General features: G+C 49.0%; 1 protein-coding gene and 1 pseudogene across 3 annotated transcripts in view; one reads left to right on the top strand and one right to left on the bottom strand.

Annotated features, from left to right (window-relative positions):
• Positions 1-16,274, bottom strand: part of LOC146822221 (uncharacterized) — a 168,703-nt gene extending 152,429 nt beyond the window's left edge. The window contains exons 1-2 of one of the 2 annotated variants that reach the window (XM_085613370.1): positions 16,086-16,274; positions 1,665-1,811 (exon numbers count right to left, since the gene is read on the bottom strand). In XM_085613370.1, coding sequence (XP_085469496.1) covers positions 1,665-1,811; positions 16,086-16,164 — 226 coding nt within the window. In that variant the 5' untranslated portion in view covers positions 16,165-16,274. Of the gene's footprint in view, positions 1-1,664; positions 1,812-6,115; positions 6,344-16,085 lie in introns of those variants that run through there. The other variant, XM_085613371.1, reaches the window with a different exon arrangement.
• A 7,723-nt stretch (positions 16,275-23,997) lies between these two features.
• Positions 23,998-57,467, top strand: LOC146822220 (cystine/glutamate transporter pseudogene; annotated as a pseudogene). Its single transcript, XR_014962871.1, has 2 exons — positions 23,998-24,214; positions 56,676-57,467. The product of XR_014962871.1 is annotated as a cystine/glutamate transporter pseudogene (transcript).
• The last annotated feature ends 14,622 nt before the right edge of the window (positions 57,468-72,089 follow it).

The following is a 72,089-nucleotide window of genomic DNA, read 5'->3' as shown; positions in this document are numbered from 1 at the left end:
CATAAATAAATAACAACTTACTTAAACTCAAAAGTGCTAAGAAATTAGTACTGATCATGAATAACTAACTCCCTTGTGGCCACCCTCTTGGGGCACTAGAAACGTGGACCTCTGCCAACACCTAAATCTTATGTTAACTTAGTTTTCTTTCAGATACGTCCCTCTCATTCTCAGGACAATTAGGACGTGCAGCCTCTTCCTGATTTTTCACTGATGGATGCTCCATAAAATTGTGCCTCTCCTCTCTGATTCTACCAGAAAAAAACACAATTCAAGCCACAATTCCATCTAGACTTGATCATGGCAACTCACTTAAACTTGGATACGTAGCCTACATCCTGCAGCAGTTTCTTATCATTGAACATGCTGCCCATCAGCTCATTTTAGGTCTGCCTCCCTGATCTCACACATTGACTTAACATAACACAGTATACTAGCTCCCAGCGATTGATGCTCCATTTTTAAATGTCTTTGCTTAGCCCACTAGGCCATCAGTCAGACCAGGTTCTATATTTGAGAAACAAATTTCAGCTCTACCATTCTAAACACACCTTGAACTCAGTAAACACCATTTGGCTCATTGGACCTCATATTAGATGTGTATGGATAGGGGCTGCTCACATTACCCCCTTGCGGTAAACACTGGAAAACACTGGCATCTAAATTGATCTCTCTAACTAACCACCTATCCTTCTGGAGAAAAGAAATCTTAAATCCTATCTGTTTCAGTTCCTTCTTCTACATTCTTTCATTTACACTACATGTTGTAAGCAAATGAGAGTTATTGAAAACATGCATTGGGTGGTGCATCCCTGGAAATGTAATCAGACTGGTGAGTGTAGGTCAACTTGTGAGTGTAGACGAACTTGTGAGCGTAGACCAAGTTGTGGTTCTTCTGTTGGAGTTGTGTGCAAAAGGGTGATGGTGTTCCACTAGAAGAGTACGATCTCTATAAAATCTATTGTCCCTCTCATCTCCTCCAGAATGTACAGAATTAATTTGATCAATACAAGAATCAGGAAACATTGTGCCTCTTAAGAGCAGCACCAAGACAGGGGGACACAGATGGCATCAGGCACATATTAAAAAGTGTTGAAAGAGGTTACAGATGCCTCTTTGGAAAGGGATATGAATGGAAGAGACCAGGAGAACAATCACAGTTACCTTGAGGGTGTCTGTAAAGTTGAGGAGCTGAAATGTTGGTTCTTAACAATCTAGGGGAGTGTTACATTTGAGGAACGGAAACAATTTGGAAAAGGTGCATACAAAGGCAGCTGGGACTCGACTTATCAAGGGTGGCTCTGGAGTGGAATCAGGGCATTCTTCACAGAAAGAATGGGCGTGATGCAGGCAGGACACAAAATACGTTAGTCAATAGTGTTATAGCTGGCAGACAATGTGGGTTTGGTGGTCTTTAGCTGTAATAGGTATGAATTGACCTACGTACACGACACACTATTTTCTTGTTATCTGCAATGAATGTTAGAAACACAAACAAGTAACGCCCTGGGCAGGAGGGCGATGGACAGATCACAGGCTATGCAGAGAGAAGGCACCAATGGCTATGAGCATCACTTGCTTCTGAAATCAGGATCTTCTGTGATCTGCCAGATACCAACATAGAGTTCAACTGGAATCCAATGCATTGTATCAAGGTGTGTTACCTGGCATGGCGTCCCTGCATTCTCGATGGCAAAAGTTGAGGCAGCACTTCTGTGAGCCTGGGCAGCCGCTGTCCTCATTACATGTATGCATGTATGGCGGAGGGAAATCACAGGCCATATACTGGAAAGGACACTCCCCGGGCTTCACTAAAATGCAGAAATGCACAATAAGTCCCACAACTATCAAGGAACCTCTCTTACAATCTATATATGGTCAAAAACATTGCAACCATGTGAAAATGTGGCAACATTGATGGGAAATCACAATTGTAGTCTTACAAAATGTAACAGTAATCACAGTGTATGAGTTAAGAATTCTGTAATTAGTGTTCTACTAACTCTAGATAGGTGAAGGGCTGCCTGTAAAATTGGCACTTTTTCAGATGCTTTGCATTTCCAGGGAAATGAAAAGGTTAATAATTGCGGAGAAAATATGCCAGCGGCTGCATTGCAGAAAGTGTCCTGTGGCACTTTAATATTACAGAAAGGGCGACAGATGCTTGTGTGGCCCCTTCTGGAATACTGATAGCGGTGGTGCACATGTAGCACTGGCTCTCTCTTAAGAGGTCATTCCCTCATTTGCATGGGGGTGTGGCACTGTGCAAATGAGGGAATCACTTTACCTATGGTCCTGCACCATATTATGGACGTGGGCACAAGGGTATAGAAGCTGTTAGGAGGAGCACTGTAAGTGCGACACAAAAAGGTGCATTGTCAGTGGACCCCCTGATAGCAGCCTTCTGGAGACAAGAAAGGGGGTCCCAAGCACCCCCCTCAGACATTCCCTTCCAGGTGGAGGCAGTAACTCACTGCACCCATGTTCAAAATGATCACTAATTCCTCCTTAAATTGCAGATGTATTGCCACCTGCACAGGAAAACACGGAGTGGCTTCGCAGATGCTGCTCCAAGTCTCCCTTGAATACACAGCCCCTAGGGCAGCACGGGTTTGTGGCTGCCCTGAAGGGTGTGCATTCTCTGTGGAAAGGAGCACTTTTCCTGTTTGCGCATGGTGCACCTATATAAAGATGGAACATGGTGCAAACAGTAAAAGTGCGCCCTATGAGTAATAAGGGCCCAGGTGCATAACTTAGCGACTCAATGTACCCTCAGAAAAAAATATTCAAAGCACAGTAGCGGCTTGCGAACTGCTGAGTCTTGTGGACAATATGGCATCAAACTGGACTCATTGCTCACAATGAAAAACCAAATCAATGCAGTTTCCTCAGCCTGCTTCTACACACTCTGCCTGCTTCGAAAGGCTTTCAGATAGATCCCCACAGAGCCCAGAAAGACTGTCACCCACGCACTCATACCCTACGCCAATGCACTCTACGCCAGCGTCACCCAGGAACAGCTCAAGAAACTACAGACCGTTCAAAATGCTGCTGCCAGACTGGTCCTCAACATCCCCCACCACATCACACAACACCTCTGACAACTCCACTGGCTCCCGGTCAGCACCAAATCACCTCAACGCTCTTCTAACTTGCCTACAAAGCTCTCCACAACATAGAACCAGCAAACCTGAACCATTGCCTCACATTCCACATACCCACCAGACAACTCCGTTCTGCCCCACGTGCCCTAGCCTCCGTCCCCAGGATCCACAATACCAGAACTGAAGGAAGTTAATTCTCCTACCTCGCCACCAAGACCTGGAACACCCCGACCCAATTCTAGAAGGACTTTAAGACCTGGCTCTTTGAATGATCCTCTACTCCCAGAGGGACCAACAGATGCCCCCCCCCCCGCCCCCCCACCAGCGCCTTAAAACATGCACGGGAGAGTAGCCGCGCTTTATAAACCCCTGATTGATTAAAGTTCTCCAGCGCCCGTATAGGCAGCCGCTCCTTCCAAGTTCAGGCTGCTTGCCTGTGGGACTGCCTGCCTATGTCACTCAGATGGGTGCATGATTTGCTTACCTTTAGGAAGCAGCTGAAAACCTGGCTATTGCAGAAATAGCCAATAGCCCCTCTTGCCTTTAGTAACAGTTACAGCTCTTCCCTGAGTTCTTTTAGCGCTGGGACACTCTACCTGAGTAGCTGCGCGCTCTATAAGTACCAATTTAACATAACATCTAACATTGATTGATTGATTGATATAAAGGTAGCGGACCTAAGCACCAAGGAGACAACTTTCACCAGAGAGTGGCATGGTCTTTAGAGATTTTGTGCAATCCCCACATTATTTTTTCTCTGTAATAACAGTCGTTTGCGGGACACATCCACATCCCCGTGTTCTCATTGACTTTGTCCACCTGATGGCTATTTAGGTAGGCTTATACTATTGCTATGCGGGACATGCCCGGGCAAAGCCTGGGCCATGGGAAGACCTGCCTGGAGCCTGTCACAGGCCAGAAGACGCTAGGTATGGTCCACTCTCTTTGATTTAATTATTTTTGGATCCTCAGTGTCTCCAGATTTCAAATGCTGCTTGAGTATTGCATTATCATATATAAGTGGATTTACATGCCTCTAATACTAGTGAATGTCATGTAACCTATCTTTTAGTAAGGCTTTTTGTGAAATTGACCAAGAAAAAGAGCATTCATTGTGAGCGTAAGATCCACTGATCTAAACTTTACTGCAGAGAGACTATCGTTTTTAGTTGAACTCACTCTGGGCACACTACATCACCTATTAGACTGTATTGATCAACCTCTTGCAGTTAATCCTTCTAACAAAGGTTTACTTGTGAAAGAAGGTCAATCTACTCAAATGGAGAATTTAGTAAATTAATTCAAAGTAGGTGTTAATTGGGATATAAAAGTGTTGTAAGGTTCAATGCTTACTAATCTCGACTTGTCAAATTAATCGACAGAGTGTCCCTGTGACAAAAACATCAACGACCTCCCATATAAACACTGTCTTGCACGGTTGGGTGCTGTCTACTAGTGCATCACTTTCTACTTGATGTTCCACAGCTCCCGCCACAACTCACCCGCTTTGGGCTAGTCCCCCCATGGGCACAATTATTTAACAGAGTGGTACATTGGCTCAATTATGAAGTCAGCATAGGGAGGAGAATGGATTCTGCCAGTGGCAGTTCCTCCCTTAGGGCGGGGGAGCGTCGCCTCACCTGCTGCAAGCACAGCAGTATACTACAGTGAATACATTGAATGACAGCACATCATAATTTTTACACTTAAGATGCTAATCAAGCAGCATGTCTCTTGAACCATTTTGGAAATCAAATCTAGGACTGAAACCAGATACAAGTGGACTTTACTAGTGCTAGTCCCTATGTTTGATCAACTAATTGGCCTTGAACATCTCATTTCACGAGCAGCGGTGATCATAGTAGCAACCATATATCTTGCCATTTATTGAATGGATTTACCCCTTTACAGCGACTTGAAGAAATAGAGGGATGATGGATTATTAATTCTGATGGCACTGAGACTCTATTGAGTGGGCATGACAAATGCAGGCTTTTCCTATAGAAGCTCAGACAAAAATAGAGTTACTAAAATGTTATTGTGGAACGTGACCAGTCTTCATGAAAAATTGTTGTATTAAGGATTGGAACTCTGGTAATGAGATCATAATTCAATGCCAGTATGGGTTTTAACGGGATTTTGGTACATTTCCCATCATCCTTCTGCATAAGAAGTGACATCAATGTTTTCCCTCCAAAGTCATCTTTCAAAGAAGAAAACATGCACAAAGAAATCATTTTCTATCACCCCTCTGCACATGAGGTGACATAACTGCATTTCCCATCATTCATCTGCACAGTAAGGGACATCACTGGTTTCCAGCCAAACCCATATTCAAAAAAGAATGTAGACATGAAGATTTCCCATCTAGCACCTGCACAGAAAGGTACATCAATGACTTCCTGCCAAAACAATTTTAAGAAAGAAGTAGATAAGCAAGAGGACACTGATTTCCCATCATCTATTTGCACAGTAAGTGACAACACATGTGGCCTTCTCCTTACTTTAATCAATACCCCTACGGTGTCCTATCACCTGGGTGTCCCATGCAAAAATAGACACGGCCAGTGAAGGGTAGACACAGGCAAAGGTATTGCCTATGTAGGCCTATTAGGGCCAGGAAGGACCTGAAACCTACAAGCTAAGATATAACCATGTGGCTCCCGCAGCAGCCCACATTACCAACCCCCACATTGACAGCCAGACCAAGACAACAAAAACACTCATGTATGATCCTAACAACACATAGATCCAACCTTCTATATATCAGATCAACTACCATACACTCTCAAACTACAGAATACACATTTGAAATCATGCCCATTAACACTCGTTCTGCAGCATTCTATGAACCAGACATTGCAGACACATCATCACTTATACACAAGCTTGATCACCTTTTCATTACAGAAACATGGTTTAACCCCACATCCACATACATCCTCGACATCCTTTTCCCATGGCTTACAGCATTCTTTGTATGGACCGCACACATAAGAAGGAGGACTCACCAGCTGTCATAAGTCCTCCTAGTCCAGCACCCTAGGAAAGCAAGTGACACTCAATTCTACGGATTTATTGATATATCACTTTTCATTCTTTGCAACTCGGACCACCAGCTTCCATCTTATTACCAGATCTCCCAGGTCAGGCAAGGACTTGATTAATCCATTCTCCTCACCACCTCATCCATCCAATAAACTGACTCAACCCTCCAGGGCAACTTCAACATCCCAGACAGAAGCTAAAAAAAAAAAAGAAAACAAAATGAAAAGTGCCACCACAAACAACCTAATTGAAACACGCAAGGGCGTACAGCACATCACTGAGCAAAGACACTCAAAAGACTACATCTATGACCTTGTCTTTTTACCATCACCAACAATCTGGACTGGACCAAATACCTCACTGTCTCTATCTCGCCATTAACTTCCTACCAACAAACCAACGTCAACTCAAAAGAGAAGACCAAATCTTTAAATTTTAAAAGACTATGCCATTGACAATTTAGTGCACAGCTCATTGCTCTCCTTATGCGCTCTGCATCCGATGCTAACACCCTTCTAAATGACTTCAACACTGTTTTGGAAAACTATGTCAACATCTACCCTTTAAAGAAAATACACAAGGTCAAGTCAAAACCTACTACTCTAAAAATCTTGTTGACAATAAATTCTTGACTCACTCAGGGGAATTAAATTAGAACCTACTGTCCTTTCCTTCTATCAGTCCATCACTCTCCTATTCTTCATTGGCCAGGTCATTGAAAAAGTAGTCTGCTCAACTTTAAAATCAAACCATTGTTAACCATCTCTGCACGACTGCCAGTGTAGCTTCAGATTACACTGCAGCATGGAGACTGCTACCTTACACATCATCGTAGACTAAGCCCTTTTGACCACAGATAAAAATAACCTCACCTCCTTATACTGATGGACCTCTTAGCTGCCTTTGACACAGATGATAATGCAACCCTCCTCTACAACCTGGAGTCTTAAATGGGATTTACCTGCAATGTCCTTCACTGATTCTCCTCCTACCTTGCCGATCAAAATCCTTGTGTTCACTCGGGCTCCTTCTGGGGTCAAAACATCCCTGTCATCAGTCCCCCAGAGTTCAATAATGTCTCCTGTTAGCTTCATTCTCTACATGGAGCCGCTTGGGGCTCCACTCACAGATAACAGCACTAAGATTCGCCAATATGTAGATGATTCAAAATGGTAATTGAAAGTATTGTCTGCTTTAGACATCCAACACCTCAAGTACTGCCTGCACCTCTTCCGTACTTGTTTGTCCAGTACCTACCAGAAGTTCAGACCAACCAAGAAATACTTCATGTTATTTTCCAAGAACAAGAAGCAAGAAATACTGCAAATTTGTCTCAATGGCATGAACTTTGATGGCTTAAAACAGCTGTATTTCTGTTGATACCTATTTTCTTGGGGTGGAGTTTAACATAGCATGAATTAGAGCCAAAGGTATCAGAGCGCTTTACATGAGCACCAGTTACGTTACAGACAGACACATTAATTTTTGTTAGACACGGGGAGATTAAGTGATTGGCCCAGAATCACAAAATGTTGAGCGTCCATGCCAAGACTTGAACCCGGTTTCACAGCTCCGAGGTCGACCGCACTAGCCGCTAGGCCACATTCTCTGCTGGCCTTTCAGGCGCAATAGACATGAAGTTACACCAAGTAGAAGAACATTGTTTTTTGTAGGCAACTTCTGAGATTAACACAAGGCACTTTTCATTATTAGAGATTAGGTCCACGTTACTTGAAGGATTTCATTCACATGGCTTCACATCTTTTGGATATTCATTTGGTGCAACAACGCCAAATTAACACAAGAGATCATTTACGACTTCTTAAGTTTAGACACCTTATTGGACTTGGCCCTTTTTGCAGGGTCATCCCTGAACTTTTTGCCTTTCTCCTGGTATTTTTGCAGCTGCACCCTCACCGGGTGTTGGGGGACAGACTTCCTTTTTCAGCATTCCCAGGCAAGCCCAGTAGGGGCCCCAGATTGGGAAGGGTCGCCAAGGAGGAGCTACCACGGGCCTTAGTGTGAGGTCAGGACGAGACCTCGGCAGGAGGCCTCGATGCTCCACGCTGTGTGGGGGTAACCAGTGCATCACGGGAGGGACTGTGTGTGCACCTAATAAGTGATTACTGTACACTACAGATGAGGTACAGGCCTAAGATGGGCCTAATGTGACCATTAGGTTTTGCACAATGTATTGCCCAAGGTGATGTCATGATGCTCATGTCTCAGGTGTTTATGCTACATACAATGTTACAAGCAGTCACTTGTTGTTTCACTACTTGTGTAATGGTTATGACAGTGGCCCGATTGGCCCAGTAATGAATGTATATAATCCCCTGTAATGTAATACCTAGTGCCAGGTGGCTCAGTGTATATATGTGATTATGCTCGGATATGTTTTATGGTAATACAAAGGCTATTTTTATATAACCTTGTGTGGAGTTTCTTTCGTGGTGTGCCTAGTGTGGCGCTGCTGTGAGTGTTGCGCAAACGTTTTACACATTGCCTCTGGGATAAGCCTGACTGCTCGTGCCAAGCTACCAAGGGGGTGAGCAGGGGTTATCTTCAGTGTGTCACTCCCTTGCCCTGACTAAAGTGGTGGTATCAGCCTGGCTTAAGCGCTTGCCCTAGCCAACCAGAAATCCCATTTATAACATACCTTATATAAATTTCCATGGCTTAAATATGTCAAAATGCCTACTCCAACAATGGGTGCCCAGAACCCAGGACTTTTTGACTATATTAATTACATCTGTAAGGTGGAGAAGCATAATGTCGAAAAGTTAGTCTTCTTACAGAGATCCTCTGAGAAGAGAAGACACTGAATTTGTCAAATCATCTTTCAAATCTTATATGGTAACTCTTTGTAAAATAGGTTTACAGTTTTATCGTGATCTGAAAATTCTATGAGTATAATTTTTGATCTGGGTTGATGATTGGAGTTATTCATCAAATGGGGCGTAATTACGATGTCAGTGGGACAAGTGTACAACCGACACTGTTGCGGAATGGAACAGCCCAACCATAAGTCGGCAGTTCCACCCGCTGAATTTGTATACAACCGAACTATGGGAGGTCGGAAACATCCATTTTATAATAGCAGCTTGTGCGGCGGCTGGAAATGGGCCGCAGCACAAGTTACAAACGGATAATGGATGTTTTCAAACATCAGTGTGGCAGGAACCATGCGGAGCCTGCCACGCGGTTCAGGGATGTTTAGGGGGGCACAGGCCTCCTATCTGAGGCCTCCAGAGTGTGGGGGCCCTGCTAGGGGCCCCCAAAGTCACTTTTGACAGCCTTTCCATGTTGGAAAGGCCGACATGGAATGGCTGTGGGAAATGGTCATTATAATCCAGACGGCGGTGTGTAAGCAGGCACCGTCGCTATTTGGAGATTATCTGTCCGACCGAAGGCCCGAGTTGATCTCAGATCTTGTTGGGCATAGTTCTTTTTCCACAGGGCGCGGCGGTCCGACCTACCGCATTATAAGACAGAGGTTGGACTGCTGAGTCCGAAGTCGGATGGATCTACACCGACAGCCTGTCGGTGGGGATCTGCCCAACCTTGTAATTGGGCCCTTAGTATCAAACCACAGAGGTGCATGTCGTACATGAGTGTAATGTAATTCGTGTCGCACTAGAAGGGAGCAGTCTTTTCTCCGTGTTTGTCAAGCCTCCTGACGTCGTGGCCAATCAGCTAACGTGGGCGGCCGTGACGTCAGGGGGCGGGGAGAGGAGGGGAGAAGAGCGCGGAGATCGTAACGGGCGGTTGTCTCCCCGCCTGCTCCTCGTGGGCCTTTGCAATTATACTTTCAATAAAGTTCTTCCTATCCAGGATTGCTGCCTCGACTCCCTCATTCCCTGCCACTACAAATGGCGACGAGGGTTAAAGCTTGAATTATGGCCCACGAGCGAGTTCCGACGCCCCGAACGCTCTTATGCCCGCTGCGGTGTGGGGCGCGGTAGTGTCCCCACCTGTGATCCTGCGGAGACTTCCACACGGACGTCGTCTCCTTCCTGCTAGTGCCTGCCGTGTGCTGCCTGTCCTACCGGCGGGTTTCCGCTACTGATGACTGCTGCCTGCAGTCCCCGATGGAGTGCCTCATCCCTGCCTGACCACGTGCGACTATCCCTGCGAGCTGCCAATACGGTGCTGCGGTCTCCTGTGTATCGCTGCTGATCCTGTCGACACGTGGAGCTCAGGCGGTGTGTCGCGAGGCCCAGGGAACCCCGCAACGCTGGTGTGCCCCGGTGGGTGAAGAGCCTGTGCCTGCCGTCTGCATCGGTGTGGTGTGGCCCATTTCTTCGTGCTGGGGTGTTCAATTGCGCAGTCCGTGGCAATACCAGAGTTGCAGCTGAATCTGATCTCGGCGGCCCCGCTCCCACTTGTGGTGCCTGTTCCTCCGGTGATGGCGCAGCCTAACAATATCTGCATGCCTCCTCTCTTCCTCGAGTCCCCTGGTAAGCCATGCATGAAGTGGAAGGGGTGGTTGCGCGCTTTTGAAAACTATATAGTTTCCATAGACGGCAAGAGGTATGACGCCGAGCGCAAGAAGGCGCTCTTATTCGGACTGCTGGGGAAGGCTGGCCAAGAGGTTTTCGACAGCTTACCAGTATATGTGAACCCCCCGGGGGCCCTCGCTCCTCTGAATGAGTACCAGGAAGCGGTTAAGCGGCTTGAACTGCAGTATTCCGAGGAAAGTAACATCATGGTGGGGCGCCACAAGTTTGCGTTGCGGAAACAGGATGAGGGAGAGACTATCGAAGAGTACATTGCATGTTTACGCGTTTTTGCCCAAGACTGTGAATTTGCTGAGATGACTGATACATACATCAGGGACCAGGTGGTGTTCTACTGCCATTCTAAGAAGGTGCAGGAACGGTTGCTGGCTTGTAGGAACCCTTCACTGAAGGATGTGGTGGCCATTGCGAAGGCCATAGAAAGATCCTTGGTGTCCACTAGGGAGCTTGCGAGCACGAGCCAGGCTTCGAATGTGTTCTACGTGCAGGACAAACATAAAAGTGCGCCTAAGACTCCAGACAAGGCGGCGAGCGATAGAGGGGGAGGCAGGAGACCGCTCGCTACTTTAGGTGTGGGGCACAGGATCACTAGGCGGACAGCAGGGCTTGCCCGGCTCTGACCAAAAGCTGCACCAAATGCAAGAAAGTGGGCCACTTCGCGGCAGTGTGTAAAACCAGGAAAACCGGGGGGAGTGTGAGAGTGAGCTCGGTGAGCGATAGCGATTTGGATACGAATGCAGACATTGTGCTGTCCATTGACGCGGAGGATGGCAGAGTGAAGGGGCCCATCGGCTCCGTCCTGATTGGTGCCATACAGTTGCCGTTTACGGCTGATTCTGGTTCCCCTATTACCTTGATTTCCGACACGACATTTGATGTGAAGTGGCAGGGTGTGCGATTGCGTGAGACGGATGTGAATCCGAAGGACTTTGGGGAACAAGACATAGTGATGAAAGGGTACTTCTGTGATACCCTCACCTTTAGAGGGCGGACAGTGAGGACAAAAATTTACGTGGCTGAGAAAGGGAGGAGCCTTGTGGGGTGGAAGGACCTGGCGAAGTTGGGTGTGATGCTAGTCCCTGGAGCTGCCGATCCCATAGTTCTGCGTGATGACTGGGTCAGCTATATCCAGCCAGATGATGTGCATGGTGGGTTGTCAGAGGTCACTGACAAATTCGATGCCGTTTTTAAAAACGAGGTAGGGTGTGTGAGAGGATTTGTGCACGCTATACAGTTGAAAGAAGGTGCGGTGCCGATAAAACATAAGGTTAGAACAGTTCCTCTCTCTGTCAGGGGGGAGCTGAAGGCTATCCTAGATAGATTGAAACAGGAAGGAGTGATAGAGGAAGCAGGCGCATCGGAATGGGTGTCCGCGATCGTAGTGTCCAAAAAAAAGAGGACAGGGGACATTCGGCTGTGTGTGGACCTGCGGTCCTTGAACAAAAATATGCTGGTGAACTGTCATCCGCTACCCAACATTCAAGAGATTTTGTCATCCACATCAGGGTCGAGGTTCTTCACTCTGATAGATTTGAAGTCAGTGTACCGCCAGGTGTGCCTCACGGAGGATTCCAAGAAACTGACCACCTTCATCACCCTGTTCGGAGCGTACAGGTACGTCCGTCTTCCGTTCGGCCTTGCATCGGGCGTCTTCCAGAAGCTGATGGATCTGCTCTTCTGCGACATGGAGGGTGTCGAAGCGTTCCAGGACGACATCCTAGTCCACACGGAAGATGAGAAGGGGCACCTGGAGATGCTGGGCAAGGTACTGGAGGTCTTGCGGGAGAAAGGGATGACGGTCTCCAAAGACAAATGCAAGTTCATGGAGAGCAAGATCGAATACTTGGGGCACGTTCTGACCCCGGATGGTATTGCGCCCAAGGATGACCTGGTGAAGGCCATACGAGATGCCCCATGTCCCGGAGATAAGGACGCCTTACGATCGTTCCTGGGGCTCAGCGAGTATTATTCGAAGTTCATGCAGGGATACGCAACCACGGTGGAACCTCAGAGGAAACCGCTGCGGAAGAACGAGAAGTACGTGTGGGCATCGGAACAAAGCGCTGCCTTCGAATCCGTCAAGCGCGCCATCGTTGCGGCTCCAGTGTTGCAACCGTACAACAAGGACCTCCGGAATGTGATCACGGTCGACGCTAGCGCTAAGGGTATCGGCGCTGTGTTTTGCCAATTCCAAGGGAAGAAGGAGAATACCATAGCGTTTATATCCCGGTCTTTGAGCGATGCCGAGAAACACTACAGCACCATCGAGCGTGAGACGCTCGCTTGCGTCTGGGCAGTGGATAAACTAAAGAACTATCTGTGGGGCAAGGTGTTCGAAATTGTCACGGATCACAAACCCCTGATATACATGATGGATGGTGAAGGCCGCGGTAATGGGAAAGCCAGCTCGAGGCTCCTGCGCTTACTGTCCAAGCTGCAAGAGTACCACTTTGTCATCAGACACATCAAAGGTGGCCTCAACAGCAGGGCGGATTGCCTATCGCGCATGCCAGTGAACGGAGAGGAGGACTGTTCCCTGGACGACACGGAATGTGTGGTGGCGATGGTGGACGCAACGGCCATTTGCGAAGGATCCATCTCTGAGGAAGAGTGGCTGGCAACCCAGGAAAAAGACATGACCATTCGCAGAGTGATGGAACACATGACGTCTCATTGGCCGCCGGTCCGGAACTTGCACGGAGCGCTCAGATGTTTCCAGCAGATAAGCGCTGAACTTACTCTTGAAAACGGTTTCTTGAAGAGGCATGAGCTGTTTGTGCCTCCGGAAGGCCTGAGGGACAAGCTAATCAAGATTGCCCACAGGGGTCACCCAGGTAGCACCGCTACCAAAAATCTTCTTAAACAATACTACTGGTGGCCAGGGATGTGCAGCGACGTATGCAGCTTTATAGATCGATGCGAGCAGTGCTTGAGAGCCGACAAACATTGGAAGACGGGCAAAGGGGAGCTGCAACTGGTGGACATACCGGTCGGCCCCTGGAGCAAGATTGCTATTGATTTCGCGGGTCCGTTTGCCCTGCTACCGGACGACTGCAGACACCTCATAGTTCTCACTGATTACTTCTCCAAGTGGATTCACTACAAGTTTGTTCGGGAGGTTACCACGGAGCGGGTGATCAAGGTGCTGAAGAAAGTCTTTGCGTTGGAGGGGCAGCCGAAGATCATGGTTTCTGACAATGGCACCCAGCTGGTGTCCAGGCAGATGACGGAGTTCCTGGCCAAGTTGGGAATCAAGCAGGAGAAGACTCCACTGTACAGCCCGAAGAGTAATGGACAGGTTGAGCAGATGAATAGATTCCTCAAAGAGGGTGTTCAACAGGCAGTTGCGTCCCACATGGATGTGAAGGCGTTTATAGCAGATAAAGTACACACCTTTCATAATACGCCTAATGAAGTCACAGGTCACACACCGTTCTATTTGATGAGAGGGAGAAGGTGCATGAGCGAGCTTACCCCCAAATTCAACAAATGGTATGACATGAGGGATGAAACTGAGACTATACAGGATGAGATGTTGAGAGTCAAGGAGCGAATTGTGGCTAAGCAAGAGAGCAACAAACGGTACGCTGATATGGTGAACAGAGCCAAAGCAAAAGAAATAGAGCAGGGAGATTGGGCACTGGTGAAGAAGCAAAACAAAGTGATGAAGGGGGAATCTGTGTTTCAAACCCCTGTACGTGTGCAAGAAGCGACAAGAGGGGCAGTATGTCTGGAAGGAGGTGGATGGCGTAGTAAGGACGACATAGTCAAGCTCAAAACTGGTCAGGAGGAAATCATCATGAGGGGCGGTCGTGTGTGTGAGACCGTGGGCGATGACAGTGTGCTTGAATGGCAGGATAATGAGGTCGCTTACGGAAGTATGTGCGATGATCAGAATGGGGATAATTCCCCCGTCCAAGGGTGGACCGGACGTGGCAGTGCAGATAAGAGTGAGAGTATGCGGTGTATCACGGGTGGTGCCGAGGGGCGGCATGGAACTAGCCCCAAACAGGTGAGGGGTGACAGTCAAAATGATCGAAGCTCTGGCCAAGGTGATACTGGCACTGGCTGGGTGGGACACCCTCAGTATGTTACCCCAAGTAGGCCGGCAAGGCATATCAGAGCACCCAAGAGATTCGACGATTTTGTTATGAGATGAAACTTTGTTAATTCTTTGTATTGTTAAGGGGGGAGATGTCGTACATGAGTGTAATGTAACTCGTGTCGCACTAGAAGGGAGCAGTCTTTTCTCCGTGTTTGTCAAGCCTCCTGACGTCGTGGCCAATCAGCTATCGTGGGCGGCCGTGACGTCAGGGGGCGGGGAGAGGAGGGGAGAAGAGCGCGGAGATCGTAACGGGCGGTTGTCTCCCCGCCTGCTCCTCGTGGGCCTTTGCAATTATACTTTCAATAAAGTTATTCCTATCCAGGATTGCTGCCTCGACTCCCTCATTCCCTGCCACTACAGTGCAGTAGCTTCTAATGAGCTTCACTTGGATCTCTGAGACAAGCAGGCCTTACAAATGATAGTGCTCTTCATTACATTTTTCAATTGTGTTGCATTTTTTGCTAAAACGCTATCACCAATAGTTCTTATTTAATCAGTGAGAATATTTTGGCGGGCTATATAAAACAATTTCTCCAAACAATTTTGGACAAAACTGAAAATAATTACATAACAATTACCCTGCAAAAAATAACTGTGATTTATTAAACTTTATCATTTCAAATTCTACAAACAACAGCTATTAATTCATTGACAAGATACATATTGCTTAATATTTTATTGTATTTAATATAAATGACCCAATACTCTCCAAATGTATTTGTGGACCAGGGATCCATCACATGAATGCCAGAGCAAGAGTAGGGCGTAACTCCAACGAGAAAGTAAACCGATGACGTGCAAATAAACCATTACCCGAGGCAAGGTATAGTTTGTCAGTGTGGCGCCTTCTTCTCAGCTTTCAAAACGTTTCTATGAAGCAGCACTTAAAAAGATTACGATATGTGACGTGTCTAAAATGAACACTGGACACCCTTTGTTAATAGATATGCGTCATGCCTGTTTACCATGGATCGCTATGCCCCTCCCAAGGCATGAAGCATGGCTGTGCGGAATATGCTCTCGCGCAGAACGCGACTGTGCGCAGGACTACTTCGGTGAGGGTGGATGCACGCTCTGCAGCGTTTAATTCCACCAATCAGAGAGCCGGGAAGCAATGGACCAATCAGGAGCAACATAAACTGCCTTCCATTCACTTTCCTGAACGCTGCTTGCGTGCTTGTTTTGCAGTGACAATGGATATGAAATTGGAGGCACTGAGGCTCAGATGCAGTCAGAACAAATGCTGGCAATAACCTAGTTTCCAAAGATGCTTCGGTTGTGTCCCCTGATGCGGCCTCTCAGGCTTACCTTTGGAGAGCTCCGAGGGCCCCACATTGCATAGGATGAGGAGGGCCAAAGGACCAAAGCCGCCGAGGGAGGCTCGCATGGTGCAGTCAGGGTGGGTCTGAATGCAGCACGCTGCGGGCTCAGGGTTAGACAGCAGAGGGGGCGGACAGGGGCCGTGGCAGAAAAACAAACACACCTTGAACTCATGCCGCGCCTGTTTCATAACAGCAGGTTTCACAACCTGAATCATTTGAAAACAGGGTCAGAGGTACCATGACGAAATATACGCCCTTCCCTTGAAGCAGTGTGAACGTGCAGTCTGGAACTGGGGGGGAAAACTGCAAAATAAAAAATGTGCTCTGCTTTAAACTGTTCATTCATTTTCTTCTCTTGGCTTCTGTATCTGCATGTGTTTATGTCACTCTCTGCCTGTTTATTTGATTTTTAATACCATCCACCCCTGCATCCATCCAACCACCCATCCGTCCACCCATCCGTCTCTCCATCCACGCATCCACCTATCCACCTACCCATCTGTAGTGTCCTGCGAGACACGTTCTAGTGTCTCACAGGAAGCTGTAATCCCAGCCACTCCCTCGAGGGCTGGACACACTGCACCCCACACCCATCCATCACGGGTGTCACGAGTGACGTGGCCCCGTCAATAAAAGAGCCCAAGTGCACGTGCTCGTGGCCAGTTACTGCGGTATTCCTCCTGGTGCCTGTGTCCATTATTTCCGGGATGTGGGCCCTAGGCCCAACACCACACCATCCATCAATCCAACCCATCCATTCACACACCCACCCCACCTAACCAGCCATCCATCTACCCATCCATCCACCCACCCATCCACCCACCCATCCATCAATCCATCCACCGACCATCCATCAATCCAACACATCCATTAGCCCACCAAAGAGCCTAACCATCCATCCATCCACCCATCCATCCACCCATGGATCTATCAATCCATCCATCCATTCACCACCCATCCATCCACCGACCCATCCATCAATCCAACCGATCCATTCCCCTGCCCACCCCACCTACCCACCAACGCACCTACCCATCCATCCATCCATGTACCCATCCATCCATCCACCCATCCATCCTTCCACCCATATCTATCCACCCATCCGTCCATCCACCGACCCATCCATCAATCCAACCCATCCATTCACCCACCCACCCATGCACCTAGCCATCATCAACCAATCCATACATCCATCCATTCATCCATCTACCCATCGATCTATCCATCCATCCATCCACCTACCCACCCATCTAACCATCCATCCATCCAATTAGCCTGCCTGTTGGTCCTTTTAACTAGTTGTGCATTTCTCCATATTATCACATTGATATCTCCCTATTTGTTCGCTCTGTTCTGGTTCTCACCCTTTTTAGGTCTCGTCTACGCAGCGCGCATGCGCTGCTTAGGAGGGGACCTCATGTAATCAATTCCGTTTTTTCCCTAAAAACGTGCATCCGTTGCATTGCTTAGAATGCAACGCGTGCACGTTTGGCGAGCGGCACCATATGGTAGCAATTATCGCTCCTGGCGCTGCTCGCTCCCGAAAGGGAAACGCTCTCAATTTTGGCGACACTTTATAAGGCGCGCGTGCCTGTTGCTTTGGTTTCCAATGCATTTATTTAGGCGCGCGCGCGCTTGTTGTTTTGTTTTCAATGCACTTTTTTAGGCGCGCGCGCTTGCTATTTTTTAGGCACAGAAAGATTAAGTGCTTTGTCTAGAATCACATGATATTGAGCCCATGCCGAGACTCCCTCAGGCCATATCACCAAATCCTCTTTCATTTAAAAGGGAGAGTAGTTTCTGCACATTTCAGCAGCAATACAATGAGAGTGCTGGCACGTCTCAAGGGCAAACAGGTACAAGGGTGAGTACCTGCTCCAATATATTTCCATTTATAACACTTGTCTTTGGGGTTTGGATGTTATGATGCCCGTACATCAGTGATGTGATGCCAGAAACCGGTCCCCGGAAGCTTGTTTCCTTCCCAGTATAATAATTGGCTTGGTAGTTTGGTTTGCCCTGTTCCCATCATGCACTGGGACAGGTACAGACTAATTTGCATGTAGCCAGGTTCTGAGCTGGGATGGTGCAGTGAGCTAAAAAACAGTGATGGATTAAAACCATGATCTCTTGACTTGGTAAGAGTATTCTGCATCATTCAGAAACTCTGTCCATCACCACCCCCTTTTTCCCAAATCGATTTTATCCACACTCAGTGTGGGAGGGTATGCTCAGACGTGAGTCCCTTGCTCATTGCACCATCAGGATTCAGGCAAGCCGGGCCGACGAAGGCTGTGATGCCAGAAACCGGTCCCCGGAAGCTTGTTTCCTTCCCAGTATAAGAATTGGCTTGGTAGTTTGGTTTGCCCTGTTCCCATCATGCACTGGGACAGGTACAGACTAATTTGCATGTAGCCAGGTTCTGAGCTGGGATGGTGCAGTGAGCTAAAAAACAGTGATGGATTAAAACCATGATCTCTTGACTTGGTAAGAGTATTCTGCATCATTCAGAAACTCTGTCCATCACCACCCCCTTTTTCCCAAATCGATTTTATCCACACTCAGTGTGGGAGGGTATGCTCAGACGTGAGTCCCTTGCTCATTGCACCATCAGGATTCAGGCAAGCCGGGCCGACGAAGGCTGTGATGCCAGAAACCGGTCCCCGGAAGCTTGTTTCCTTCCCAGTATAAGAATTGGCTTGGTAGTTTGGTTTGCCCTGTTCCCATCATGCACTGGGACAGGTACAGACTAATTTGCATGTAGCCAGGTTCTGAGCTGGGATGGTGCAGTGAGCTAAAAAACAGTGATGGATTAAAACCATGATCTCTTGACTTGGTAAGAGTATTCTGCATCATTCAGAAACTCTGTCCATCACCACCCCCTTTTTCCCAAATCGATTTTATCCACACTCAGTGTGGGAGGGTATGCTCAGACGTGAGTCCCTTGCTCATTGCACCATCAGGATTCAGGCAAGCCGGGCCGACGAAGACTGTGATGCCAGAAACCGGTCCCCGGAAGCTTGTTTCCTTCCCAGTATAAGAATTGGCTTGGTAGTTTGGTTTGCCCTGTTCCCATCATGCACTGGGACAGGTACAGACTAATTTGCATGTAACCAGGTTCTGAGCTGGGATGGTGCAGTGAGCTAAAAAACAGTGATGGATGAAAACCATGACCTCTTGACTTGGTAAGAGTATTCTGCATCATTCAGAAACTCTGTCCATCACCACCCCCTTTTTCCCAAATCGATTTTATCCACACTCAGTGTGGGAGGGTATGCTCAGACGTGAGTCCCTTGCTCATTGCACCATCAGGATTCAGGCAAGCCGGGCCGACGAAGGCTGTGATGCCAGAAACCGGTCCCCGGAAGCTTGTTTCCTTCCCAGTATAAGAATTGGCTTGGTAGTTTGGTTTGCTCTGTTCCCATCATGCACTGGGACAGGTACAGACTAATTTGCATGTAGCCAGGTTCTGAGCTGGGATGGTGCAGTGAGCTAAAAAACAGTGATGGATTAAAACCATGATCTCTTGACTTGGTAAGAGTATTCTGCATCATTCAGAAACTCTGTCCATCACCACCCCCTTTTTCCCAAATCGATTTTATCCACACTCAGTGTGGGAGGGTATGCTCAGACGTGAGTCCCTTGCTCATTGCACCATCAGGATTCAGGCAAGCCGGGCCGACAAAGGCTGTGATGCCAGAAACCGGTCCCCGGAAGCTTGTTTCCTTCCCAGTATAAGAATTGGCTTGGTAGTTTGGTTTGCCCTGTTCCCATCATGCACTGGGACAGGTACAGACTAATTTGCATGTAGCCAGGTTCTGAGCTGGGATGGTGCAGTGAGCTAAAAAACAGTGATGGATTAAAACCATGATCTCTTGACTTGGTAAGAGTATTCTGCATCATTCAGAAACTCTGTCCATCACCACCCCCTTTTTCCCAAATCGATTTTATCCACACTCAGTGTGGGAGGGTATGCTCAGACGTGAGTCCCTTGCTCATTGCACCATCAGGATTCAGGCAAGCCGGGCCGACGAAGGCTGTGATGCCAGAAACCGGTCCCCGGAAGCTTGTTTCCTTCCCAGTATAAGAATTGGATGGGTAGTTTGGTTTGCCCTGTTCCCATCATGCACTGGGACAGGTACAGATTAATTTGCATGTAGCCAGGTTCTGAGCTGGGATGGTGCAGTGAGCTAAAAAACAGTGATGGATTAAAACCATGATCTCTTGACTTGGTAAGAATATTCTGCATCATTCAGAAACTCTGTCCATCACCACCCCCTTTTTCCCAAATCGATTTTATCCACACTCAGTGTGGGAGGGTATGCTCAGACGTGAGTCCCTTGCTCATTGCACCATCAGGATTCAGGCAAGCCGGGCCGACGAAGGCTTTGATGCCAGAAACCGGTCCCTGGAAGCTTGTTTCCTTCCCAGTATAAGAATTGGCTTGGTAGTTTGGTTTGCCCTGTTCCCATCATGCACTGGGACAGGTACAGACTAATTTGCATGTAGCCAGGTTCTGAGCTGGGATGGTGTAGTGAGCTAAAAAACAGTGATGGATTAAAACCATGATCTCTTGACTTGGTAAGAGTATTCTGCATCATTCAGAAACTCTGTCCATCACCACCCCCTTTTTCCCAAATCCATCAGTGATGTGACATCAGACACCGGTCAAGCTGGAGTGGGCTGGACGTTCTCTCGTGCCAGTTCAGATCCAAGCGAAGTGCGTCTTTTTTGGGGAAGTTTTATATACTACGAATTAGACCCGAGGGTATCAGAGCGGTTTACATTAGCACCTGTTGCCGTGCAGAGGGACAGATTAATTTGTTGTTTTAATGATTTGCCCAGAATCACAGAAAGTTGAGTGTCCCTGCCGAGACTCGAACTGGTTCCCCAGTTTCGAGGTCGACATCTCTAGCCATTAGGCCACATCCTGTCCTCTTTGTCGCATTTCCTCTCTCTCACACTCCCTTTTGGTCTTGCTTTATTTTCCGCTCCCTTCACCTGCATTCCACCGGGCCACATTTGCTCTCATGGATTAAAACCATGATCTCTTGACTTGGTAAGAGTATTCTGCATCATTCAGAAACTCTGTCCATCACCACCCCCTTTTTCCCAAATCGATTTTATCCACACTCAGTGTGGGAGGGTATGCTCAGACGTAAGTCCCTTGCTCATTGCACCATCAGGATTCAGGCAAGCCGGGCCGACGAAGGCTGTGATGCCAGAAACCGGTCCCCGGAAGCTTGTTTCCTTTCCAGTATAAGAATTGGCTTGGTAGTTTGGTTTGTCCTGTTCCCATCATGCACTGGGACAGGTACAGACTAATTTGCATGTAGCCAGGTTCTGAGCTGGGATGGTGCAGTGAGCTAAAAAACAGTGATGGATTAAAACCATGATCTCTTGACTTGGTAAGAGTATTCTGCATCATTCAGAAACTCTGTCCATCACCACCCCCTTTTTCCCAAATCGATTTTATCCACACTCAGTGTGGGAGGGTATGCTCAGACGTGAGTCCCTTGCTCATTGCACCATCAGGATTCAGGCAAGCCAGGCCGACGAAGGCTGTGATGCCAGAAACCAGTCCCCGGAAGCTTGTTTTCTTCCCAGTATAAGAATTGGCTTGGTAGTTTGGTTTGCCCTGTTCCCATCATGCACTGGGACAGGTACAGACTAATTTGCATGTAGCCAGGTTCTGAGCTGGGATGGTGCAGTGAGCTAAAAAACAGTGATGGATTAAAACCATGATCTCTTGACTTGGTAAGAGTATTCTGCATCATTCAGAAACTCTGTCCATCACCACCCCCTTTTTCCCAAATCGATTTTATCCACACTCAGTGTGGGAGGGTATGCTCAGACGTGAGTCCCTTGCTCATTGCACCATCAGGATTCAGGCAAGCCGGGCCGACGAAGGCTGTGATGCCAGAAACCGGTCCCCGGAAGCTTGTTTCCTTCCCAGTATAAGAATTGGCTTGGTAGTTTGGTTTGCCCTGTTCCCATCATGCACTGGGACAGGTACAGACTAATTTGCATGTAGCCAGGTTCTGAGTTGGGATGGTGCAGTGAGCTAAAAAACAGTGATGGATTAAAACCATGATTTCTTGACTTGGTAAGAGTATTCTGCATCATTCAGAAACTCTGTCCATCACCACCCCCTTTTTCCCAAATCGATTTTATCCACACTCAGTGTGGGAGGGTATGCTCAGACGTGAGTCCCTTGCTCATTGCACCATCAGGATTCAGGCAAGCCGGGCCGACGAAGGCTGTGATGCCAGAAACCGGTCCCCGGAAGCTTGTTTCCTTCCAAGTATAAGAATTGGCTTGGTAGTTTGGTTTGCCCTGTTCCCATCATGCACTGGGACAGGTACAGACTAATTTGCATGTAGCCAGGTTCTGAGTTGGGATGGTGCTGTGAGCTAAAAAACAGTGATGGATTAAAACCATGATTTCTTGACTTGGTAAGAGTATTCTGCATCATTCAGAAACTCTGTCCATCACCACCCCCTTTTTCCCAAATCGATTTTATCCACACTCAGGGGCAGATTTATGAGCCCCTTGCGCCACTTTTGCGTCACTTTTCCCATGTTAAAAGTGACGCAAAAGTGGCGCAAGGGGCTCATAAATCTGCCCCTCAGTGTGGGAGGGTATGCTCAGACGTGAGTCCCTTGCTCATTGCACCATCAGGATTCAGGCAAGCCGGGCCGACGAAGGCTGTGATGCCAGAAACCGGTCCCCGGAAGCTTGTTTCCTTCCCAGTATAAGAATTGGCTTGGTAGTTTGGTTTGCCCTGTTCCCATCATGCACTGGGACAGGTACAGACTAATTTGCATGTAGCCAGGTTCTGAGCTGGGATGGTGCAATGAGCTAAAAAACAGTGATGGATTAAAACCATGATCTCTTGACTTGGTAAGAGTATTCTGCATCATTCAGAAACTCTGTCCATCACCACCCCCTTTTTCCCAAATCGATTTTATCCACACTCAGTGTGGGAGGGTATGCTTAGACGTGAGTCGCTTGCTCATTGCACCTTCAGGATTCAGGCAAGTCGGGCCGACGAAGGCTGTGATGCCAGAAACCGGTCCCCGGAAGCTTGTTTCTATCCCAGTATAAGAATTGGCTTGGTAGTTTGGTTTGCCCTGTTCCCATCATGCACTGGGACAGGTACAGACTAATTTGCATGTAGCCAGGTTCTGAGCTGGGATGGTGCAATGAGCTAAAAAACAGTGATGGATTAAAACCATGATCTCTTGACTTGGTAAGAGTATTCTGCATCATTCAGAAACTCTGTCCATCACCACCCCCTTTTTCCCAAATCCATCAGTGATGTGACATCAGACACCGGTCAAGCTGGAGTGGGCTGGACGTTCTCTCGTGCCAGTTCAGATCCAAGCGAAGTGCGTCTTTTTTGGGGAAGTTTTATATACTACGAATTAGACCCGAGGGTATCAGAGCGGTTTACATTAGCACCTGTTGTCGTGCAGAGGTACAGATTAATTTGTTGTTTTAATGATTTGCCCAGAATCACAGAAAGTTGAGTGTCCCTGCCGAGACTCGAACTGGTTCCCCAGTTTCGAGGTCGACATCTCTAGCCATTAGGCCACATCCTGTCCTCTTTGTCGCATTTCCTCTCTCTCACACTCCCTTTTGGTCTTGCTTTATTTTCCGCTCCCTTCACCTGCATTCCACCGGGCCACATTTGCTCTCACCCCCCAGCCCCTCCTTCTTCGCTCCTAATTCATCCAGTCAGCCTCAGGGCGCACATCAGGAGCTCAGCCTGAGCCGGTGTTGCCCGTTGGCTGGGGGCAGAGGCCTTGAGCGGGGCTAAGAAAAACAAACAGAGTTTCTGAGCAGATGTGCATTGTCCAAAAGCCGGTGCGAGAACGGGCCTCAGAGCAGACGCGATGGGGAAGTCACCTGAAAGCAAGAAGGGTGAGGAGCCGAAAGAGGAGGCTGTGTACCTGAAGAGGAAGATCACGCTGCTGCGGGCCATTTCCCTCACCATCAGCACCATCATCGGCAGCGGCATCTTCATCTCCCCCAAGGAGGTACTGAAGAACTCGGGGAACATCGGCCTCTTCGTCCTCGTCTGGCTGGCCTGCGGGGTCCTCTCCATGTTTGGTAGGTGTATTTTGAACCCCCTGTCATCAGGGCACTTTGTTACCAGGCAGTGTCTTTCTTTCAAGAAAACGGGGGATTCTGGGAGCTGTGGTCTTGGTTTAAGCTCAGTTGAACCAATCAGACGGATTGTAGCCCGGAGAGGAGACTGCGTGTCTGAGTGACAAGCAGTGTCTGGTACCGATACCTGAAAGGCAGTAGAGAGACCTCGGCCCGTCTTCCTGCACGTTCAGCACCAGCCTGTGCAAAGCCTTCACGTTTCGCTGCACCCCCTCCCCCGGTACGGTCAGACTCTGCCTCTGTTACCCAAAGAGGATAACACCAGCATGGCCCATCACGGATACCCGAGACAATGAAAGGTACTGACAGGTCACAGCCAGGACCCAGTACTTTCCCTGGAGAGTACTGGTACCTCTCAGCATGGGTTGGAAAGCTGTCACTGAAATGTTGTGGCTCTTTACAGCCTGGGTCCAGTACTTTCATTGGAGAGCACTGGTATCTCTCACCGATTCTGGGTAGGAATAAGATCTAGAGTCAATTATACATGTGCATTGCACTGAAATGTGTTTTATATTTTTTTCAGTTTTGATACTGTCGACAACATTTATAATATTTTGAGCACGCACAAGATAGTGCGGGCTTTACTAAACGTTGACAAACAGTAGGCTAATGTAGCCTTATTTAAGTACGAAATAAGAATTATCCCTGTTCGATTTTGTAGTTTATTTTTAAAAGAAATTCACATTTTAATACAAAACAGGATTAAAGGGGTACAGTACAGACATGAAGGGTAAGTGAACAAAAATCATTGGAAAATTATATGATGCCATAGTGCGCTACTGGACATATAGAACAGTGGTTGTGACAAAAGAGAGAAACATGGTTTCGAAATTAATAAACTATTGAGAGGAAAATAAAACTACATTGAAAATATAGCGGTAAAACAATCCAAGTTGAACAAGCATTGGCATAGCCAATAGGTCTCGCCTATGAAGATGAGGGAAAAACAAATAGCAGAAATTCCACCCCTCCCTCCTCCTTTGGAATTCATGAGGGACTATTTTAAAACACTGAAAGGTGTTTGCTGTCGTTACACATTTAATTTGGAATCAACGGTTAATACAGGCAGAGCAATTTATTTGAATTTCACTGCTGCAAGCATGTTTTTTTAATATTGTCAGAGTTGGAGTTAGTGATTAAAAAATACTTCCGTTGCTACAGCTTGCTTTTATTTCCTCTTCAACTATTATGAGAGATCTAGCCTTTGAAAGACCCCCACTAACTCTGTTCACCAAAAGGTGGTATCGTCCCTTTGTGCACATTACTATTAATGTTGTAAATTAACATCATGTCAGAAGTCATGAATTATCAGGCCCGAGCGGCTAACAAGTGGCCTCCTGTTTCAGCAGGGCGCGGGAGGCAGTCAGATCTTTTGAGATCTTGCCTCAGCAGAGATTACTATGGAAGCTCATCTGCTCTCCGAATGGTCGCCATGAGGACAGCCCTCAAACTGGCCCAACCCAAGGAGTGGCGTTTCACAGCTGTCTGGCCAAGGGGGCAAAGTATTATATGCTGAAAATTAAGTGGTACTCGCGGACGAGCCAATTGGCAGCCAACACTATGTACATAGTACTCATGGCAGCAGGCTCACGGTCTGCACTCATTCACCTGAAACGCACTGAATTTACATTCTACAATTTATATTCAGTTACAGACAACTATCTGTGCATCGACCTCTACACATCCGAGTTTAATGACGAATGTGCACTCAGTCTCCTGGCATCGCCGCATGTGAGAAGACCATCAAACCCGCAGTGCACCCGCTCTGTATCTGATATCATGTGTACCACAATACACACACAGGGTTATCTAAACGTGCGCTCACATACCTGTGAGCTTGCATTCCCACAAGTCGCCACCACGACAAACCACTAACACGCAACCCAAGGGCATTGAATTTGGGCAAGACACTCTTAAGGTCACAGCCCGCAGGCTGCAGCCTCAAGCCAGGGCAGAACTAAGCTAGCAGTAAGTGACCGGCAGCTGAAAGCGCGCTGCTGCTAAAAATGTAAATTTGCAGATGATTAACACTTGGCTGACATGGTCTCAAATGTGACACTTACTTGTGAGGCGCGCCATTCTGTTTATGGGCCGGCCGCCGCCTCCTCAGACTCCTTGTCTCTCCAATGTCTCACTGCATTCCATTGGCAAACGTGGGCAGACGGCGCGCTGCCCCCGCCGGGCATGATCAGACTCAGGCGCAGTAGGCGCAGCAGCTGCTGTACAGTGGGCACCAGCGGCCACCGCGGGCGGTCTGTGAGGTTGGGTCCGGCAGTTGCTGGGTCTCCTTTGATTCGGTCGAGCGTAAGCATTTTACCTCATGTATACTCTGTGATACTTCCCTGTGTGGGCATAAAGCCATCCCCATCTTTTGCTTTGTTTGTTTCAGTGTCTTTTAAAACAAGCATTGGCATAGCCAATAGGTCTCGCTTTTGGACCTTATAAGTGTTTATCCATGCAACAGTTGATGTTGCTGCTCCAAGGATATTGTGCTGCATAACTAAATACTTATAAGGTCCCAAAAGCGAGACCTATTGGCTATGCCAATGTTTGTTATTCATGTTGGTACATGACTCATACTGGCCATGAATTACAGTTCCCCTTCCAAAGCTGTTGCTGTACCATGCATGACCCTACCCGAGCAGTACAGCGGTGCGTCTAAGATAGAGGGCGTACATTTTCATTGGTTCATTCAGGGGACACGCCTTTGCTTAAATGAGCTCTGCGCACGAGGCCCACGGCACAGAGGGCGAATGAGGGGGATTGTGACACACGCCTTGGCTTACATGAGCCCTGTGCGCTAGACCATCTACACAGACGTCGCATGAGCAGGGATCGTGACACGCGCCTTGGCTTACATAAGTCTTGCGCGCTGGGACCAGTGCACAGACATCGCATGACGGGAATTGTGACACTTGCCTTGGCTTACATGAGCCCTGCGCGCTAGGCCCTCTACACAGACGTCGCATGAGGGGGATTGTGACATGCACCTTGGCTTACATGAGTCTTGCGCACTGGGACCAGTGCACAGACATCGCATGAGGGGAATTGTGACACTCGCCTTGGCTTACATGAGTCTTGCGCGCTAGGCCCACTGCACAGACGTCGCATGAGGGGGATTGTGACACGCGCCTTGGCTTACATGAGCCCTGCGTGCTAGGCCCACTGCACAGACGTCGCATGAGGGGGATTGTGACACGCGCCTTGGCTTACATGAGCCCTGCGTGCTAGGCCCACTGCACAGACGTCGCATGAGGGGGATTGTGACACACACCTTTGCTTACATGAGCCTTGCGCGCTAGTCCCACTGCACAGATGTCGCATGGGGGGATTGTGACACGCGCCTTGGCGTACATGAGCCCTGCGCATTGGGCCCACTGCACAGATGGTGCATGAGGGGGATTGTGACACGCGCCTTGGCGTACATGAGCCCTGCGCGCTAGGCCCACTGCACAGATGTCGCATGAGGGGGATTGTGACACGCGCCTTGGCTTACATGAGCCCTACGTGCTAGGCCCACCGCACAGACGTCGCTTGAGGGGGATTGTGACACACACCTTGGCTTACATGAGCCCTGGGCGTTAGACCCACTGCACAGATGGTGCATGAGGGGGATTGTGACACGCGCCTTGGCGTACATGAGCCCTGCGCGCTAGGCCCACTGCACAGATGTCGCATGAGGGGGATTGTGACACGCGCCTTGGCTTACATGAGCCCTACGTGCTAGGCCCACCGCACAGACGTCGCTTGAGGGGGATTGTGACACACACCTTGGCTTACATGAGCCCTGGGCGTTAGACCCACTGCACAGATGATGCATGAGGGGGATTGTGGCACACACCTTGACTTAAATGAGCCCTGCGCGCTAGGCCCACTGCACAGATGGTGCATGAGGGGGATTGTGACACAAGCCTTGGCTTACATGAGCCTTTTGCACTAGGCCCACTGCACAGAGGGCGAATTAGGGAGATTGTGATACGTGGTTGGCTTACATGGTCTGGCCCTTTTCAACATCTACATGGCACCACTCGCCAACATCGTCCGAGCACACCACCTCAACATCATCTCGTATGCTGACGACACCTAGCTGAACCTCTCCCTCACCAAGGACCCGGCCACCACCAAATCCAACCTCCACGAGGGAATGAAGGCCGTCGCAGACTGGATGAACACCAGCCGCCTGAAACTGAACTCTGACAAGACAGAGGTCCTCATCCTCGGCTCCACCCCCTCCGCATGGGACAGCTCCTGGTGGCCGGCCACGTTGGGAGCTGCCCGACACCCACCAACCACGCACGCAACCTGGGATTCATCCTGGACTCAACGCTCTCCATGACCCAGCAAGTCAACGCTGTCTCCTCCTCCTGCTTCAACACCCTCCGCAAGATCTACAGATGGATCCCCACCAAAACCAGAAGGACGGTCACCCAAGCCCTCGTCAGCAGCAGGCTGGACTATGGCAACATCCTCTAGGCGGGAACCACGGCCAAACTCCAGAAAAGACTCTAACACATACAAAATGCCTCCGCACGCCTCATCCTCGGAATCCCTCGCCACAGCCACATCACCGCCCACCTGAGAGATCTGCACTGGCCCCCAGTCAACAAGAGGATCACCTTCAAGCCTCTCACCCACGCTCACAAACCACTCCACAACGCCGGACCAGCATACCTCAACGAACGTCTCACCTTCTACACCCCGACCCGCCAACTCCGCTCCGCCGACCTCGCCCTCGCCACCGACACACGCAACCACCGGTGGCAGATCATTCTCACACCTCGCCGCCAACACATGAAACTCCCTCCCCACCCACCTGTGACAGACCCAGGACCTGCTGACCTTCAGGAGACTCCTCAAGACCTGGCTGTTTGATCAGTAGCTGCTTCATCCCCCTCCCTTTCTAGAGCCTTGAGACCCTCACGGGTGAGTAGCGCTCTCTACAAATGTTTGATTGATTGATTGATATGAGCCCTGCGTGCTAGACCCACTGGTCTAGCACGCAGGGCTCATATTGTGACACACACCTTGGCTTACATGGGCCCTGTGCACTAGGCCCTCTACACACAGGGCGAATGAGGGCGATTGTGACACGCAACTTGGCTTACATGAGCCCTGTGTGCTAGGCCCACTGCACAGACGTCGATGAGGGGGATTGTGACACACACCTTGGCTTACATGAGCCCTGAGCACTAGGCCCACTGCACAAAGGGCGAATGAGGGGGATTGTGACACGCGCCTTGGCTTACATGAGCCCTGTGCACTAGGCCCTCTACACAGATGTCGCATGAGGGGGATTGTGACATGCGCCTTGGCTTACATGGGCCTGCGCGCTAGACCCACTGCACAGACGTCGCATGAGGGGGGATTGTGACACACGCCTTGGCTTACATGAGTCCTGCGTGTTGGGACCACTGCACAGACATCGCATGAGGGGGATTGTGACACTCGCCTTGGCTTACATGATCCCTGCGTGCTAGGCCCACAGCACTGAGGGCGAATGCGGGGGATTGTGACATGCGCCTTGGCTTACATGAGCCCTGAGCACTAGGCCCACTGCACGGAGGGCGAATGAGGGGGATTGTGACACACGCCTTGGCTTACATGAGCCCTGTACACTAGGCCCTCTACACAGACGTCGCATGAGGGGGATTGGGACATGCCCCTTGGCTTACATGGCCCTGCGCGCTAGGCCCACTGCACAGACATCGCACGAGGGGGATTGTGACACTCGCCTTGGCTTACATGAGCCCTGCGTGCTAGGCCCACTGGACAGAGGGTGAATGAGGGGGATTGTGACACGCGCCTTGGTTTACATGAGCCCTGCGCGCTAGGCCCACTGCACAGACGACGCATGAGGGGAATTGTGACATACACCTTGGCTTACATGAGCCCTGCGCGCTAGGCCCACTGCATAGACGGTGCATGAGGGGGATTGTGACACACGCCTCAGCTTACATGAGCCTTGCGCACTAGGCCCACTGCACAGAGGGCGAATGAGGGCGATTGTGATATGTGTTTGGCTTACATGAGCACTACGCGCTAGGCCCTCTACACACAGGACGCATGAGGGGGATTGTGACACGCGCCTTGGCTTACATGAGCCCTGTGCGCTAGGCCCTCTACACACAGGGGGCATGAGGGGAATTGTGACACGCGCCTTGGCTAACATGAGCCTTGCGCACAAGGCCCACTGCGCAGAGGACGAATGAGGGGGATTGTGACACGCACCTTGGCTTACATGAGCCATGTGCGCCCGGCCCACTGCATAGATGTCGCATGAGGGGGATTGACACACACCTTGGCTTACATGAGCCCTGAGCGGTAGGCCCACTCCACGGAGGGCGAATGAGGGGGATTGTGTTACGCGCCTTGGTTTACATGAGCCCTGCGCGCTAGACCCACTGCACAGATGTGCGCTAGGTTCACTACACAGACAGCGCATGAGGGGGATTGTGATACACGCCTTGGCTTACATGAGACATGCGCGCTAGGCCCACTGCACAGACAGCGCATGAGGGGGATTGTGATACACACCATGGCTTACATGAGCCCTGCGCACTAGGCCTATGGCACAGAGGGAGCATGAGGGGGACTGTGACACACGCCTTGTCTTTATGTGGCGAAACCCACTTTCAGCTGTTTAGCCCATGTGCACCCATCAATGGCTGGTAAAAGACGGCCGATGGGAAGGCCTTTGATGTGCCCCCCAAAGAAGAATCTGCTGAGCTGGAATTTGGTGACCTTGGACCTTGTCAACTGTGCTGACCAAACAGAAGATAAGATGCTGAGTGTGCACTACAGCTCTGGCTTCCACAGTGGGTGACCTGAAAATCTGTCCGGAGCTGATTTCTTTTTTTTGTTTTTTATTTTTTTTTATTTTATTAAAGTGTTTGCATCCATTACAACGCATAGATATACCAAACAGCTCTTTGCATAAGCAACACCAATATGACAAAAAACTGAAAAAATAACCAATACAAATACAATAATAAACTGAAAGCAAAAGCAATAATCAAAATCAGGTACAGTTCCATGGTCAGAATATGTTACAAGCGCATCTGATTTGTCCTTTACATACTTTAGCTTTATCCAATTCTGGTGCTTGTGGGGGTACCATATCCATAATGCATCACTCCATACATCCTCACTTAGGATCATTATCAGACTGTGCTAGCAAATAGTCTTTCAAAGGGGCCCAAATGTCCCTGAGACGTCATTGGCAACTCCTCAGCATAGAGCTCCAACTGCTCACGGCAGTACACCATGTCCTTAACCCATTCATCAACTTTCGGAGCCATATTACTTTCCCACGTGAACAGCACTCGCCTCTTAGCAAGTAAGAGGGCCACACGGACAAACCTCCCCATAACGGCCTTCAAGTGAGGGACATGCCCAAGGAGGCATACCAAAGGCGTGCATTGCAGTGTTTTACCTGTCACAGTATGTATTCGTGTGGTGCCGGTCTCCCAGTAATTGAGCACTGGAGCACACTGCCAAGCAAGATGGAGAAAATCAGCACCGTTCCGCCCACATCGGTGGCACTGGTCAGTATCCCGAAGTCCCATCTTACGTAGCTTAACAGGAGTATGGTACACCTGATGGAGGAATTTAAAATGGATAATTTTCAAATTCCCATTCGGGGTCAGGCGACCCGTCAACCTACAAATCTGTTCCCACTCTTTTGCATTAATCAAGGGAGTCACTATAGCATTCCACCTCTCCAGGCTTTTGTCTGGTCCCCGAACCGTTTCATCCTGTACTGCTTTATATAACTTAGTAATTCGTTTTTTCTTGGTTGGGGCCACCAGTAACATCTGAAGCGGTTTAAGTATATCGGGCTCTACAGGGAACTCTGCATAATGGTCTTTTACCGCGCGCTTCAATCTGTAGCAAGTGTATCGAAAGAGCGGACTGGGGTTTTGTATGTATTGTAGGTCTTCGTCCTCGAGATATCTACCCCCCGGACACAGATCGCTCATATGCGTTATGCCAGCTCCCTTTAGCTCAGTTATGGGCCCTCTTTCCTGAGTAACTGACAAAGCCACATGTCCAGCAAACGGTAACGCAGGGGCATATAGTGGTAGTTTATGCGCACGCCTGCCAATCGCCTGCCAAGCCGCACCACTCCCTCCGCGCGCCCCCGGGGTACTGTGCCCAGACGGGGTCTTGACGGTCTGGACACTGCCTGTCCCTTGCGACCCATCGCCGGTGAGCCCTGTCCAGATCGATGCAGTGGATGTTCTTCCGTCAGCCAAGTCCAAGCTGCTCGAGGCGTATCAAAAAATATGGCTTTGTGCTGAAAGATGAACCGGAGGCGGGCCGGGAACTGAAGTTGGTATTGGAGGCCCAGAGCCCGCATCTTCTGCTTCACCTCCGTGTAGGACCGCCGCAGCTCCTGGACCTCCCGAGTGTAGTCCGGGAAGATCATTATTGTTGGACCTGGCCTTGTGGTGTGGTCCCTAACCCTCCTACCAGACTAAACGGGGGCTACCCAAACCCTTCGGGGTCCCCCTGGATTGTACCCCGCTACCCTCCAGCCTTCCAGGCGCGACCCGCCCCCGGCCTCGGTCCCAGCGAAGCCCTGACCTCGAGGCGCCAAGACCTGACCGGAGGGGGTCGAGTGGCCACTCCACAGATTCCGGAGGAGGAGAGTTTCGATGGGGCCTCCAGCCGTACCCCGACGCCTGGTTTCGATCGCCCTCCGGCCTCCAGGGCGCTGGCTCAGCCCCCCGCTGGGTGTCTGTTCTCTCTCATCCCGGCCCCTCAGACTCCCCCAGGCGCGAGGGTCCGGACATCAAAGGGCTCCAGCCCTATATCTGGGGCAGCCCAAAACCAGGACGGCAGTTGTATCTTGGAGTCAAGAGCCCTGCTGATCAGATCGCGGCTGACCCTACGGAGAGAGACTCATTGCCTGGAACTTGGAACTCGAGCCCTGCTGACTGCGTCGCGGCTCCCCCTTGCTGAGAAGAAGACCCTCACGGAACATCGGAGCCCTGCTGACCTCGTCGCGGCTCGACCTCGCAGAAGTAACCATCGGAGCCCTGCTGACCTCGTCGCGGCTCGACCTCGCTGAGCTAACCATCGGAGCCCTGCTGACCTCGTCGCGGCTCGACCTCGCAGAAGTAACCATCGGAGCCCTGCTGACCTCGTCGCGGCTCGACCTCATCGAAGCAACCCTCCAAGCCCTGCTGACGACTTCCCGGCTCCCGGAACCCCCCCAGCTCGAGGATTGAGAGCTGGGCGCAGGGTGTTCCCGTACCAGGCTGGTACTGAGACTGTCCCACTACCCCGTCTCTGAAAGACCCTGAGACTCTTTGGGATCCCTCGATCCACCTGTAAATATTGCCACAGAAACCTACCTTTTAATACCGATAAAGACTTGTGAGAACTGATACCCTTGTTGTGTCCCTTTGTGGTGGTGGGGTTGCTTGGCTGGTATGATCATAGGAGAAGGACCTCGCCCAGGAAGCTTCTCAGCGGCGCTCGGCTACTTTCCTACGGAACGGTGGCTCTCGGGGTGGTCAGTCCGACACCATCTGACTCCCCGGAGAGCGCCCTTCTAACAATGATATTGTGATTCTGATATGTAAGAGTTTCAGCGCGCCTGGCCTCACGGAGAATTGTGTCCCTGTCTCTGAAGTTAAGGATCTTTAGGATGAAGGGGCGGGGGGGCACCCCCGGAGGCCTAGGAGCCAGGGAGCGGTGGGCCCTCTCCACAACAAACCAGGCTGACAGGCTGTCCGCAGGCATCCAGGATTTAAACCAGCGCTCCAGAAAGTCATCTGCCCGGCCCGACTCAGCCCCCTCCGGAAATCCCACCAAGCGGAGGTTGCCGCGCCCGGTTTTCTGCATCCTCAGCCCGGCGATGCAGCTCCCTAGAGTGGGTGGTGAGCTCCCGTACCTGATCCCGTAGCTGGTGGATGTCGTCCTCGGCAGTCGATATTCTCGATCCGGCCTCAGAGATGCGGGTGGTGGCATTGTGCAAGTCCTGTTGGAGGAGGGCAACATCCACCTTAACCTCCCCTACCATACCCTCCAGGGAGGAGCGGGACGCGTTGATGGCCTGCAAGATGGCGGCCAGATCCGTAGCAGGGGCCGATGCCGCCTCCCCGGTCGGGCCGGTCCCCCTCTCGGAGGTCGTAAATTGATTAATCCTGGTTTGGGTGGCCGCAGGTGTCGGTTTGGAGGCCCTGTCCTTGCCCATGGTGGCCCCACTTCAGACAGTGGGGGACGGCCATGCCCGCCGGTGGGCCCCGCAGTAGATCTCGGCGAACCCACCAGAGCCGGGGAAATGGACAGCAGGAGGGAGAGCGGGGCCTCCACTTGCCTGGGCAGCCTGTCGTCGCAAGCCCCGCAAATCACCTCCCGGGGCGCTGCCCGACACGGCAGCCGATCAGCCCCCAGGGACCGCCGCCGATCCGCGGCCCGTCAGAGCCCAGGGTGGCACGCCGCCACCTGCCGCTGCCCGCGGCCAGTACCGCCATCCTCAGTAGAGCCTCCATTCCCCCTCACCCCGGACGGTTGTCCATGCGTTGCGGGGCGGCCCCCGGGGCACGAGCGGAGGAGGGAAATGGAGCAGGATCTCCTGACTGCCAACCCGTGGCCCGACCATCGGAGACAGCCTGACGCCGCTCAACGGCCCCCCACGGGCCGGGACAAGCACCTCCACAAGAGGCAGCACCGGCGGGGGGGGTAAGAAAAGGAACGGCGGTCCCCCCCAGGGCCACCTCCAGACCCCCCGCACAGCTCCGATAGCCCGCGGCTGCCTCCACAGCGCCGCACTCACTGGCTACCTTCTGGTACCAAGTTGCCCCCCGGGACCAGCTCCACACCCCCTCAAGCTCCTCTGGGCACCCCAGGCAGGGGTAGCTCTCGCCTCGTGGGGGGGGGAAGCCCCCGCGATCGCAGATGCAAAACGCCTTTCCTCTGCCACCGGAGTCCCGGGGCCCAGGCACCTCGTGGGCGCTGCGGGCTCGAGTAGCTGCCCTTCCGGTTCTCTGCTCCGGGCTCGCTGCGTCCTCAGCCCGGGCCTGCTTCTATGTCGTCTGGCGGCGCCCGGGGAGGACCGGATCCCTCCAAACTTGGACCCTGGGACGCGGGTCCGCTCCGTGCCCCAATGCGCCCACAGGAATTCGGCCAGGGCAGCTCGGGACAGAGCAGTCAAGGAGGAACGGGGCTGGGCGCCCGGAGCCGCACCGCTAAGCGGCCATGCTGGTCCGGTGCCCCCAGCGCTCTCAGGCAGTATGACCATTTTAATTACTGCGATTCGATCCGCCAGTGACAAAGGAAGGCGATACCATCTATCCACCTGCTGTACCAGAGTGCCATATGCTTGGCCGTAATTCTCTTTGATCACAATATCAGGATCTCGGTGCACCCAAACGCCCAGATATTTGACTGGAGCCTCAGACCATAATAATCGATATTCTAACTGGGGTGGAGACGTAGTCGCGTTAGTGGAATGATGACCGAATTTTCCCAGTTAATCTGGAGTCCAGAAAAAAGACCAAATTTAATATATTCCCATATAATCGGGCATAGATGAGTCTGAAGGTCACGGACGAACAACACCATATCGTCTGCGCACATGGAGATCCCCACCGGACGATTATTAAAATTAGGAGCAGCATCTCTATGACCTTGCCGGATTTCACAGGCCGAAGGTTCCAGAATGAGAGCAAAAAGGAGGGGGGACAGGGGACATCCCTGTCTAGTACCACGTTTAATACTAAAGGGTTCCGACGTAAGGTCATTCACTCTCACTGAGGCATCTGTATATAAAACCTGTATCCAACGTGTCAGTACAAAGGGAAAGCCCATTCTATGCAGTATGTGGAACATATATTTCCATTCTATGGAGTCAAATGCCTTAGCGGCATCCAGCATTACCGCAGCAGCAGACAAGTCGGGGTTAAGAACGTGGAACATAGCAAAAATAGTGCGCAAATTATGGGAAGTGGAGCGCTCCGGAATGAACCCAGATTGGTCCGGGAGGACCAGAAGAGGCATCAGAGGCTGGATTTTTGCGGCTAAGATCTTTGCCAATATTTTGGCATCCAAGTTTATTAACGAAAGGGGGCGATAAGAGTCACACCGTGTATGTACTCTGTCTTTTTTCAGGAGAGTAATGATCAAGGCCTGTCGTAGGGATGGAGGAAGTATCCCAGTGTCATGGGCTTCCGCAGACATCTCAAATAAATAGGGGACCAAAATGTCTGCGTAGGCTTTGTAGAACTCTGCCGTAAGGCCATCAGGACCAGGCGCCTTATTATTAGGGAGAGCCAGAATAGCCTCTTTTACGTCAGTTTCATCAATGGGCTGGCTCAAGTGTTCTCTATGAGCATCCGAGAGCCACGCACAGGCCGTATCTATTAGATATTCGTCCAGAGCCTCAGCATCCATTCCACCTCGTGTAGTATACATAGATGAATAAAACTGCTGAAATTGATCTATTATTGCATGTGTGGTGTAGTGCGCCGTGCCGTGAGTATCAATAATGTGGTCAATTAAGGGACTCTCTGTTCTGGTACGCAACTTTTCAGCCAAACTTCTGCCCGGTCTCCCCCCTTCCCCATATGCACGGGCCACTCGCCTTTTACCTATATATCGCGTCTCCGATTCAGCTAGTTTGTTATATTCTGCTAGGGCGTCCTGTATGCGCGCCAGCGTGTCTGCGGAAGGTGATTGTGAATATTGTCGCTCGAGCACCTCCAGGGCTCGTTCCGTTTTAGATAACTGACCTCTAATGTCCTTTAGGATTCCCGCTGTGGTGCCTATACCCAACCCCCGTTATAGTCACTTTAAATGCTTCTCATAACGTGGCCTGCCTGTCCACTGAGCCGACATTCAATTAGAAGTATTGTACAATAGCTGTTCTGATAGCATCGTTGTATATTGGATCGAGTAATGCTTCCGCCCTAAACCGCCATGCATAAGGGCGATGTGGATTCATGGGGATGCAGATGGTGAGGATGACAGGATTATGGTCAGATAATGTACGTGGGATCGTATGGACCCTCTCCACCCACCCACTAGCCTCTGTATTCAGCAGCCAATAGTCTAGTCTAGACCAACTAAACGCCAGTGTGATATGTGTGCCCTCCAATGTCCCCTCGTTACGTAAGCGCCATACATCAATCAGCCTCATTTCCACCATGGCATCCCTTAAACATTGGCTAACTTTAATCGTGCACGCGCCTGCGGGGTTGGATTTATCCACTTGTGGATTAAGGTGTGTATTTAGGTTGCCTCCCCATAACACTGCAGACTCGGGCCATCCCCGCAGAATATTAAACATTTGCAGAAAGGGTGTCGGATCATCCATCACAGGACCGTACATGTTTACCAACGTCACGACTGTCATTCCCAGCTTGCCTTGTACCATGGCCCACCGTCCCTCCGTGTCTGTACAGGTATGTATCGGCTGAAATGAGAGTCCCTTTTTAATAAGGATAAGCACGCCCCTGGAATAAGTGGAGAACGAAGAGGCCAATCGGAAAGATGCCCATCTATGTGCTATCCTGTTTTCTGTTTGTTTGCACAAATGTGTCTCCTGTAACAGAGCAATCTTCACATCGTGCCTATCTAAGTGTGCCAACACCTGTCTGACTTTTTTGGGGGTGTTCAACCCGCGAACATTCCAAGTTATGCAATTATACCTTTCCCCATTTGTCTATATAGGCAACACAACCATTTCTCCGAATGCTGATTCACAAGCATTATGCACCATTGACAATAGAGAGCATAATCTAGATTCGAGATTTGACCACTGTACCTGCAAAAAAAAAATAAAAAAAAATAACACTTAACAACACCCCCTCCCCCCACCCACTTTAGCAACCCCAATTTGCCAAAGACATTTCTCCTCATTATAATCCCTCCCAACAAAACCAAAGTGATGACGTACATCAGGTGGGGTATACCCATTGGGGGGGCGTAGTGGCAAAGTCCACTCCCCGAACGAGTAGGGAGAGGGCCACCGGGGAATTATCATGATCTCCCCACCAAAAGCCATTCCGCCAAGCCTGCGGGCAAGTACGCACCGGTCCGCACCGGCCGCGTCAATCCACAACTTAAAACAGAAGACACATGAGGCGTAGCCCCCCGAAGGCTCGGAGCTCCCCCATTTTCAAGCCCGAGGCAGCCACACACCCACAACCAACTGTGCAGCACAATAGCCCAGAAACTTGATGTAGAACAAAAGGGCCAGAGGACCTCCCCCCCGGATGTACCACGTGGCCCAAGTGCAATCCACCCAATCCACAGCACTGCCATACCACGCAGCCACGCTACTTAACATAGTCCTTTAATAAACAAACATGTGTCTACAGAGCCAGTAAACACATCCCCAGACTCCCTGCAGCTCAGTCTCCAACGTCCGATGTGGGGGGGCGGAGATCCCCGTCGCCTGCAGAGGGATGTAGCGTATTCCATTGCCTTCGCCAGGTTCGCAAAGATCCTGGCTTGGTCCATCTCGCCAATGCGCAGGCGCGCTGGATACAGCATGGCATATGGAACTTGGTCTTTCAGAAGCAGCTTCTTAACACCCTGAAACTCCTTGCGTGCCGCCTGCACTGTGGCCGTGAAGTCCGGATAAAATGATAACACATTTCCCTGATATGTGACTGTGCCCTTCTGATGGGTGATGCGCAGCACTGTGTCTCTATCTCTAAAATTCAATAATCTGGTGATGATAGGTCTTGGTGGGGGGGCCCCAGGCGGCGGGCGCACAGCCAAAGATCTATGGGCGCGTTCCACTGCAAACATTGTTGAGAGATGGTCAGCGCCACAAATGTCCCGCAATAAAGTCTCCACATAATCCTCTAGGCGCCCCACATTGGTCGACTCCGGCAGGCCTAAAATGCGCACATTATTGCGCCACGAGCGCGCTTCGATGTCTTCGTTCTTCGCCTGAATGACAGCCAAAAGTTTCGTGATATCCGTGTTATTCGCAGGAAGTTGTTGAAGGCCATCTTCGGCATCTGATATGCGCTGTTCCGCCTCTCCGATCCAGGCCGCATGTTTGTCTAATTTTGCAGAAAAATGGTCCATCCTGCCGTTGAGAGCCTCAATCTTGCCGTCAATGGCCTGAAGGCTGGCCTGTATAGCAGACAATGACTTTTCCAGCGCAGTGGGGGCCTGATCCGACGACTCCAGCTCCGAGTCGGAGACTGCCATCTGTGAAGATTTTCCACCCTTATGCTGTTCAAAATTTAGTCGAGATTGAGACTTATCAGGCTTGCCCATGGTGCACTGAGGAGACAATGACCCGCCCAGGTGAGAAACTCCACCGCCCGCGCCAGGTGCAGGGGAGAGATGAACACGTGCCACGCCCGGAGGGGGCCACAGGTCATAAGGCTGATGCCAATGTATTTGTCATCGCCAGTCTCGTACTCCGCCGTCGCTCTCTACACAGAGGATCACCCCCTTTTCTCAAAAGCAAGTAGCTACTACTCTTTGCTCCCTCTGTTCAGTGGCCTGCGGCGATGACAACGCGGTGTCTCCGGCTCACCTCCTTTGCAACAGATATAGGCCGTATTCGCTCACTCCCTCTGTCCAGCTTCAGCACTAGGCGCAGGTAGCACACGAGAGCAGCAACAGAGCCCCTCAGTTGGCAGCGCCCATAGCGCGCGACTCACCCAGCCGGTATCGTCGTGGATAAGCGGCCCACCACGCCGCCCACGCACAGGGCCTAGGCCAGCCAACACTCTGGGCCTGAAGGGACTCACACCCATAGGGAGCCTTGATGGATCGTCCTCGCTTTGTGCTCTCATTTGGGCCCCATCAGTCCACAGCGCCGATCCCTCCACACTCGAAGCCCAGCCCTCGCGAGCTCAGGCGACTCGCGCTCCTCAGAGCGCCGCCCGCGTCTCAGCGCACACCTCCGCTCACCGCTGCCCCCGTGCTGCCGATTCCAGGCCGCTATTCAGCATGCGTCTCTCTGCCCTGTCGCTGCTGTCCTCTCGGCTCTCTGGGCCCCCAGATCACTGCCACTGACACTGCGATCGCCGCCGGGAGCTCCCGGGGGACCCCACTATCTCATGGCCGCCATGACAGTCTGAGCCCGAAAGAGCCCATCAGTCGCCCTCCGTCTCCGAGAGGAGCCACGCCCTCGGTGAGCATGCCGCCAGGCCGTCCACGGCGTCAGCACTCGCCGCCACACAGGCACCGGCCAGAAACAGCCCGGTAGGAGAAGGATTTTGAGAGGATAATTTCGGCGGCTGGCGGAGCAAAGCTACTGCGCGGCCATCTTGCCGAGCGCCAGGCCACGCCCCCATCCCGGAGCTGATTACTAGTGAGATTACTCCATGTGGTTCCACAAATTCACTAATTCGTGCCTATAGCTTCATCATTACCACCATCATCATTATTGGCATAGCATGCTCATCTCAGACAATTATAACCCACTGCTTAGGGCTATAAGGTCATTAAAAGCCCTCTACCCGAGCTGTAACCAAGCAGCAGGTGAGGCTGAAGGGCTATAATGATATCAAAACTTTCCTACCATTGAAGATAGAATTGTAAATTAAATAGAGAGAAACAGAAATAGAGACACTGGATATGTGGAACAGATATGCTATACCCACATCTCTATTCCCATGACACTCCACTGTTTTCAATGGAGCTCCCAGCTATCAAATGTTCCACAGTGGCGTTGCTAGACATTTTGATGCCCGTGGCGGGTGGGGCGATTGACGCCCTGCAATGGCCACAGGTGACAGCAGGAGTGGGTGGCGACGGTCCCTGCGTGTGCCGCGGGTAAGCAGGGTAAGACTGGGGGGTCCACCACTCCCAAAATTCATGCCGCCCACTGCGGACCACCTCCCCACCCTACCATTACTATGCCAGTGATGTTCCAATATCTCATCTGAAACAGCTTCGATTGCTACGCCATGCTCCACAGATAAATCGCACCTGAGTATGCTGTATACAGGATCATCATCCTTTTTACAAAAAGACAGGGTTGAGAAATATGTCTGATATTCACCGTATTGAAAAATAGATCCCAACCATCGCCACCTTTTCATTTCATGAGCAGCATATCAACGGCAAAGACCACCGACAAATTCAGGGCCACATCCCAGAGGATTTACAGAATAATTTTCTTTTAATTATACCACTGTGGCGCTATTCACAAAGGTAACTTACATTTATAGGTGAATTACATACGTAATTTACTTCTTTTTGCTATTCACAAAATGAGGGGTGCACCTAAATGTATGACTGTAAGTTACTGCTGCCAAAAATAACAGTCATAAGTCAAGCACCAACCTGTGGAGGGTGCTTCATCATGCTAATGGGCAGCACCTCATTCCCACACACCAGAGGTTCCGCCATGAGAGAACCTCACACGCTTGAGCAACACTAGATCATATATACATTTATTGTATACATATTGGGCACCATAACTCAGGCAGCTATGTCATTGCCTGTTGATCAATAGGGGCAAAACATTTAAATAATGAAAAAGCATAAACCACTTTGTCACACAGCCAGGGCAAGCTGCAGTGAGAGATCACAGTCTGACACTCCACACAGTGTGGTGTGAGGTGTGTCAGCCTTTGGAAACATTTCTCTATAGCCAAGATGTTGAAGCTGCTGGTTTAACCAATCAGCTCCTTCTGCATCTGGAGAAAAATCAGAGGTTTAACTCAAAGATACTGGGCTCTGAGGATTATATCTGCTCCACTGTTCTCTTTTTTGGGTTTTCAGAGAAATAATTCAATAAATACAGAAGGCAATTCATGGAAAGAGTGTCAGCACTTGAAAGAGACAGACTGAATCATGTAGATCAGAGATGTGAAGACCATGTACACTGCAATCTAGACACTAGTAACAGGTCACTGCTGCAACTGCCACAACTAACACCAGCACATTCAACTAGAGGCAAAGGTCAGAGGGGACACTGCTACATCACCCCCCCCCCACTCACTCCCACTGTCTGCTCCCCAAAACTACAATCAACATAAGCTGCAGTATCAGCATCTTTTATTTGCATTGAGCAGTGCTGGACTGGCAATATCCCAAGGTCTGGGGGAAAGTCAACAAGTTACATTCACTAAAATGACAGCAGAGAAAGAGGCACAGGAACACAGAGATATATTGGCATGGAGAAATGGAGCAATGGACAGAACTCAGAAGTCCTGGCAGGAATGTCTATCACCCTGGGTTTGCTCAGGATATATTTTCCTTGTAGCTGGATTAATTATTACTGACGGTGGGGCCAGCCTGTCTGCACAGTGGGTTTTAAATGTACCCGTAATTAAAATGAACAATGAAAATGAACAAAGACACATTTTAGTTCTGTAGAATATACGGGTGGTGCTACCAATTACAGTATGTTCTTTGCAGTCCTTTTAAAAATAGTTATCTGAAATCAAGCTCGTTAACCAAATAAAAACATTAAAGTACAATCTCTAACTTGTAACCTGGCCAATGGTATTGATTTTGGATGTGGGTGAAATAGTGAAATATTATTTTTTGCCAAATACTGAATAGTATTGCAAAATTATTTCAAATTATTTCAAATTATATGTATCTCATGAACATTTTTTTGACAATACATTCATGAAAATAGAATATGAGGGCATATCTTAAACTCAAAAGTCATGCGCCATACAGGCAAGAGACTAGTTCGATGACTCTACGCCCAGCTCCTGTGGTTTCACGGATTATAACATATTGCCTGCATGTACAATCTACTATTAGAGAACATGATGCAAACTTTTTCACCCATGAAAATATGGAAGTTTCACAAAATTTAGATTACACGAAATAAGGGAATTTAATGAGATTTCACTTTTCTAACAGAAATTTGACCTAGGTTTGGGCCACATGGGTCCCTATGTCACCCTGTGTTCCAGTTTGATCAATCATTCATCTTTAATGAGGTCACCTGGTCCCTTTCCAGCTGCCCCCGGAAGGCAAGAAGAGGATGTGATAGGAAGTCTGAGTGTAATCCTCCAGTGTGTCCAACAGAGGAGACTACAAACAGGAGGGAGAGTAAGATTCATCGGCGTAACAAAATCTTTCATGGAAAAATGGGATACTAGCATTGAAGGAAAGAGGGAGAAACACAGGAGTCTCAGCTTGTCTCGCTCAGGCCTCAACCTCGGGCAATAGGCTGCGCCTCTCAGTAATATAGACTCCTATGGTGGTTTACCTATGAGAAGTACCCAAAGGCAATCTTTCTAAGTATGGGCATTGATCATACTAAATGGATCTTGGGGAAATCATCCGGGCTCAGGAGTGAAGGAACTTCCATGAGTCTGAAGTCAAGTAAATCTGCTATGAGGTATCCTTAGGCAAACTAAATAACACACCTGAGGGTACAGGGTCAGAGGGGTACGGGAAGTAAAACGCAAGAGACAATATTGTTCAAGAGTGCAGGATAGGAGAAACAACAAAGGTGTGGGAAGCGAACGGTGAAATAACTGATGCCAGCGGGAACCATACTATTAAGAGAGCTGTGCAGCAACACTGCTCAGGTATTGGCACTCCTTACGCTGCCCTGACAGAGTTGCCTTGTGGTCTCACTATTCTGATTGTGATTCTCCCTCTGCCCTGTAAGGCCATCCTCCTAGTCAACACCAGCCTCCATAGGTGGATCTTCTTTACTTTCCATATCTTCCAGCTACTTTATTGTTTTTTTAGCAATCCTTATCTTTTCTTCTTCAATCCCTGAGTCCTTCCTTGTTATATCCTGACTTTCCTGGTGACTGTGGATGCCTAAATACTTTGGATTCTGGTGATTATATCCTGCTCCTATGTCACAGAATATCCTAGAGAAGCAAATCATCACAAGTACGTATGGCTGTCCATGCTATTGTTATGCCTCTTGCTGTAAATGAGGTGGAAACTTTGGCTGACTTCATGCAGTCCTTCCTCTCAGGAGCCCCATCAGACCACTGTCCCAATGCACCTACTCCAGAGGACCGCAACCCATAACCCATCAGCACCATGCTCATGCCCATTCTAAATGCCTCCACCTTTTCCACGACCTTCCCAGATTCGGGAAACACACAAATGTCCTCCCATTGCTGAAGAAACCCTCTGCGGACCCATCAATGCACACCAACTGCAGACCGATCTCCCTGCTACCAATCTCAGCCAAGAGAAGATCATCAACAGATACATCACTGAATACCTCAACAGCCAACAACTACTTATCATCACTCAGTCTGGTTTAAGACCCTCCCACAGCACAGAAACTGCCCTCTTTGCTGCCAAGGATGACATCCACACAGATCTGGTCAGAGGAGACACAGTGGCTGTCCTCCTCCTGGTCCTCTCCGCAGCTTCTGAAGCACCCTATTCTCATCCTCTGCCTACATGACATTGAAATGCAAGGACAAGCACTCCAAAGGATCTGCTCCTTCTCGACCAGAAGGACCCAGTCAGTCAGCCTGGCACCATACACCTTGGACGCCCACAACCTCATAAGAGGAATTCAGCAAAGATCCTCCCTTAGCCCGATACTTTTGAGTGCATAAATGGTCCCTTTAGCCAGCATCATCCGCTCTCACAATATCAACGCCCTCTCCTACACCAATGACACAAAACGTATTCTCTCCTTCATTGGCAAGATGCCAAAACTCGTATCAAGTTCAGTGCCTGCACACCAGAAATTGCCTTCTGGATGAAGGCCAACTCTTCAAAGCTGAACACCGACAAGAGTGAAATTGTGATCTTTTGGAAGAGCACATCACTAAGGGACTCCAACCAGTGGCCACAGAGCTAGGGCCACCACCCCGGCTCCCCCCATCCACCCCAAGAACCTCGGGATCATACTTGATAGCAAACTCTACGTGGCTGCCCAAGTCAACGCCGTCACCACTTCCTGCTTTCCTACCATAAAGATGCTGAGGAAGATTTTCAATTGGCTTCCAATTGGTACCCAGAAAACACTCATGCACACCCTGGGTACAAGCAAGCTGGACTATGGGAATACCTTCTATGCTGGGATCAACACAAAAAACACCAGCAGACTGCAGACCACTCAGAACTCAGTGGCCACATTCACAATCAACAGTACTCACATCACACCACACCTAAAGGAGGTCCACTGACTGCACTGGCAAAATGAGCAAAATGCAAACTCCTCACCCACACTTTCCAGTCTCTACATAACGCTGGCCCAACATACCTCAACAATCACATCTGCTTTCACAAACCCTCTAGACACCTCTGCACGTCTGGACTCCTACTTGCAAAAATCCTACACATATGGAAAACCAGACCTGGCAGTCCAGCCTTTTCCTACAATTGGTTCTAAAGCATGGAACCACCTGCTGCTACACATAAGAGACTCCTCCTCACTTCTTGAATTCCACAAGAAGCTAAAGTCCTGGCATTTTGAGTAGCCCTACTAGGACCTGGACTCAGCAGTGGCTCCTTGGGCGGTGGACCTTTGCCCCTCCTCCTGTGAGTGCAGCAGCACAAGAAAATTGAATAAAATGGTAATTACTATTTTTATAAAGTGAAGTGCCACTTTTCCATCTCGCATATGATGGCAGAGCCATTCCTGCTGATTTGCAGAAGGAATGACTTGCCTAAAACTGTAAAGTGCGCATGTCGGATGCGCACTCCAGACTGCACCAATCTGAGCTGTTTTAAACAGCTGGACAGACTGCAGACACAGGATCATAGTGTCGAAAGAAGCATTATGTTGGCCTGCCCCGACTACTCCTGGCGATTCTCTCATTCTGAAAACGGCATGAGAGCAGCTTCAGTATTAGCTACCTTCATTGGCTCTTTGCTCCTGTAAAGAAAGTCTTCTGCCTTTGCTTCCTTTGAAGCTGGACCAGGCTCCACCTGCTGCTGCTCTCAGTTGGACTCAGCACACATGGCATCAGTAGAACAAGCTGTCAGACTGGGGCTATGTCTGAAGCGAGGCATCCCCTGAGAGAGAGAGAGAGAGAGAGAGAGAGACACTGTCCAGGGCGCAAGGGTTGCAGGTGAGCATTGCACTACACAGGGCAGTCTCGTGGTAATGCACCGCACATGACACTTTGGTGCAGTGCTCCTGTGAGGCTGCTGTGGAGTTGTTCCAATGCTTTTCTTATGGTAGTGCTCTTGTGTATTTAACGCCAACGCTTCAGGGTGTTGCACACAGGAAACATAAATAAAAAGCGCCAAGAGCCAATCCTTTACGTTATTTAGTGCAGTCTAGTGCTGTGATAGCGCTGTGATTAGATCTCACCAATCCTGGGTCCTGTTCGCCAGCCTCATAGAGATCATGCCCTGGCAGCAATACAGAAACACAAGAACTCCGCAGCTCCTTGCAGCCAGCTAAGAGCATTTTCAAAAATCATTGAAAATCAACGGACCCGTATCTATATCTGTGCTGCAAATGTGACACTTGTGCAAACCTTCAATGATTTAACACATAACAGTGCAGTGTTAAATTGGGTCTCACACAGAATGGTGCAGTGTAAAACTGGGTCTCAAACATAACAGTGCAGTGTTAAACTGGGTCTCACACATAACAGTGCAGTGTAAAACTGGGTCTACACATAACGGTGCAGTGTTAAACTGGGTCTCACACATAACGGTGCAGTGTTACTGTATCTCACACATAACAGTGCAGTGTTAAACTGGGTCTCACACATAACAGTGCAGTGTAAAACTGGGTCTCACACATAACGGTGCAGTGTTAAACTGGGTCTCACACATAACGGTGCAGTGTTACTGGATCTCACACATAACAGTGCAGTGTTAAACTGGATCTCACACATAATAACAGTGCAGTGTTAGACGGGGTCTCAAAAATAACAGTGCAGTGTTAACTGGGTCTCACACATAATAGTGCAGTGTTAAACTGGGTCTCACACATAACAACAGTGCAGTGTTAGACTGGGACTCACACATAATAACAGTGCAGTGTTAGAATGGGTCTAACAAATAACATTGCCGTGTTAAACTGGGTCTCACACATCATAACAGTGCAGTGTTAAACTGGGTCTCACAAATAACAGTGAAGTGTTAAACTGGGTCTCACACATAATAACAGTGCAGTGTTAGACTGGGTCTCACAAATAACAGTGCAGTGTTAAACTGGGTCTTACACATAATAACAGTGCAGTGGTAGACTGGGTCTCACACATAATAGTGCAGTGCTAAACTGGGTCTCACACATAACGGTGCAGTGTTACTGGATCTCACACATAACAGTGCAGTGTTAAACTGGGTCTCACACATAACAGTGCAGTATTAAACTGGGTCTCACACATAACGGTGCAGTGTTACTGGATCTCACACATTACAGTGCAGTGTTAAACTGGATCTCACACATAATAACATTGCAGTGTTAGACGGGTCTCACAAATAAGAGTGCAGTGTTAGACTGGGTCTCACACATAACAGTGCAGTGTTAAACTGGGTCTCACACATAACGGTGCAGTGTTACTGGATCTCACACATAATAACATGGGACTCACCTTGCCTTCTGATCGACGCGGGAATCATTGTTTGACCTCTCTTGCCTTTCCTGCACTTTCCTGCACAAGCTCCTCGCCGAACCCGCTGCGCGGGTCCCGCAGCGCCCATTGAACACCGTAAGGGCGGTCTGGAACTGGGGTTGCCTCAACCGGGGTGAGCGTCATTGGACAGGGCTGCGAGCAGCAGGGGACTCCATTGTCCAGGAGTCCCTGCGAGCCCTATTTCCTACACCTGGGCTGCTCTCCCTGGACGACACGCCCCCTGCTTAGCTGCGAGTAAAAGCGGAGCACTAAGCCTTCATCCCTGGGACTCACCTTGCCTTCTGATCGACGCGGGAATCATTGTTTGACCTCTCCTGCCTTTCCTGCACTTTCCTGCACAAGCTCCTTGCCGGACCCGCTGTGCGGGTCCCGCAGCGCCCATTGAACACCGTAAGGGCGGTCTGGAACTGGGGTTGCCTCAACCGGGGTGAGCGTCATTGGACAGGGCTGCGAGCAGCAGGGGACTCCATTGTCCAGGAGTCCCTGCGAGCCCTATTGCCTACACCTGGCCTGCTCTCCCTGGACGACACGCCCCCTGCTTAGCTGCGAGTAAAAGCGGAGCACTAAGTCTTCATCCCTGGGACTCACCTTGCCTTCTGATCGACGCGGGAATCATTGTTTGACCTCTCCTGCCTTTCCTGCACTTTCCTGCACAAGCTCCTCGCCGGAACCACTGCGCGGGTCCCGCAGCGCCCATTGAACACCGTAAGGGCGGTCTGGAACTGGGGTTGCCTTAACCGGGGTGAGCGTCATTGGACAGGGCTGCGAGCAGCAGGGGACTCCATTGTCCAGGAGTCCCTGCGAGCCCTATTGCCTACACCTGGGCTGCTCTCCCTGGACGACTCGCCCCCTGCTTACGTACTTCCCTAATATAGGAAGCAAAGCTACCGCTGCGCGGGAGCGCGCGGGATCGCCCGGGGCTAAGCCCGGGCAAAGGGCGGGCCGTCAGGGGCCGGAGGAGGCCGGGACGGGCTATACCCTGTTCAAATCGTGTCTTTGACTTTGGTGTGGTGAGTGTACCACTACCCCTGACCTATAGTGAAGCTTGTTATCAGTGCATAGATATTTAGAATGTCCAAATGGAAATCTGGGGACAAGCTGGTGGGTACCCTGGACGCTTTCTTGGTAAGAGCTGAATCCGTGCTGGTTCACGAAATTGAGGCCACGGAGCGGAGACTGTCTCTAGACCCTAGACTGCTTGGAGGGGGGGCTATTCCCGCTGCCTCTCCACATGCCTCTAGATCGCCACCTAAAGCCATTGACACCACTAACAAGAACAAGACTCCCACCCATAGCCAAGTTCCCATGTCTATCGAGCACTCCCCCATTCCTACTATTCAGAGCAACCCGGCTAGCCCAGTCAGGGTAAAGACCAGGGGGATGAAAGCTGTGGGAAGATCAGCCAAGGTCCCCCAGAATAAAACAAAGAAGGGACATAGTTGTACTGCTCGATCTTTCCGGTCTTATTGTGTTGAAGGGTGATTTAGGTGACTTCAGTCTCTTTCCATTCAAGTCTAAGGGTTAGAGTAGTGTATAGAGCCTATTTATTAGGCACTTCGACATGATCCTGTGTTCTTCCCCATAGATCAGGGTTTGCATATATATATCCTAGGGGATAGATTCGTTAGCATTAGGGGTAATCTGTTCTGTAGTGAGGGTATTTCATGGAGCCGTGCTGAATTCAGGCCTGGTAGGCCTTAAACGGGAGAGACTCCATCTTTCCTCTTGCTCTGGCAGCTCGGGATGTTTCTAGGTCATAGGCAGTGTTTTAGTTAGGAGGTGTTATTCGCTTGGAGAGAACCGGTTCAGGCCGGCCCTTATCGAAGGATTGTATTTTTCTTCATGCCGAAGACACTACATCAGGCCGGCCGGCTGGGAACGTGTCCTTGGCATGGGGAGGTACAAGAATTTGGTGGGCGGCAGGTTACGGGCTGGAATTTTCCATGAGGAAATGCACGTCTATATTAGTAAAAGTTTGAGGCACATACTGGCACTTGCTTCTTGTCCATGGGCGGCACCTGGCCGTTAGTAGTAAAGCTGCTACTTATTCCAGGGAAGACAGATGACAAACTTGGAGGTGGAGAAAAACCGAGAGATAGATATTCCAAAGAGAAGAGAGTAGCCGATGAGGAAGAGGTCCCAGTGACTCGGAGAGGGAGACGGGAGTAAACCCGTGATTGCGGAGGTGTGACTTCCAGGCGAAGCCGAGGCGCAGACGAGAAGGGAACCTAGATGACCATTGAGTGCAGGCTACATACGACCAAGGTGATGTCAACCCCTTACTATTAGAGTGTACAACTTAATCTTTCACTTTTCTTTGCAGGCTATGTGACACGTATTATGTTCCGTGAGTGTGCATGTAATAACTAAATAAAGTATTCAGTTTGTAGTAAAGCAATATGTGCTACGTGTTCTTGTGTAAGAGGGTAACCTATTCTTCTAGTCAGCTGTGACTTAACATGAACAGATGTTAATCCTGATCAGGTAGGTGGTAACTGAATAAGGGAGAAAGGAGCCCTTCGAACTGGGGAACAAGTTGTGCTCAACTAGCTGTCTTTGTGTGATCTGATATATAGTAACACTGATGTCGTGGTAATTATAGGATGAACTCGTGCTAAGGCTGCCGTCTGGGCAGGAAGTCCTGGGTCCATTTGGGACCGCGAGGCTGTGACTGCCGTCTGGGCAGGAAGTCTGTGGCTGCCGTCTGGGCAGGAAGTCCTGGGTCCGTTTGGGACCGCGAGGCTGTGACTTGTCTAAAGCTGCCGTCTGGGCAGGAAGTCCTGGGTCCGTTTGGGACCGCGAGGCTGTGGCTGCCGTCTGGGCAGGAAGTCCTGGGTCCGTTTGGGACCGCGAGGCTGTGGCTGCCGTCTGGGCAGGAAGTCCTGGGTCCGTTTGGGACCGCGAGGCTGTGGCTGCCGTCTGGGCAGGAAGTCCTGGGTCCATTTGGGACCGCGAGGCTGTGGCTGCCGTCTGGGCAGGAAGTCCTGGGTCCATTTGGGACCGCGAGGCTGTGGCTGCCGTCTGGGCAGGAAGTCCTGGGTCCATTTGGGACCGCGAGGCTGTGACTGCCGTCTGGGCAGGAAGTCTGTGGCTGCCGTCTGGGCAGGAAGTCCTGGGTCCATTTGGGACCGCGAGGCTGTGACTTGTAGGTCTTGGTATATATAGTAGGAATTCCCTGTCCTTAGGTGGTACATATATGTGGTTATTTAGGTGTGAATAGGCCCTAGGGAGGGGGTAACGTTCTGGTTTGGGTTAGAGAGGCTCTGCTGAGCGGGTTCCGAAAACCCAAGCAGAACATTTGGCGTCACGAACCGTTTACGAAACCTGTGTGCGTTGTGGTTGTCTTGTGTTTGCTTTCGGCGCGTGCGTGGTTTTGTTTGCATTTTATTTTTGTATATTTGTGTGTATAGTTTTTATTTTTCTTCCTTCTTTTCTTTCTCTTCTTTTCTTCTTTTTCCTTTTTCACGATGTTTTCTAGAAGGTCTAAATCTACTTTTAAGTTGCCCGTTGATATTCCCGGATGGGATTCAACGCCTTATGAAGCCTTGGCCCGTGAGTGGGCTGATTCCACTGGTTTGAGTGAGAATTGGAATTCTTCTTTGGAGCTGGCAGAGCCGGCTGATGTGATTGCTTGTTTGCAGAAGGCACCCGTATCGAAGGGTGAGGAGATTCCCATTTTGGGGCGCAGAGGTTGGATTCTTTTGTCTGCATACAGGATTCTGCATGAGAGATTGTTGAAGTTACAGATATCTCTTAAAGATGTGGAAGCGCACTTTGTTGAGATTCAGAATTCTCATACTTTGTTGCGGTGTCAAAATAAGTTGCTTGCTGATAAACTTGAGACTTACCAAACTATTGCCGAACGGGCGGCTGTGCGAATTGCTCGTTATAAATACAAGAACAGGCGCGGTCGGGTTTCGACGCGAAAGGTGCATCTGGTCGTGGCGACAGCTGGGCTGGATTGGAATCCTGATGAATGGGATGGTAATATCTGGAACTCAACGGATTCTTGTTCCTCGGGTGAGGAGTCTGCCAAGCGCGAGTCTTCTCGCTCCCGCCATGATTGTAAGTCTGCTTCTCGCACCTTTGATGGTGCACCCCGTGATTACGCTCGTTCTTCGAGTGGGATCAATGCTTCTTACACTGATTGTCCCTCTACGAGTACTGATCGGGCTCCTTGTGATGCTCGTCCCGCGGTTTCTGCGCATCCAGTTTTCCGTCGGAAGTTGCAGCAGTCTCCCAATGCTCCGCAGGGTATTTCTTTGGACTGTTTAGAAGACTTTACTCAGCAGGAAATTAGTGATATTTTGCAGCGATTTCGGCAGCGAGCTGGTGAGTCCTTGCTCACATGGATGGTGCGCCTTTATGAACTGGGCGCTGCTGGTATTATGTTGGATACTGGCGATTGTTTAAAGTTCTGTTCCTTGAGTTTGGATTCTACTGTGCAGGATCATTTTCGTAATTATAATGGTGTTGGTCAGATTTCTTTACTCCAATTGGCGACTGAGGGTTGTAATCTAAAATATCCTACTGAATCTGACTGGCCTGTGAATGACAAGCCGTGGTATACTTTGCGTGATGCTGCTCAACGTCTCAAAGAGGAGGTGATGAAAACGGCAATTTTTCTGGGTACTGCTGACAGGTTGCTTGATGGTTCATTGACATCTTCTGTGCGGAACCGTATCATTCGATCTTCCCCTGTTGCTTATAAGCAGGTCATGATGACTTTATTGATTAATCAGACTGGTAACGTATTATCTACGGTTTTGGAATCGGTGCGCCAACTCGGTGAGTTGGGGGAGTGGTTTAAACCTGAACGGCAGTCCCGGCCTGACACTCGTACTCCTGGTGAAAATAAACTTACTAGACGTGATATTTTTTCTGGTCTTCTGGCTGATGGTGTGCGGAGGGAGGATATTGATGGTGAGACTACCGCTCGTTTGTGGGAGTTGTTTCGCAAACGTGGCTTGGATCGAAAGGAGGGTGCCCGACGTGTTCGGACGACTGAATGTGATCGTGGTGGTTCTGACGGTAGCGGTGATGACGACCGCCGTGGGCGCTCTGTTCGTCGTGATGATCGACGTTCTGCACGTGATGTGTCCCCCCGTCGAGAGAGAGACAGGGAGAGAGAGGGGGAAAGAGAAAGGGGGAGAACTGACTATGTTTACAGCAGACGTAGAGATGATAGGGATCAATCCCCTGAGTTGAGGAGGAGAGAGGATCGTCACAGTTTGGTCGATCGTAACCCGCAGTACAATGCAGAAGATACGAATCCGTTCCGTACTGGGAATGGATATGAACAGGAGGTACCGATACCTAAGAAACGTGAGAGTCTTTATCCTGATCTATCCTGGTACACAGAATGCAGTAAGAATGACTAGGAAATAGGTCAAGCTCCGGTACACAGATGGGCTCACAGAGATAATAGACCCTATGTAGATATTGATATTTATTGGAGACATCGTAATATCCAAAGGGCCCGAGCATTGGTAGATACAGGAGCGGAGGCCACTCTTATTCATGGAAAATCAAAGAAGTTTACAGGTCAGCCTTTTACTATTACCGGATTAGGTGGAAAAGAAACCCCTGCAGTTCAAACTTTGCTTGAAATGAGAATAGGTAGAATTCCTAGAAAAGAGTATTCTGTACTAGTAGTGCCACTTCTAGAATTCATAATTGGGATTGATATTTTGAGAGGAATGACTTTGCATCTAGATGACGGATGTTACCAATTTGGAACAACGCATTATATATCGTCCAAACCTATACGGGTTGGTCGTTTAAGAATGCCCCCATACAAGTTCCCCATGCGACAAAAGTGGTTTGTCAGAAGCAGTATCGTATTCCAGGTGGTCATGAGGAGATTAGTACCACTATTCAGGAGTTAGTGGATGCAGGAGTCATAACCCCAGTTACTTCTGCTTGGAATAATCCTGTTTGGCCGGTGCGTAAGAGTGATAACTCTTGGCGCATGACCGTTGATTATCGAGAATTGAACAAGCACACACCCTCTTTGACTGTTGCAGTACCGGATGTTATTACACTTATTGAGAAAATCCAAAAGCATCCAGGTACATGGTACGCGTCCATTGATATTGCTAATGCTTTCTTTTCAATTCCGATTGCCCCAGAGTGTCAGGAACAATTCAGTTTTACGTGGAACGGGCGTCAGATGACGTTTAGAAGTCTTCCCCAGGGCTATGTGCATAGTCCTACGATATGTCACCGGCTGGTGGCAGAGCATTTGGCTGAGGTACCGGTTCATCCCCAAATTCAGATATGTCATTATATTGATGATGTTTTGATCCAAGGCGAAACACAAGAGGAAGTTCAGACCCAATTAGACAGAGTCATTGAGTGCCTGCGTGAGAAAGGTTGGGAAATCAACCCAGATAAATTGCAAGGTCCGTCCCAGGCTGTAAAAGTTTTGGGTATTAATTGGCATGAAGGGCACCGTGAAGTGATCCCTCAGGTTAAACAGAAGATTCTTGATTTTGCAGTTCCTAGAAATAGGAAAGAAGCCCAGAGCTTCATTGGTCTGTTTGGCTTTTGGCGCCAGCATATTCCTCATTTGAGTCAAATATTGGCCCCCTTGTACCGGGTCACACGTAAAAAGAATGCATTTGAATGGGATAAACCACAGCAAGATGCGTTTAGTCTGGCAAAAGAGGCAATTCAACATGCTCTGGATTTATGGCCTGTACGTGATGGTGACGTGGATTTGAATGTGTCTGTACAGGGCCTTTATGCAAATTGGAGTTTGTGGCAGAAACAAGGCAGGAGTAAAGTACCGTTAGGTTTTTGGACCAAAAAGTTACCTGATGCTGGTGAGCGTTACACACCCTTTGAGAAACAGTTACTTGCTTGTTATTGGGCTCTGGTGGATACCGAGCAATTGACTTTGGAACATGATATAGTTCTGCGTCCGGAAATTCCTATCATGCAGTGGGTCCTGAGTTCGCCGAAAACTCACCGAATTGGACACGCTCAAGAGGCGAGTGTGATTAAATGGAAATGGTACATACAAGACAGGGCACGTGTGGGCCCGAAAGGAATTGCTTCTTTACATGAGCAGGTGGCGCGAGCGCCATCGACTGAGACTGAGAGTGAATGTTCCGTACCTTTAGCACAGGAGTCTCCTGTCAAGTGGGGTAAGCCTTTTGATGATTTGTCCGCAGCGGAAAGAAACCATGTTTGGTTCACTGATGGTTCAGCGAGGTTTATAGGGATGACACGGCACTGGAAGGCGGTGTCCTATAATCCGATCACACAGAAATTGTTGAGCACAACTGGTGAAGGTAAAAGTAGCCAATTTGCCGAGCTTTACGCTGTTTACCAAGTTTTGAAACAAGAGTTACCTGGTACATGTCATATTTTCACTGATTCTTGGTCTACTGCCAATGGACTGGCTGTTTGGTTGCCAACTTGGCATTCCCATAATTGGAAGTTACATTCCAAAGAATTATGGGGAAAAGAGTTATGGCAAGAAATTTGGGAGATGCTCCCACAGAGTACTGTTACAATCTTCCATGTGGACGCTCACACCCCGATAGATTCTCTTGACAAATTTTTTCATAACATTGCAGATGAGAAGTCTAAAATTGCTCAGGCAGTGGTGGACAGGCAAGATTCTGATATTGCGGGATTGGCGAAATGGGCACACCAGAAGGCAGGACATTTTGGAGAGAAGGCCACTAGCAGGTGGGCTGCTGATCGAGGAATTTATATTCCCTTAGATTTAATCAAAAATGTTATTTTACACTGCCCCGTTTGTCAGCATATCAGACGGCGTAAGGTGCCCCAAATTGTTAAAGGTCATTTACATCGCGGCAAATTGCCCGCTCAAATTTGGCAGATCGATTACATTGGTCCACTTCCCATGAGTAGGAATTGTCAATATGTTTGCACTATTGTTGATACATACAGTGGCCTGCTGGTAGCCCTTCCCTGTAAGCAAGCTACCCAATTGAATACCATTAAAACATTAGAATTAATTATGATGTACTATAGTGTGCCATTCCAAATTCAATCTGATAATGCATCCCATTTTCGTGGAAGATTGGTACAGGAGTTCTGTGCGGAAAACAATATTGAATGGATATTCCATATCCCCTACTACCCACAGGCCTCGGGCCTGGTGGAGAGATTGAATGGCCTGCTAAAGGACCAGCTGCGTAAGTTAACGGATGACAAGTATAAAAATTGGCGAGACTTTTTGCCCCAAGCACTATTGATTTTGAACAATCGTCCTTTTTTAAATGCTGAATCTCCACTCATGCGTTTGTTTCCCCCGAATGCTGAGGCTATGCCTAATGAAATCAGAGAAACCGTGATGTATTGGGAAATTACTCCCGGAGCTTTGGCTCCATGTAGAGCGACCCCAGGGTCGGCAGGTTTAGACTTGCATGCTATGGATGACATTGTTATAAAAAGTAGAGATCGAGTCATCATAGAGACAGGTGTTGGTGTTCAGATACCACCTGGAAATTTCGGATTGATCGCCCCTAGATCGGGGCTGGCTGTAAAAGGCATTCAGGTGCTTGGAGGAATTATCGACAGTGATTATCAGGGAGAGATTAAGGTGCTCCTGCTGAATAGCAGTGAGATTGACTTACTGATACATCGCACTGACCGAGTGGCTCAATTACTCATAATGCCTGTTTTCAGTGGTGTATTAATGAAAGGCACTGCTCCAACGTTGCTAACTGTACGTGGCCAGAAAGGTTTTGGCTCCACGGATAATCCTGGGGCCAGAGTTTGGGTGCAGTCGCCTAAGAATCCCCCTGAACAAGCAGAGGTCATTGCCACCGGTCAGGATAATACCATTTTGGTTATGAGACCAGGGAAAGATAGCTGGGAAGCGGTCCCGGCTGATAAATGTTATTTACGAGAATGATTAATGCCTGTATTTGGTTCTCTTTCAGATCATTCTTTGGATTGTTGCTGCAGGATGTGTCGGAGCCGGACTGTTTTCGGACTGGTACGACGAGAAAGGAGGGATCCTATCAACCCGGGATGAACTGGGAACCCGAGTGTTGCGTTCCTTCGCTGCATGGGATTCATCATCGAACTTTTGGACCGCACTTGCCAAAAGGGTGACTGACGCCCCTCACTTCTGTTTGACACCGATGAGATCTGTCCATGACATTCTGGCGACCTGCCTGGTTGCTGTCCCCGCCTAATGTCTCGAAGGCCCGTCCCAATATTCTCCTGGGTGATTTTGCTACCCATGTATATGTATTGAATTGCCGAACGAGCAAACCCCCATCCAGTCCCAAATACTTACTTATAATATCACACAAGGTGATTTGTGCTTCTTTCTTACGTGTAATCCTAGTGCGATCTCTGAATGTCTACGCCTCAAACTAAAAGGCGCCACTTCATTTACCGCTCACGAACGGACTTTGTGCTTTCAAAGGACACCGACCACATGTGTTTCAGTTCAGAACAATATGACTTGTAATAGTTTGGTAGTTACCCCCAGTCACTATCGCGCGATGTTACTACCTGCCGGATGGCTTTTCTCATGTGGTAATACTTCCTGGCCATTTGTCCCTGCAAACATTTCCGGAGGCCCTTGTGCCATTACGAGACTCAGTTTGTTGATGTTTGCATCGCACCCGAATGCCAACTCTCGTGTGCTTCGAGATACTGTAATGTTACAGGAGGATTGTGACCCATCTTTGCATTTATATTCCAAGTCTGAATACCTTAGCTTAGCTGTTTCAATTATTGGTGTTCCTGCTTTGGCGGTTTATAATGCCAAATCTATTGGGAAAATGGCCTGCTGGATGGTGAAATCTATTAATCATACTTCTACAATTTTGTCTGACATGCTATTAGACGCCCAGGGTGAACGTAGGGCCATTTTGCAAAATAGAGCAGCCATTGATTATCTTTTGCTTAAACATGGACATGATTGCTCGGACTTCGAAGGTCTCTGTTGTTTTAACTTGTCTGACCATACACAATCCATTCGTGCTCACATCGACAAGTTGCGTGACTTAACAGAAGAAGTTAGAAAACACATTGACCAGGGCTGGTTTGACTGGCTCTTTAATTGGTTACCTGATATACACGCGCTACGCCAAATATTAGGTGGTATTTTGATTGCTGTTGCTGTTTTGATTTCTATCTGTTGCTTTATTCAGTGTATTCCTTCATTATTTCAATTCTGCACACTTGGTACTAGACATAGATCAGTTAGCTTTGTTTCATATTATTCTTCCACAGATGTTAGCTCCATTTAACCCCTTCGGTGCTCATGACGGAACGGTTCCGTCATGAGCCACGGTTGAGCTGTGCTCATGACGGAACCGTTCCGTCATGACCACGCCCGCGCAAGATTCCGTCAGCACAGCGGCGGAATCTGCGCAGCATAGAAGGGGTTAATGAATGTATAATAGACTGAAGTCAAGGGTGAAATGTACTGCTCGATCTTTCCGGTCTTATTGTGTTGAAGGGTGATTTAGGTGACTTCAGTCTCTTTCCATTCAAGTCTAAGGGTTAGAGTAGTGTATAGAGCCTATTTATTAGGCACTTCGACATGATCCTGTGTTCTTCCCCATAGATCAGGGTTTGCATATATATATCCTAGGGGATAGATTCGTTAGCATTAGGGGTAATCTGTTCTGTAGTGAGGGTATTTCATGGAGCCGTGCTGAATTCAGGCCTGGTAGGCCTTAAACGGGAGAGACTCCATCTTTCCTCTTGCTCTGGCAGCTCGGGATGTTTCTAGGTCATAGGCAGTGTTTTAGTTAGGAGGTGTTATTCGCTTGGAGAGAACCGGTTCAGGCCGGCCCTTATCGAAGGATTGTATTTTTCTTCATGCCGAAGACACTACATCAGGCCGGCCGGCTGGGAACGTGTCCTTGGCACGGGGAGGTACAAGAATTTGGTGGGCGGCAGGTTACGGGCTGGAATTTTCCATGAGGAAATGCACGTCTATATTAGTAAAAGTTTGAGGCAGATACTGGCACTTGCTTCTTGTCCATGGGCGGCACCTGGCCGTTAGTAGTAAAGCTGCTACTTATTCCAGGGAAGACAGATGACAAACTTGGAGGTGGAGAAAAACCGAGAGATAGATATTCCAAAGAGAAGAGAGTAGCCGATGAGGAAGAGGTCCCAGTGACTCGGAGAGGGAGACGGGAGTAAACCCGTGATTGCGGAGGTGTGACTTCCAGGCGAAGCCGAGGCGCAGACGAGAAGGGAACCTAGATGACCATTGAGTGCAGGCTACATACGACCAAGGTGATGTCAACCCCTTACTATTAGAGTGTACAACTTAATCTTTCACTTTTCTTTGCAGGCTATGTGACACGTATTATGTTCCGTGAGTGTGCATGTAATAACTAAATAAAGTATTCAGTTTGTAGTAAAGCAATATGTGCTACGTGTTCTTGTGTAAGAGGGTAACCTATTCTTCTAGTCAGCTGTGACTTAACATGAACAGATGTTAATCCTGATCAGGTAGGTGGTAACTGAATAAGGGAGAAAGGAGCCCTTCGAACTGGGGAACAAGTTGTGCTCAACTAGCTGTCTTTGTGTGATCTGATATATAGTAACACTGATGTCGTGGTAATTATAGGATGAACTCGTGCTAAGGCTGCCGTCTGGGCAGGAAGTCCTGGATCCATTTGGGACCGCGAGGCTGTGACTGCCGTCTGGGCAGGAAGTCTGTGGCTGCCGTCTGGGCAGGAAGTCCTGGGTCCGTTTGGGACCGCGAGGCTGTGACTTGTCTAAAGCTGCCGTCTGGGCAGGAAGTCCTGGGTCCGTTTGGGACCGCGAGGCTGTGGCTGCCGTCTGGGCAGGAAGTCCTGGGTCCGTTTGGGACCGCGAGGCTGTGGCTGCCGTCTGGGCAGGAAGTCCTGGGTCCGTTTGGGACCGCGAGGCTGTGGCTGCCGTCTGGGCAGGAAGTCCTGGGTCCATTTGGGACCGCGAGGCTGTGGCTGCCGTCTGGGCAGGAAGTCCTGGGTCCATTTGGGACCGCGAGGCTGTGGCTGCCGTCTGGGCAGGAAGTCCTGGGTCCATTTGGGACCGCGAGGCTGTGACTGCCGTCTGGGCAGGAAGTCTGTGGCTGCCGTCTGGGCAGGAAGTCCTGGGTCCATTTGGGACCGCGAGGCTGTGACTTGTAGGTCTTGGTATATATAGTAGGAATTCCCTGTCCTTAGGTGGTACATATATGTGGTTATTTAGGTGTGAATAGGCCCTAGGGAGGGGGTAACGTTCTGGTTTGGGTTAGAGAGGCTCTGCTGAGCGGGTTCCGAAAACCCAAGCAGAACAATAGTACAACTAAAACCAAAGTCTCGACCGAGGCTCCTGTTCATGGTGGACCTAACTCCCCTCCTATAGATATCCATCCTAGCGACCCTCCTGTCATTAACTGTTCCCTGTCCAAAAGGGAATTTATCAAACTATTAGAAGAAAACCTTTCCGCCATTCTGGAGCCGCTCTATAAACGCTTGGACGTGGTGGATCGTAGGCTAGCTAAGATGGAGGAGGCCTTAGATCGTATGCCCCTAGTATCTACACTACAGCCTCCTGTGCAAATTCTAGCAGGGGTTACCCCACCACCGACAGATGACAATTGTAGTAATCAGATGGGTGCCATGACACGTTCTAATAACTTGGTGGGCATGGCAAGGAAAGCAGGGGATGTAAGAACTATCGTGCCAACAGAAAGATCCAACGTAGAGGGTCCTCCCAATAAAATACTTCTGGCTTCTGGGAGTAATTGCGGCCAAATATCTAGCAACAACTTAGGTGACGATACGAGGCATCCCTTTTTACACTTGCCCCCCCAAGCTACTCCCTACACTATTGTCTTGGCAAATGTTCCTTCTTTACCAACGGACTCCCAAGAGCATTGGTCATCCCTAAGGAATAAGGCTTTACATTATTTGAATAAAAAGACCGGCATTGGGGACAGGCTGTATATGGACTTTAAAATGGCTAGAAGGATTGACTGGGTGGGTTACTCGGACAAAAATTTAGCCGGGGACTGTGTGGTCCTAAGTTTTAGGTCGCCAGGACTGGTAAATCATATACTCGAGATTGCCGCCAATGCCCCTAATGATTGGCTGTCCATTAGCATTCTACCGCTAGGCTACTTCTACAAACAGGAGGTGGCTATGCGACATAGAGGTGTCCAATTTTACAAGGAAGCTGTCCATAGACCAGATTCCCAAATCGAGCTTAATAACCGGTTTGAGGTCTTATCCTCCTTAGAAGACATTGACTGACAGAGGTTGGGTGGTTTGGGGTATCCTGTGGAAGGTGGCACTGGAACTGCTATCGACTTTGCTGCACTCCAACAAGTTAACTCGGTTGTGCTTGATGTTCCATTGGAGACTCCAACTTCACCCATAATGCAGTTAGGCAACCCACATGTAGTGCCATCAACCCCTGATGGGTGTCCGATTAACTCTGGTCCCAAGGGACCCATGACCATTGCTTCTTGGAATATTGCTGGGCTGGAAACTAAGACTGGCCTAGCAGATTGGTCATTATCAATTGATGAAGTTGACATTTGGGCATTCCAAGAAACATGGGCAGTGGAGAACATCTTCCATGCAGGCTATTTAAATTTCTCGAAACCTGCAACCAGGGGACATAGAGGGCGACCGGCGGGGGTTTTAACATTTTGGGTTAGGCAAACTAGGGGGGTGACTATTGAAATGATTCCCCTTGAAAACCCTGACATTCTGGGAATTAAAATCAAACTCCAGTGTGGCACAAGTTTATTTCTTTTTAACATTTATGCTAGGGGTCAAGTGGGTTGCAGGAGAACGCAAGTTATTTCTGTACTTGAGACCTTTCTAGCGGAAAGCCCCTCTAATGGTAACACCATTATTATGGGGGATTTTAATACTTGTTTTGAACCACTGGACAGTGAGGATGGTATGTTGAGTGAGGAGGAAGACGCCTTTTGGGGCGTCCCACAGCTGAATTTACCGCCCGTCAAGAAATGGACGGAGGCAGCGCTCCAGGCAAAAGCGCTGTGTTTGGAATGGGGCTTCAGAGCAGTTAATGGTAGGACTAAATCTGATGCCCTGGGTGTAGTGACGTTTGACAACGGTCGCACAAAAAGTAGGATTGACTATACATTGGTCAATCTGGAAATCTGGCACATAGTGCTAGATATGGTCGTCCAAACCCGTATCGAAAGCGACCATAATCCATTGGTTCTCTCTCTAGATATTCAAGGTTTCAACCCCCCGGTTGCTGGGAACACAGTTAGCCGTGGAGTCCCACTAACACTGGGTAACGATTTTAGGCGGGTTAAATGGGCCAAGGTGGCTCTTGATGAGGCCAAAGTCCTAGAGATTAGGGCCCTGGTTGTAAGAGCTCTAGGAGAAATTAACAAATGTAGCTCACAGGACATCCTTAATATTAAAGTGCCACTGATTCACAAGGAGCTTACTAGTAAGCTGAAGACCTACTTCATTAATACCAAGCCCATGAGGGCTAATTTAAAACTTGAACCAACATGCTGGTATAATGAGCAATGTAGGTCCACACATAAAGCCCTCTTGTCCGCTATTAAATCTAGAATTTATTCTACAATCAAACAGGCCCGGTTCTTGTATAAATCCACGCTAAAGCAGGCTAAAAGAGAGTGGGACGAGGGTCGTTGGAAGGATCTGCTCGAAGCCTGCAAAGGCAGGAATATGTCCCACTTTTGGGATTTATTAAAGTGGGGGAATGGACAGAGGACGCCAGTCCCCAATAATAATGTGGACCCACACCATTGGGTCGCCCACTTCGAAGCCCAATACTAGCAGGGCTCTGAGCGGGTGCCACTTGCTCCTGTTATAGCCATTGACGTTTCCCTAAGGTTTAGTATTAAGGAGGTGGAGGCGGTCTTGAAGAACATCCCGAGTGGTAAAGCACCCGGTCCCGATTGCATCCCAGCGTACCTGTTTAGGCAGGATCACGATCTCTGGGCCCCATATATAACAAACCTGATGAACTCATTGGCAGGGGGAACCCCATTCCCCATTTCTTGGTCCGGAGCAGAAATAATCCCAATTTTTAAAAAGGGAGATCGTTCTGCACCGGGCAACTATAGACCAATTAGTCTCATTGATGCGTTGCAAACAATTATTGCTCGAGTCATTCTTGGGAGAATCCACACTTGGATGGTTGAAGGAGACATATTATCAAACCTCCAAGTAGGGTTTCGGGCTCACATGGGAACATTGGACCAGGTTTTTAAATTCGTTTTAATCTACTGGAAGGAGGTCTTTTTGAGGAAGGGGCTTATTTTTGCAGCATTCGTGGACTTAAAATCCGCATTTGATCTTGTCCCAAGATCAAAACTCTGGGACGTGCTGTCAAGGTTAGGGATGCCTAAGGAACTAGTTGATTTTGTGATCAAGCTCCATAGCTTCAATTATGCCCAGGTTCGCTGGGGGAACCCGGGAGAGGTCACAGAACATTTTAAGGTAGAGAAAGGAGTCCGCCAGGGGTGCGTTTTAGCCCCAACACTGTTCTCATTGTTTATAAATGGGGTCGTTCATTATTTTGAAGACCACCCCACTGATGCCCCAAAATTGGATGGCCAAAGGGTGCCCTTGCTCATGTTCGCTGATGATACCTTGATTTTATCCAAAACACGGCAGGGTCTGCAGCGGGCTTTATCCCGCTTTGAAGCCTTCTGCAGCGAACATGAGCTCGAGGTAAACGTAGAGAAAACAAAATGTATGGTTCTCCATGGGGCAGGAGATGTTACGGCCAAAGTTTTAATGGGTGGGAAGCCTCTGGAGCAGACTAAAGTTTTTACCTACCTAGGTATCACCCTGGGTGAAAAGCTGAGTTGGATCCCACAGATGAAGCTTTTAGCTTTGAAACATTCCCAGCTAGCAGGAGCCCTTCTGAGGGAGCACAGGCTCTCTTTAACCAAGCCAGTGGCACCAGTTATTAAGCTGTATTCTTTGAAAATAGTCCCTGCCATCTTATATGGCGCTGAGATTTGGGGGTGCTGCAATCTGTCCGATCTAATCTTGGCCCAAAATAAATTCCTAAGATCAATTGTAGGCCTCCCACGATCGACCCCTCGAATCCCTCTACTGTTCGATCTAGGGTGTAATCCCATTGAGGACATTGTACAGCTTGGAATGGTCCTCTTCTGGAGAAGGTTGTGGTCTACCCCTGAGCTACATCACTTCACTAAGGCATTACTTGAAGTAAGGCAGTTGGACCACTCAAATAAGATCTCATGGCTGAAAAATGTCAAAAATCTCCTTATTGATATGGGAATGAGGGATTTCTGGGTATCCCCGGACATTGTTGCCCCCCCATCTAAGACCGATTTAAGAGCAGCATACTGGAGTCTAGTAAAATGTAGGAGATATTCTACTCTGGTGGGCTCTCCATTGACCAGTGCCTTTTGGGATTTTAAGGACGAACCATCACTCGAAATATATTGGGATTTGATTACTAAACCTCGAGATCGTAGGCTGTATCATCAGATTAGGGTAGAAACGCTCCCACTCAGGAAATTCACCAGTAAATGGAAAACTGGTACGGGAGATAGGTGCCCTTCATGCCCTGACTGTATCGAAGATATAAACCATCTTCTCTATGTTTGTCCAGCCTACCACTCAGCCAGGGGCATGTGGCTCAAACCCCTGTGTAGATCTCTCTGTACAACCTCTGCCATGATAGACAAACGTCTATTGAAAATTGGAGACAATGAAACCATCACAATAGGGGTTGCTAAGTTTCTAAGCTGGTCTTGGGCTATTCGCGAAAGGAATTGTGGTTTACAGTAAATCTGTCTATTTTATTTAGATGGAGTTTTATGGTCATTTCAAATTTTAAATGAATTATCGTTGTGTATAATTATGTATTTATGATACTTTATTATGGTCATTGTATCTTATATAGTTTTATTGTATATATGTCTTTTAAGATGAATAATCGAAATAAAGACTTTTTTGACTGACTGACTGACATAATAACAGTGCAGTGTTAGACTGGGTCTCACACATAACAGTGCAGTGTTAAACTGGGTCTCACACATAACAGTGCAGTGTTAAACTGGATCTCACACATAATAACAGTGCAGTGTTAGACTGGGTCTCACACATAACAGTGCAGTGTTAGACTGGGTCTCACACATAACAGTGCAGTGTTAAACTGGGTCTCATACATAACAGTGCAGTGTAAAACTGGGTCTCACACATAATGGTGCAGTGTTAAACTGGGTCTCACACATAACGGTGCAGTGTTAATGGATCTCACACATATCAGTGCAGTGTTAAACTGGGTCTCACACATAACAGTGCAGTATTAAACTGGGTCTCACACATAACGGTGCAGTGTTACTGGATCTCACACATAATAACAGTGCAGTGTTAGACTGGGTCTCAAACATAACAGTGCAGTGTTAAACTGGGTCTCACACATAACAGTGCAGTGTTAAACTGGATCTCACACATAATAACAGTGCAGTGTTAGACTGGGTCTCACACATAACAGTGCAGTGTTAAACTGGGTCTCACACATAACAGTGCAGTGTTAAACTGGGTCTCATACATAACGGTGCAGTGTTACTAGATCTCACGCATAACAGTGCATTGTTAAACTGGGTCTCACACATAACGGTGCAGTGTTACTGTATCTCACACATAACAGTGCAGTGTTAAACTGGGTATCACACATAACGGTGCAGTGTTACTGGATCTCACACATAACAGTGCAGTGTTAAACTGGGTCTCACACATAACAGTGCAGTGTTAAACTGGGTCTCACACATAACGGTGCAGTGTTACTGGATCTCACGCATAACAGTGCATTGTTAAACTGGGTCTCACACATAACGGTGCAGTGTTACTGTATCTCACACATAACAGTGCAGTGTTAAACTGGGTCTCACACATAACGGTGCAGTGTTACTGGATCTCACACATAACGGTGCAGTGTTAAACTGGGTCTCACACATAACAGTGCAGTGTTACTGGATCTCACACATAATAACAGTGCAGTGTTAAACTGGGTCTCACACATAACAGTCCAGTGTTAAACTGGGTCTCACACATAACGGTGCAGTGTTACTGGATCTCACACATAATAACAGTGCAGTGTTAAACTGGGTCTCACACATAACAGTCCAGTGTTAAACTGGGTCTCACACATAACGGTGCAGTGTTACTGGATCTCACACATAATAGTGCAGTGTTAGACTGGGTCTTAAACATTACAGTACAGTGTTCCTGTGGCATAGCACTGCATTTGAAAATCCTGTGGAGAAGTGTTGCGATGGGCATGCCTTGGAGTTGTGAATTTGGCTTCTTTTGCACAAGTTCATTATGACTGTTGCCTGTCTGCGGCTTCGGACGAAGGGTTTACAATATGGTTTAGTTAAGGCATCTGAGAGGGTTTCAAAGGGGTGAAGCTCGTACAGCTCACCTTGGTGTTAGTTCTTAAAGCAGATGATTCCCAGCCAAACACCAGCGGGAATGCTGTCCATCACCAGTCGAATAATAAACAAGGCCTGGCACCCGACGCATGAACCCGAGTGCCTCACAAGGCCCCGGACCGGACGGCAGTATCTGTAAGTCTCGGCATCGCCACTATATCCCGTGATTCTGGGCAAATCTCCTCACATACAAAACAAAAATGAATCTGGCTATGTAATGTAACTGGTGCTCGTGTGCATGAACGTCAATTCACCAAAAAGCCTCAGGTAGCGGAAGTGACATCACATGTCCTTCGACCCTCAATTTCACCCCCCCAAAATGCTTACACAGACACACATATTCACACTTACACGCTCTCCCTCTCACGTAAACTCACTCACCCGCAAGCAAGCACACAACCTACATATAGAAGCCTTTTTTGTTAACTTTTCCCAAGGAAAGGTCATATTCCACCTAATTGTACACCCATTTATTAATACACTAATAATGAATAATGTAACATTATTCACTATTAGTGTAGTAAAACAATTGAGAGAGAAGAAAGAGAAACGTCCATAAGGACGAGCTGCCACTGCTGTGTTCATTGCACTGGTTTTGTCACCTCTGAGGCCAGGGGTCACAAAGGCAGTGCCAGGGGTCACAACTGCGACCCCTGGCGACCTCTAAATGACGTCATGTTCGTGTGAGCACTCAACACCTTCCGTCGAGGTAGCGTTATAAGCACATTGTCCAAGAGAGCAAGCTGATTTTTTAAAACTCTAAAATGTATTGTAAAATTGTTTTTGCCCAATATAGGACATGTATGTTGAGCATACTTAATGCTGCTGTAGCAAAAGTACTATACCAGGGTTGGCAAAAGGCAAAACCCCTTGAAGGAAATATACCAGTGCGTTGTATGTTAGTTTATATGCTGAACTCTCTGGGTGACCGCCTAATCCTGCAGGCTCCAGCCACGCGCTCAGTTTATCTCATACAGCTCCATTTTTTCGCCACCCCCTTCTCCACTGAACCCTGATATGACATGCCCCTCTACTGAACCCTGATATTTCATGCCCCTCTACTGAACCCTGACATGACATGCCCCTCTACTGAACCCTGATATATCATGCCCCTCTACTGAACCCTGACATGACTTGCCCCTCTACTGAACCCTGACATGACATGCCCATCTACTGAACCCTGATATATCATGCCCCTCTACTGAACCCTGACATGACATGCCTCTCTACTGAACCCTGACATGACATGCCCCTCTAGTGAATCCTGACATGACATGCCCTGACATGACATGCCCAGCTACTGAACCCTGCCATGACATGCCCCTCTAGTGAACCCTGACATGACATGCCCTGACATGACATGCCCCTCTACTGAACCCTGATATATCATGCCACTCTACTGAACCCTGACATGACATGCCCCTCTACTGAACCCTGATATATCATGCCACTCTACTGAACCCTGACATGACATGCCCCTCTACTGAACCCTGATATATCATGCCACTCTACTGAACCCTGACATGACATGCCCCTCTACTGAACCCTGACATGACATGCCCCTCTACTGAACCCTGACATGACATGCCCATCTACTGAACCCTGACATGCCCATCTACTGAACCCTGGTATGACATGCCCCTCTACTGAACCCTGACATGACATGCCCATCTACTGAACCCTGGTATGACATGCCCCTCTACTGAACCCTGACATGACATGCCCCTCTACTGAACCCCATGCCCCTCTACTGAACCCTGACATGACATGCCCCTCTACTGAACCCTGGCATGACATGCCCCTCTACTGAACCCTGACATGCCCATCTACTGAACCCTGATATATCATGCCCCTCTCCCCCACCCTACTGACCTTTTGTTTTACATGATGCTGGATTGGTAACGCGCCACCAACACAATGCCTGCTGTGATATTTCCTTGGCTGTTCGTTTTAAATAGTTACAGATGTTTAGCTGTTTATCTCCGTCACTAGTCCACATCTTTTCTCCTATTCTCCTTGATCTCTTCCCTATGCCTTCTTTTTCTTTCCCTCTCCCTCCTGCCTCTCCTTCTCAGTTCTGTTTTCCTCTCCTACCCCCCTTTCACTTCTCCCTCCAATTAACTGAGTCACACGCACCAGCACCAGTGTACTTACTGTTTATGCCACGGTTGAGAGCTCTGGAGCTGAGGCTGAAGGCAGTGCAAGTGTCTCACACTGCCTGTCGGTCGGTCAAAAACGTGTTTAGAATACATGGACATCCAATCATTGGCCTCTTTGCAGAAGGAGTACAGGGCAGTAGTCACGTATTCAAGTTGTAATTAGGATTCCGTGCAAATGTGTATGATGGGGCCCCAATCATGGGGTACACAGTCATTACATTAATAACAAGGTGAAAGCTACTTAAAAGTTATACCTAACTTGTACACCTACCACTTTTCAAATGTTACTAGCCGCCACTGCCTAGAGTCACACCTGCCAAGCGCCCGTATACCCTCCTGCGAGACAGTGTGCGCTACAAATCTGCATAACATATCAAAATAACATGAATGTCATTAAAATTATATCACAGTTTACTGGGAGAATTCCTGTCAGCATTGTTAAGAAATATAAGAATACGTTAACCACATGGAATAATTTCATTGTCAACAAAGTTTAATAGTGATTATATTTTCAATGATTTGTTGATCTCTTTTTTTTTCTCAAGTGGAAGAAGATATTTATCAGTTTCCATTTTAATTTCTTAGCAGAATCCGTATGTTTGCCCCTATCACCCTTTTTACATTCAATTTTCAAAACAAACTTGCTGCTTTTAGGTTTTTGCCTCTGTGGTTAAATTGGCCATGATTACTACAGGTAATGTTTTTTGCCTCCCCTGTTTCTTAATGTTGTGGCCCTGCAACTGAACCCCTTCCCTACCGCTGCCCTTATTTGTCCCACCCTCCTTACAGCCCATGTGCCAGCCTGCTCAACCCTGCTGGCCCTTTGTGTGCACTCACCTCACCCTGCAAACCCTGCAAAATTCCCTGCCTTTCCGCATGTGCTTTCTGCAGCCCCTAATTGTGCCTCTGCATGCCTGCCCTCTGTGTGCCCCTCTGAGTGCCCCTCAGAGGGCCCATGCAGGTCCTACTACTCCTCTGAGTGATCACTTCCCCATTCAGCCCTCTGGGTCCCACACCCCCCTGCAAAATGTCATGCCCCGACTCCCCTCAATGTAGCCCTGCTTACCGGCGGTTCCTCTGCTTTCCTCTTCCTGCCCCCCCCCCCCCCTCCGGTCCAGTGTGCCTTGCTGTGAACCTGCAGCTCCTCCAGGTGTGACCCTCTGCACCCCTGCTCCTGCTGTTTGTGCTCCCAGCCCCCAATAGCTGTTATGCATCCCCACCAGCTTTCAGTCCCTTAGTTGCAGCCTACCTCTTTTGTGTCCCTACCCCCTGCAGGATTTCTTTGAGTTCTCCACCACCTCTGGATCCATTTGTGCTGCCATTTCTCCTGCAACAGCTTGATGTGCCACTGTCCCTTGGAACACCTATATGTCCCCATGCATCCCTTTGGTCCCATCCTGTGCTAGACCTTTTTTGTGTCTTGATTTGTTCCTGAGAATTCCCTGCCCTCTCTGCATGTACTTTTGCTGATGTGTGTCCCTGCTCATGTAGCCTCTGCTTAGAATATGGTCCTGTGTGTCCCTCCGGAGTCCTTCCATGAACCTTCTGCCTGACCTGCGAACAGCCTATGGGCCCACCTCTCCCTACTGTCTATGTGTGTGTGTTGCCCTGCCTAGCCGGCTGCAGCGGCTACCCTCCATTCTCTTTGTGTGGCCAATCGCCCCTCTGTAGTTTCTATCGTCCTCCGACTTTTATGTGCACCCCTTACTTCTTCTGCATCTGCTGATGCCCTGCTTCCCGACGCCTCTATGTATCCCCATTCCTCTCTTGCAACCTCAGCATGCCAACCTCCCCAGCCCCTTCGTGGTCACCTTTGTGCTATCCTACAACTTATAAGACCTTGGTGAGCCTCAAGCCTGCCCTGCATCCTGTATCTAGTTTCCCTGCACCAATCCCTGATTAGGACAAGGGAAGGTCCTCTGGTCGCTTAAATAGTCGATCGAATGCCACACACCATCGCGCTAGTCGGTAATGCTGTGTCCATAGCTGCACACTCACCTGGGCCTCTATTTCAGCACAGTTAGTGCCGCACCAGCCTGCCTCCTCATGGCTCCACATATTACACCTTGCTGCCTCTCATAGCAACACCAGGAGCCTGCGACAGCGTCTGAATCAACCTGCTCAGGGCAGTAATGCATACTTTCCTCTTAGTAAGCCTCTTACCCATGCACTTTCAGCACAATTAGTGCCTTCCTCCCATCTCCACATATTACTCCGTTTGCCCTCTCATCCCTCCACCAGGAGCCTGCGACAGTATCTCAACCCACCTGCTCAGGGCAGTAATACATACTTTAAACTTATTGAGTGGCTTGCCTGTGCATTTTATTTTTGCACCATTTTGTTCTCCCTGGCTCAGCCCATTGTAATATTGTCCCTCATTCACCTACAGTGTTCCAGAGAGTAAAGTATTATTAATTTCATTACATCTATCAGTGAGCATGCTCACCTTTTGCATGTCACACCCATACCTTCTGGCATTCAGGTACCCCCGTTCCAATATTTATTTACCATATCAGTTGTACATCTGCTCACCAAGCAAAAACATACAACTACAAACATTTTTTTATTAATCACATAGGCAAAACCTATTGCATTTACCAATGCTTGTTCCATTTCTGTCTCCAGAATGATGACGGTAGAAGGAGTGGTAATGGTGACAGACCAAGGAAAATTGTAGCTCTTCAAGGAAAAAGCAACAGCAGAAAACTGAATAGAAATAAACTGTAACAGGAAACAGGAAGCACATGCAGCATTATCTAGCCAAAATGGATTAGGAAAGTAATAGAGACAGATGCAGTAAACTTCCCAAGAGGATAGCTGTCCTGGAACAGAACTAAACTAAAAAGAAAGGATATGGATCCTCAATGGATGGTTTGTAACCCTTCCTATCTCTATCACACAGTCCTTACAACGCAAATGCAGTTGTGACCAGGAGTGGCTCGTGCAGATAAGAGCAGTGGGGCAGGGTGGGGTGGGACCCGACAGACAATTATTTAATGTTCCCTCATTGCTGTCTGTCGAGTTCCCGCCCCACTGCCCCACTGCTCTTACCTACACAAGCCGCTCCTGGTTCTGATGCATTTTGGTACAATGCATTTCTTTACAATGTAAATTCTAAAAAGGTAAGTAAGTGTAGCTAAGGGGTAGTGGGGATTTTGTAATGGCTCAGGGGTGGGTAGGGGTACTGGGTAGTAAAGGGTTTTTAGGGTTCTGGACTAGGTAGGAGTAAGGGGCTTTTAGCATTTGAGGCGGGGTGGAGCTAAGTGATAGTAAAGTCCCCTTCATCCTGAGGCCTCCGGTTTGGAGCCTTTGGGGTACCCAAGGGACCCCCCTGTTAAACCATGCACAGTGTGGCAGGCACCATGGGGAGCCCATCACAGGGTGCAAAATTTTCCGCAACCACCCCTTTTTCAATAGGAGCCTGTGTTGTCGGTCAGAACACAGGCCCCCATTGAAGACAATGGGAGACTTTCCAAACAGTGTTCGGAAGCATCATAATCAGTCAGTCAGACTCGCTAAATGCCAGTCGGTTGTAACCGATTCCAACAAGGAGTCGGTTGGTTTGGTTTCCGAACAACATCGTAATGAGACCCATAGTGTGTTATAATAAAATCATTTTCACAGATAAAAAGTCATAATGGGTGTACCATCCTCCCCAGCCCGGTAGCATGCAAATGAACATGCCACACACAGAGCTCTGTAACTGATGTCTTTATTCTTACATCATAACCGTAAATAACCACACCTTAACACCC

Source organism: Triturus cristatus, chromosome 6, assembly GCF_964204655.1.
Source record: "Triturus cristatus chromosome 6, aTriCri1.1, whole genome shotgun sequence".
Taxonomy (NCBI): Eukaryota; Metazoa; Chordata; class Amphibia; order Caudata; family Salamandridae; genus Triturus; species Triturus cristatus.
This window is presented reverse-complemented; position numbering and strand designations above follow the sequence as displayed.